The sequence below is a fragment of the Juglans regia genome, chromosome 7, assembly GCF_001411555.2.
Source record: "Juglans regia cultivar Chandler chromosome 7, Walnut 2.0, whole genome shotgun sequence".
NCBI lineage: Eukaryota > Viridiplantae > Streptophyta > Magnoliopsida > Fagales > Juglandaceae > Juglans > Juglans regia.
The window spans coordinates 12,061,242-12,133,330 of NC_049907.1; the positions used below are offsets into that span (position 1 = coordinate 12,061,242).

The window sequence follows — 72,089 nt, forward strand, 5'->3', positions numbered from 1 at the left end:
TTAATTTAAAAATTATAAGATTAATTTCTATTATATTATAATAAAATGTTATATTAAGATTTATAAGATTGATTTTATATTATATCAAAGGTTATATTAATTTTATGTTATAAGATTAATAGATATAAATAATAAGATTTTAAAGTTTCATGTTATATTAATTAGCAGTTTAGCATATAATATATATACTATAATAAAAAATCATATAAAAAATATTTTATATATAATATAAGAAATTAAAAATAATATATATATACTGGTCCGGTTCGGTTCGAAGTAGTGTTTTAAAAACCAAAATTGGACACAAACTAGTTTTTAATTAGTTTTGCTAAATAGAAACTGGTACCAGACTATACTGGTTTAGAACCAGACCAAACCCACCGGTTCACTGGTTTTCCAATTTTTATTTCAAGTCTACTTTGATGGTTGATTTAAGTTTGAGAATCTAAATATATTAAAAAATAATTTATATTTTTCATTTTCTTTATTTATACTTAGTTGTGAATTTATTCTAATTTTAGCTTAGAACTTATATTTTTTCATATTTATGTTTTGAAGTTTAAAATTTTCAACCAATACAATTTTGTCCTTATCTCAAGAAACCCAAACAAAACCAAAATATGCGGCCGCAGTTAACGTAGTGATTGGTAGCATACTCGTAGCCTTCTAATATTATCTTTATTGGTAGTGGTAAGGATTCTTTTGATGGTGATATTGTAATTTAACTTTTATTTATATATAAATATGCAAGCTTAAATAGAGGAAAAATATATATATATATATTTATTTATTTATTTATGCGGCCGCCACGGGAAAAAAATCTCTGCCACTCAATAACGTGTGGAGAAAGAAGCGCTGTTCAACGTCCACATAATAGGATAAGCCAAACACGGAGGGATTCAATTGGATATTCAGAAGAATCGGAGCTTTTGCTGATATTGGTCAACCAATAATGCTTCTTTGGACGTTCTCAATTATTGCACCACCAACATAAAACTTTTATACTTTAAAATGTCCTTTCAATTTAAAAGTTAGTATACTAGGCTGAGAGAAATATTTTAGTTATTTTATGTGATAACTCGTATTATAAATATATTTTTATCGTAAGATAAATATGACAAATTATATCAATTATTAAATTATGTTAATTTATAAATTTATTTTTATAGACATGTGGGCATGAAATATCTCCTACTCTACCCATTTTTAATATGTTTTAAAAAAAGAAAAATGCTTAAGTCAATCGCCTGCCTTAAGCACCATGTAAACGACTGCTGAGTTTGTAAAAAACAAAACACCGCATTTTGTTTTTTGCCAACTTTTTGTTTGTCTCGCTGCAAGACCCCTCCCTCTCCTCCATCCCAAATCAAGTTGCAAGACATTCCCTCTCTCTCCTCAGCCCCACGTTGCAAGACAACAAGACCCTTCTCGTGGTGGGGCAAGGCGTGACGAGGCTGGGCTGGATGAACCGTGGTGGCGCGGTTGAAGTTGGCTGAGGGCGTGTGGCTGGACACTGGTTGAGAGAGAAAGAGAGGGTGATGAGCGAGAGAGTGAGCGGAGAAAAGAAGTAAGCCAAGAGAGGGAGGGAGTAACCGTGAGAGGGACTCACCGAGAGGAGTAGCGACGGGCTGGGGTGGCTTGGGGTGTTAAGCGATAATCTATGTGCAGGTGGTAGTGGCGTGGGGGAGCTAGCTATTTGCGGAGGAGTTGTGTTAAATGGAAGAGCTGGGCTCTGTTTTTGGAGGTCAAAACAGAGATGTTTCGGTGATGTGGTTCTTCGTGGGGTGGGGTGGAGGTGCAGTGGCGCAGTTCATGCACGATGGTGGTTGGCTACGGGTGCTATGAGGGTGGTGGTGGTTCACGACTGGGCAGCCTGCGAAGGGAAGAATCGTACTTTGTTTTGGGTGCTGGAAAACAGAGTATTCCAGGACGTTAAGGATGAAGACGAAATGAGGTGCGATGCCCCAAGCGTAATCTCGCTTGCTATGTGGCAGCCAGGTTCTTCAGTGATTGTAGATCTAGAGAGGAACAAGGAAATAGGGGAATGACGATGCAACAGCAAAAGAAATCGAAAGGAGATAATCACATTAACAACACACTTAATTTGCTCCCCTTCCATTCCCAATTTCTGTTTTTGGAACAGCTTCCAAGAGTTTTGAACAAGTAAATTTGATGGAATATCTTAAATCATATTTCTTAAAGATAGATTCTAGGGCTTAAGAAAATAGCAAAATTATTGATGGTAAAAATGGAGCTAGGGAATAGAAACTGAAGGAGTAATGATTCAAAGAAGAAAATCACAATATATTGAGTATTACTAAAAGAAAAACACTGAGTTTTTCCACTCCTACCAGAGTTCAGAATATTTCAGAAGAAAAAGAAAGAAGAAGCCAACAGTAGCATCTTTCCCGTATTTTTTTAAAAATAATTTCAGCTATAGCACATCAGCCGACTACACAATGTCTATATGAGACGACAGTGCATCGAAGAACTGTTAAAAAAAAATAATCTAATAGATAAAATAAAGAAATAATTGTTATTTTCAAAAAAGAAATTCCTCAATTCTCGTTCAAAATTGAAAGTTGGATAAGAACCCAAACAATATTGATTGATTTTCAACTACCTCGAAATATGTATAATATTACAAGCTACTCCAATAGGATATACTTAAGTTACGTTTAGATAGTGAATTGAAATGAGATGAATTGATATAAAAATTTAAAATTAAATAAAATATTATTAGAATATTATTTATTAATATTATTATTTTAAAATTTAAAAAATTTTGAATTGTTTATTATATTTTGTATAAAAAATTTTAAAAAATTATAATAATAAAATAAATTAAAATGAAATATTTCTTGTATCCACCTATTCAATACTAGAACTACCCCAAAAGGAAAAGAAAATTTGAATATTTTTGTACGTTTTGATCATCTTATCATAATCCTCTTTTATTGTGAAATGGAATATTTAAGAATTAAAAAATAATGACTTTTGTAGATGGGCATGATTAAAACTCATTAAATAGCAACTTAAAAGGTAAACAATAGAGATGGGATTCTTTTGAAAGATAAAGAAAACGGTAAGTTAATACGTTTAAATCATATGCCTTATTTCACTCAGAAAGATCCGCAGCCACGGAACCAGAAAATAGACATGGGCAAAGCACTGGGACCCACATATTATATATATGGGCTTCCAAGTACTCCTCGTCATCGCTCATATCTAAAAACGCGTCGACCATACTCCATATCCGACGAAACACTCCCGCTTCCGTCCTTTGCCTCTGCAAACCAAATCATACACACCATCTTCTCTGTGAGCATTGCTATTTACGCTGTGGGTGGCATCTCTCTTGGCGTTGGGGAGCCCTCCGGTGTTTCGGGTGTTGCTTATGTTTGATCGGAAGTCGGGTAAGAAGATGAGCTTGAAGAAGGCACCGGCGACGAGGACGCGCGTCGGGAAATATGAGCTGGGGAGTACACTGGGCGAGGGCAGCTTTGCCAAGGTCAAGTTCGCAAAGAACGTCGACACCCGTGACAGCTTTGCCATCAAAATCCTCGACCGTGAGCAAGTCCTCCGTCACAAGATGGTCGAACATGTAACGGCCTTTTTCTTACCTTAAACTTCTGCGAGTTTATTGTTTGTTTTATTTTTTTTAAAGTTTAGAAAGTGATCATTATTAATAAATTTATATTTTTCTAAATTTTTAAAAACATTCAAAAAAATGTTTAAAAAAGAAAAATACAATTACTAATGATAACCTTCAAAATGATGGATTGAGAGCGCCACAAAAAAAAAAAAAAACGTAAAAATCACGATTTACGCCTTAAACAAAAGAATAAGAAAAGAAAAAGCCACGTCCTGTAACCGAGAGACCCACATGCCAACGTGTGCTTACAGTTGAGAGCCACGTGTCACTCGTGGGACCAATATCGTGGTGGCAGTGGTTGCTCTGTGAGAGGTAGGATTGTTGATTTTGTATGCATTTTTGGAGGGTATCTTTCTTCCGAGGTCTATAGTACTAATGCTGGGTTCGCTATACATTAACTACTATTCTACACTCCATACTTCCAGTTTTTATTTTTAAATAATAAATAGTTACGATGAGAAGAATTATTCATACTACTAATGGTGGTGTTTTGCATTTCAGTAGCCGTGTGCTTCGTTAGTTCAGAATAATGTGTATTTATAATTAGTTACTATTAAACTCAGGACAGAGGGGTTGGGTTTTACTGTTGTTGATGCTTTTTTTTTTTTTTTTGCAGCTAAAAAGAGAAATTTCGACAATGAAGCTGATCAAACATCCAAATGTTGTTAAGATTTTTGAGGTACGAGGATTCTCTTGTATTTCTTCCCATTTTGTCCGTTATTTAGGTATGGTTCGTTCAGCAACGTGCATGCTGGTTTATTCATACATTAAATATTTTTACGTCATGGTGAAATAAAAGAGTAGAATTGAACAGCTTGGTTATAGAAAATCGAATGGCAAGATGTCTGCCGGCTGAATGTTAATGCTTTTGAAAAATAAGGAAATTATGATGGAAATTGGAATGAAGATCTTCTAGATTTCTCAAGGTTATGTACGAGTAGGTGGGTGTGTGGTTGTGAGAATTTAATAACAAAATGAGTAGGCGGGTATTTGGTATATAGAACTCTCATAAATGGAAATTCAAAGGGCACAATGCTTGGGCTTTAACCTTTGGTTTAAGTTATAGCCATCAATATCATGTAGAAGTTTGGGCTCAAATCCTATCTTTTGCTAGGGGAAATTTTTTATATGAGGAAAAATTGTGAAGATTACAGGAGATAGGTCTAAATCAAGTGACAAAGTGTAGGTTCTTTGACGGAGCTTTTTACCTTAACTTTATACTCTCTCTCCGTACTTGAGGCTACCTGAAATTTTGTTGAGTTTCATGAACAAGGACTGAAATTTTGTCAGATGTCTAGTAAAAGCATTTAAGCTTGTGCTCCATTAATGGTTGAAGCATTATCATCTGAACATATAAATTTCTGTTTAGGGAAGGCCATGGATAGAACAAAATTCCTAGAGTATGCAAAAATGAATATGCACACAAATACACACATGTATCTATTCTATTCTGGACATCATAGACTACATCATAAGGTAAAAGTGGTCGATATGAAATCTCTGAGTAGCACATTAATGAGATGTTTTTTAATGTTTATGTCTGTATTTATATGTCTTCTATGCTTCTGCATAGGTTATGGCAAGCAAATCAAAGATCTACATCGTTCTTGAATTTGTTGGTGGTGGCGAGCTGTTTGACAAAATAGTAAGAAATTTATCTCTATACTTGGATTATACTATCAGATCATTTTTCATCTTTTATGGTTATATATAGAAATTTCTTGTTTTGTTAGTATTTACTAATTACCAGTACTATTTCTCTATTTAGTATTTACAGAAAACATATTCGCTTATTCGTTGTTTATATTCTCAGGCCAAAAATGGGAGACTTAAAGAGGATGAAGCCAGGGGATATTTCCAACAGCTCATTAATGCTGTGGATTACTGCCACAGTAGAGGCGTGTACCACAGAGATTTGAAGGTTTAACAAAATTGATTACCTTTCCGCTTTGAGTTATTACCAACTGGGTTTTTTCAGTAATGATTTTTGTTTCTTCTGTAATTAATTCTGTCAGGCAACAATTGATCATTTCTGTAGTATTCTGTATCTTTTGCAGCCTGAGAATCTTCTCCTAGACTCATATGGTGTTCTCAAAGTTTCAGATTTTGGATTGAGTGCATTCTCACAGCAAGTACGGGTGAGTGGAGTTCAACTATAACCTAGATCCTAAAGTTGTATATCATGTAATAGTAGCTTTCACTGGATAGGTGCACATATTGGTAATCTCAGAGGTTCAATTTCTGGGAAAGAGGGTGTCTTGTGGTCAGATTGAAATTTTATCGTTGTTAACATCTTGCATTTCTTATTTTCCCAATTATTTATGGAAGAAATCTTCTCTCTGTTGTAGTTTAGTAAACCTTTCTGTTCTATCATTCTTTCTTCAATCTTGATCGTGCCCTTGAAGTCCTCATTCTTTTACTATTATTTGAATTACATATTGTCTTCTTTTTTACTCCATGGGAGGGCAACAAAGATATGTGGAGCTCTTTGAATTCTTAGTTTACACAACATTACACTGCGTTAGTAACGATTGAGGAGCTACATAAAATGCAGTTTTAATTTTACATTACATCTTTAGTCTTAGGATGGATTTATTTAACATTTTAACTCATTTATTATATCTGCATTTAAACTAGTGATTAGGCCATGTTTTATATCAGATTCTTACATAAAGTATTTCAAAATGAGTTAAAATATTTCAAAATTTTGTGAATAGTAGTGAAATAGTTTGAGTGAAAATGTTTTATTGAGTCTTGGGAAAGGAGAGAAAAAAATTGAATAAACATATACTTTAGAATAAGTATTGTATTGGAGTTTGTGAGAGTGAATAGATAAAATTAAAAAATTGTTTTGAATGTAATTTTTTAATATTATTTTTGTCTTTAAGTTTATAAAAGTTGTGTCGATTTTTGTGTTTTTGTTTTGAAGTTTGTAAAAGTTGTATTATTTTTGTGTATGAGTAATGATGAGATAAAAAAAGTTGAAATTTTGGAATTGAAACTGTTTTGTGTTTGAGTGATATTTGGGAATGAAGTTATGAGAAATTTTGAGAATTTTGGAAATTCTCATGTTTGCCAAACATGCAACAAACTCTGATATTTTCATGATAATAGTGCATATAAGTTGCCTTGCCCTAAGCGGTGAGCAATCTGAGTTCTAGAGTTTTGAATGTGGTTTTAGCTTCTGTGTTTTTTAGGATATTGTGACTGGTCTCTTGTTAGTTACCTTGTGGTAGAAGCATGGGGAACTCTCATGAATCTTTATATTTTCCAATGCATACTTTAATTTCTATTTCACTTATCTTTATTTATAGTTGTATGTGGAATAGATGTTTATTCCTCGTCTGTAGATGGGACCTTTTTGTTGTATTTGCAAAAGTTGTGTGAATTTTCCAAGGTGAATGGGAAATTTTGGGGCATTATAGATAACGAAGGCAGACCTTAGTCAGATTTTTCTTAATGCAGGAGGATGGGCTGCTTCACACTACCTGTGGTACCCCCAATTATGTTGCTCCTGAGGTATACCTACAAGTTTCTGAATGTTACAGAATGAATTAGTGTAACTCCATGCTTGATTTCGGTCATGTTTCTGTTTTTGTATCAGGTGCTAAATGATAAAGGTTATGATGGCACAGCGTCTGATATTTGGTCTTGTGGGGTCATTCTCTTTGTACTTATGGCTGGTTACTTGCCATTTGACGAGCCAAATCTCGCGGAATTGTACAGAAAAGTAAGTCTTTCTAGATGCTGCATCCTCTTTTTTGCATACAATGAATCTCATTTAACACATAATCGTGTTCATGTATGAATTTCAGATTTGCAAGGCTGACTTCACATGTCCATCATATTTTTCAGCTGGTGCAAAGAAACTGATCAAGCGTATTCTTGATCCTAACCCCCTTACAGTGAGCTCCAGGCCCTTTTAATTAGAGATTTATTTACTCTCTATTTCCACCCGATCATTTCCTGAGACTCTGTGAATAGTTAGATAATCTAGGCTGTTTAAATGTTTAATATGGTGCCTTCATTGCATTGAAGCTTTTAGTTGTGAAAATTGTGGTACTTCATTTCAGCGGATAACAATTCCTGAAATCTTAGAAGATGAATGGTTCAAGAAAAGGTACAAGCCAGCATACTCTGAGGAGGAGCAGAATGTAAATCTTGATGACGTAGATGCTGTATTCAATGATTCAAAGGTAAGAGGGATTAACCCATTTCTCTTTTCTTTCTGTCAGTGAAGATGTCAGTGTGCTAGTTACTGACTCGTTTTCCATAAAGATTATTGCAATGTCATTATGCAATGGGACTGATAGACATCCACGTTCCATTGCAACTCTGGAAACCATTTTTTATCTTCCATAGCATCACAATCAAGATCTAGTCAATCTGTAAACACAAGGTCAATTCCACCCAAAATTTGTTATTTGTATGTTTATTGTGCAGGAAAATCTTGTTACAGAAACGAAAGAGAAACCTGTATCCATGAATGCTTTTGAGCTCATATCTCGGTCCCCGGGTTTCAGTCTTGAAAATTTGTTTGAGAAGCAGACGGTATGTCTCAAGATTTTCTATGCGTTCTGTTGTGCATATGAGAATTCTATGGTAAATCAATGAGTCACCCTTCCAAAGTTTGGAAGATTGAAATATCAATGATGCACTATATTGGTGCCTTTGTATTTTACATTTGCTGTTTGAAAATCAATTGTGGCGATCTGTTCTCATCTTGCCACAGCCCAAACGATCCTAAAATTCAGATAATTAATTTTTCTAGATCGACCACTCTCTGTACTGATTTATGTTATGTATATTATTGATATCTGTTATTTCTGAGTACTGATCCTTACTCCCCTGCATATTATAAACTTAACCGTGCAGGGTCTTGTGAAGCGAGAAACCCGTTTCACTTCCCAGCGTCCTGCAAATGAAATTATGTCTAAAATTGAGGAAGCGGCAAAGCCCCTTGGCTTTAATGTTCACAAGCGAAACTACAAGGTAATGATTCTCACGTTAGACATATGGTTGGTATTGTTTAGATTTGCTTTGTTTTATCTGCTACGTTGTATCCAAGTTCTCTCATTCTGAACTGCAAGTTCCACGTTAAGAATTCATATTTGCATGTCTTTCTTAATTTTTCAACCATCCCAGATGAAGTTACAGGGTGACAAAACCGGAAGGAAGGGCCACCTCTCAGTTGCAACTGAGGTATTGAGTTATTCCTTGGTATTGTATTTTAAGAACACTCGAGGCTGCTGCTTTTAACTTTTATGGTACCATACCAAAATACTTTCTGCACATTGACTTGTTTTCAACTTCAGGTGTTCGAGGTGGCTCCCTCCCTGCACATGGTAGAGCTCCGGAAAACTGGTGGTGACACATTGGAGTTTCACAAGGTATGCCAACTTTTTTTTTTTTTTTTTCAACTTGTTTTGTTTGGTCGAAAGCGTAGGAAACAAATGGATGAAAAATAGTTTTTTTGAATCTTGAATTTTCATCATCTAAGATCTATTACAACTGCTTCACACAACTCAATCTAACACAACTTCTGGCTAAATCTTGCTGAGTTTCTAAATTCTTAGGAAATAAAAATATGGTGGACAAAATTATGAAGAGTTTGCTGCTGTATTGAACTTTTTCCTCTTGATTTCTCTGAAGTAAATTGATGGTTGATGCAAATGTATGCCAGTGTTTAAGTTTTGCTATTAATGATATGGTTGTCAATGCTCTCTGATCATATGGCAGTTCTACAAAAGCTTCTCCTCTGGATTAAAAGATGTAATGTGGAACGGTGAAGAAAATGCTGGAGGATTAAAGTAATCTCTCTCTCTCTCTCTCTCTCTGGAGAAAGTAGCAGAATGTGTCACCCTAGTGTCGTTTCAGGAGGTGTAAGCAATATGAAAGACAGGCCCTGGGAACAAGAGTCTTGGTTCTTTCTCCTCCTTAGTTTAGCTTAATTAGCTTGAGAATTGCAACCATTTCTTTCATTTACAAGTTGATGGTTAAATAAGATTGATTGATTACAGAAGTGAGAAAGCTCCAGCATGTCGTTGCAATGGAAAAATAGACATTGTAACTGCTTGTGATATGTAAAGCCTATCTAGTGAAATTTTGTTAGCCATCATCATGTCAAAAGTATTCCCAGCTGGCTAGGGAAAATTTTTAGCCAAATTTTACCCAATTAAAATATTATTTTCTTATTCTTTGTTTTATTCTCTTTCATAGTTTTAAATTTCGTACCGTACCGGCTGGTACGGCTGAAATTTTTCGTACCGGCCATCTGGCCGGTACAGGTACTATATCTATTTCGTACCGGCTGCTGGTACTGGACATACCGGCCTCAATTTTGGCCTATACCGGCTGATAGTTTGGCCTCTTTTTCTTTTTATTTTTTTTATTTTTTCAAACTACAAGCTTATTTTTTAATTCACAATTCAGACTAGACTATTTATAATTTATATATATGCATTTATATATAATTTATTTATATATAGACTATTATTTTAAAATATAATTTTTATATGTAATTTATTTATATATCGAGTATTCCGAAATGTTATTCCGAAACGTTATCCCGAAACGGTACCGGTATCGAAATATTTCGTTCCAATGCCTTGACTGGTACAGCATCCGGTACGGTATTTAAAACGTTGCTCTCTCTTACAATCATAATTTTCAAATTCTTGTTCTTCCAACTATTATATTTTTAAAAATCTATCTTTTTAAAATATTATTTTGTTCAAAAGTTTTTACATATCTCTAACCAGCATATTTACTATTAGGAAGGTTTAGATAGTGAGTTGAGATGAGATAAATTATATAAAAGTTAAAAGTTGAATAAAATAGTATTAAAATATTATTTATTTTGAGATTTGAAAAAGTTGAATTGTATATTGTATTTTGTGTGGGAGTTTGAAAAAGTTATAATGATTTGATTAGATGAGTTAGACTGATCTCTCAATCCAAACAATCCCTAAGGCCATGTTTGGTTACATAGATGAGATGAGATGAGATGAAAGTTTAGTATTAGAATATAATTTTTTAATATAAATTTTTATTTAAGATTTGAAAAAGTTGAATTGTTTAGTATATTTATTTAGATGTTTTATAAATATAATAATTAAATAAAATGATATGAGATGATATAGTTTTTTTTAAAATCACAAACTATTTCCAAGGATAATATTTTTTAGAATCTTTTTCTAATCATCAGAATTTTCAAAACTTTCTAATTGTCATTATTATTCAAGTTTGTCCTCTTCTAGCCGTCATATTTTTTAGGAAAAACAAAAGGACTTATTCCCATGGTCAAAGTTCATTTTTCTTTCAATTTTTATTTATATCATTAATTTTAAATCTCATTTCTATTGAAATCTCAATTCTTAATTACTATAATAGCTTGTTATTTTTTAATATTCTTTCTTTCTTTTGTAATTATATACTTATTAATGATTCTGATGATGAGTTAAAGTTTAATGATTAGACGTAATCGTTTGCAATGTTATAATATATATATATTTTTCATGAATATTATACTTTCAAAATATCTCATAAGAGGTTCATCATGATGAGATCGAAGCTCATGAATGAATTTAGATTCAAAACTCGAATGAATTTGAAAACTAAAGTTAGAAATTTGTCGTTGATTGGAGATTCAAAAAGTTTGGAGCTAAAACAGTAGTAATGTGGCTTGGTTGTGGACTTGTGATGCTTTGCTTAGCCCGTATGCAAATTCCGATCCAGACGAAATTGTTGCCTTTGGGTGGAAAAGAAGAACAAAACCAACAATGAAAAAGCAAAATGAATTTTATGGTGACCTGAGCTTTTTTATTTTTTTAATAGAAAATCTGAATACTTTAATAATAAATTTATCTTTTGTTGAGTCACTGGTGCTACTAGTGAAAGTATTTTATTTCATTTCATCATTACAATTTTTTTTTAGATTTTTATACAAAATATAATAAACAATTCAATCTTTTCAATTCCTAAAACAATAATAATATTCTAATAATATTTAATTTAACTTTTAATTTTTATTTCAATTCACTATCTAAACGACACCTAATATTAAGCAGGAGATGTTTGGGGAATGAGATGAGATGAGAATTTTGTTAATAGTAGTAAGATATTTTGTAACTAATAGTGAGATAGTTTGAGTTAAGTATTTTTTAGATTTTTGGCAAGAAGAGAGAAAAAGTTAAATAAAAAATATTATAAAGTTAAAATATTATTATTTGAATATAATTTTTAATATCATTTTTATTTTGAGATTTAAAAAATTTGATCAATTATTTTTTATTTTTTGTTCAAAACTTTAGAAAAATTGTAATAATCAGTTTGAAAAAATTGTAATTATTAGTTTGAAAGTATTTGTATTTGAATGATGTGTGGGAAGGAAATGAGATGGAATGAGATGAGATGAGATCCAAACATCTCCCTACTGGCTTAATTAGTTTGTTTACAAGCCAAATCACAAATTAGGATGTATTTGTTTTGACAATGTTTGTGGTTGAAAAAATATATTTTCTAAGAAAACAATTAATTTTTCGATGTTTGGCTTACACACTTAAAATGTCTTAAAAATAAGAGAAATTATAGTTATAATTTTAGAATGTGCAAGTCTCGTATACTTTCATTAAAAAAACTAGTAAATCTGAGAGTGTACACACCCTAAAACTATATTTAGAATTACTCTAAAAACAATTCCTGTCATTGACTAATTAACTTTAAAAAATTGTCTTGAAAATAATTTATGTTGTTTGCGTTGCATTGAAACTATTAATATTGTTATGTAATGTCATATAAGAAACTTTATTATAATATGAATATGCTATAAATAATTAGAAAAATCATTGAATATATATATATATATATATATAAATTTTGGTTATTATTTTATTTAAAAATACTTGAAGACTAGTGGACCACATCTTTTGAAAGATATAAGGTATGTAAAGAGCTTCAAGAACTATATATCACAGTCAAGAAGTTCCGGTATTAAACCCAAAAGATTGTTTCACATTTATTTGATATCTAAAACAGTACTAGAAACAGTTACACATTATGCATAAATAGTACCACAAAGTTCCATATCCAAAATAATATCAACAAATTCAATACCCAAAAGGTTATATTACGTTGGCTCTTAAGGTCCTAATTTTGCTGGATTGGATCATAGCCCTTGAGTCCATGGGTCCTAATAAATTAGATTCGGTCCAATTCCCTCGTACGAATCATTTATGAAAAATTCTAAACATAAGTCTCACACTCTTATATACTATTTAAAAATATGTAATTTTATCATTTTATCCTCATATTTTATAGTATATGACTTCTATGTAGCACGACTTATAATTTATATAAGCAGCATTTATCGAATCTTTAGCTTGCTATTTTTTATCCATCATCACAAAGTACGTCAATATTTAGTCAGTCCATATTAACTAGCGAGTGTTGTGATTCCAATCAACCTATGATATATCTTGATAAAAAATTCCATGTTGCACTATCCTTGTCGACAGCTAACAACATCTTATGATTCTTATGGAATATCTCAATCTTTTTATTTAAATCATCATGTGCATTTAGTAATTTTGAGGTAAAATATGTTAGCATGCAAAGACAAATATAACATGTATATTGAATAATTAATACTATGTTTTCATACCATTAATATTTCCTTCTTGTACACTTGCTTGGTGTATTAAATCCTTTTCAACTTATCATCCCTCCAAATATTGCTAAGATTTTTTTTTTTTAAAATAGTTTTCCAATTAGTAATAGCGCTATTATTACTCCCTTTGACATGCTTTTGTTTTATTTATCTATGAGTTTAATTATTAATTCAATGGAAAATGCTTGAGCGATCGAAGCATGTGACCAAACAGTGCATTTGTCTTTTTTTTTTAAATATTAGAAAAAAGACAAATGTATTCACTACAAAAAAACTGTTTATTTGTAACTAGTTATATTCTGCGAAAATGATTATTTTCTATTAAAATGAGTCAGTTTTCGTCATAAATAATCATTCTTATCGTAAATAATCTGTCACAAATGTTCATTTTTCTTATAGTGATTGTTCGGTTACATGCTTCGGTCACCACCTTTTGGCATAGTAGCAAAACCCTAATAATTCAATTATTAGAGTATCCTTGTTCCGTCGGGGTCGACGGTCGCTAGTGAGGTCATTCGCCGGTTGATAACCTAAATAAATTAATTTCATGGCTCACCATAAACAAAATTAGAAAAACAAGATTATAAAAACATTAATATATAAAACACAAAAGTGTAGAGCTCTAAAGATTGGCCGATTTCAAGACACAAAAGTGTACTATATATTTGGAATATTAAGGGTAGGTTTAGGGGGTGAGATGAGAATTTTGTGTTTTGTTTTGAAGTTTAAAATATTAAGTTTTAATATTATTATTGTTTTGGGATTTGAAAAATGTGTATTGGGATTTAAAAAAGTTAAATTGTTTATTATATTTTGTATGGGGATTTGAAAAAGGTGTAATGATGAGATGAGATGAGATGAGAATTTTATGTTTTGTTTAAGGTCCCAAACCTGCCCTAAGAGTTCATACTGCATCTAGCTAGTCATACTAGTCTTTGATCAAATGCTAGAGGGATAGCTACAATGGACTACATCGATCTGTTTCCCTCAAGTTTTAGGCCTAAATTAAGGGCTTGTTTGAGAAATACATTTCATCTCAAAATTTATCATAATTTTCTTCATCCCAAACATCACTCAATCACAAATACTTTTTAATTTTAAATTTTCATCTAATTATTACCTAATCATTATAATTTTTCCAAACTTTCAAATAAAATAGAAAAGATTATACTATTTTTTTAAATCTTAAAATAAAAATAAAAATAAAAATTATATTATAACAATATTTTAACTTAATAATATTTTTTATTTAACTTTTTCTTTCCTCCTTATCAAAACTCAATAAAAGATATTAATTAACTCAAACTATTTCACTATTATTCATAAAATTATCATTTCATCTCATTCCGACTAAACATCTCCAAGTTAATTACCCAAAAGCACTCACATAAACATAAAACAAAACAATATTGAAGGTTAAAAGAGTTCAAAGCTTTGAAAAAAAAGACATAAAAGGAAATTCTCGATCGAGTACTTCATGCATGAGTACTCTTGCGTGCGGACATTCTTACAGAAATAAAAATAAAAAGTTGTTGAGATCTTGATGTTATACGTACAACCGAGCCTGAATTGAAGTCAATATTTACCCTTCAATGTGAAAGCAATTAGCACTGAAGCTAGCCTAGCTATTCCCTAGCTTAGCTTCCCTGTTTCCGCGGTGCAAGATAGTCCCCATGGTCCCATGGAAGAGAGATAGAGTATATATGGCCGGGTGATATGAAATAGAAGTAGTCCATAAATGAGAAATACTACTTTGCCTCCTCAAAGTGACACCTCTATTTGACCGCCGGTCAAAATTCTTTTTTTTTTTTACTTAATGATTAAGAAAGTGATTTTAAATGTATTGGTGTATTTTTTTTTATTTTTTAAATATATTTAAATATATAAAAAAAATGTGAAAAGAAAAAAGAAAAAAAAAAAAAAGATTTTACAGCCCAGCGGTCAAAATGGGGCGGCATTGTAGCCGCACCCGTCCATAAATATTAAGAAGTAGGTTATATATTACTCTTTTTTTTTTTTTTTGAAAGGAAATAGACTCATTTCATTAATGATCTGAAGTTACAATTGTGACTTATAAATACATAAAAAAACTAGACTATAAGCCAACTACGCATTAGCTTTAGGGCTCCTCTACACACAAATTTTTTTGTAACAGACATTTTCTTAACTTCATAACAAACTCTCTCCTAACAGAAAAAAGAATTTTGTAAAAACAGAACTTAAAAGTCCCCTTTATCCACTCAGAAAGGAAGAGTACAGGACCCTACTAGTATATATATATCATCTAGTAGGTTATATACTACTTAATTTCTTATATATCTTATTTTTATGGTATCATATAAGTTGTCACACTTTTATTGCTATTGGACCACATCTTAATTAATGCTACGACTACAAAAAAAATTTATAAAAGTAAATTTATAAACTGACATAATTTTATATGATACGTTAAATCTATTTTTCAATAAATATAGCTTTACAATCTAATATATCGTATTAAATTACATTAATTTATAAATTTATTTTTATTAAATATCTTGGTGACTAAAATATTTATTGTTTTTTTTTTCCTACATCGATCCACACAAGTTTAAGTTCTTAGAGTCACGATTTTCATACGAACATATATAGCAAATTTGTGAAGAATAACTGGAGGTCCTTTACCATTGAAAATTTCTACTTATCAGTCTAATTATTATTGCATGTTTAGATTTGTAAGGCACGATCGTATATAATAGGTACACATTAAAAAAAGAGATTAAAATGAAAAGATTATCTTAAATCATTTTTTTTTTATAATTATACAAATTAATGTGATATTTTAAATGATTTCTCGAGTCAATTGTTTAAATTAGTAGTAATTTAAAATATACTATTAAAACAATAATATAATTAAAATTAACAAAATTTAAGATGAAGACGCTAAAAAATTAAATAGGTACCAAAGTACATCATGTCCACCTGCATCAATAATCAAGTGCAACAAACCTAAAATATATACACAGGAGTAAGCTAGGATACTCTCGCGGGGATGGTTCATAGGGTTTAATTTCGTACACCGGATGCAAGCTAATATTTTTTTAGAAATGATATTTATAATTATGAAGTGTGTAAATAATGTGTAATCTCATTAAAAGAAATGAATAATTAAATACGAGATTCATATAAAAAATTAATTTTTTAATATTAGACTTCATTTGTTTTAAAAAAAATTTTGTATCGTTTGTGTACTCTATAACTGTATATAACATTACTCATAATTTTAAGTATTTTTTTAATATCTTTAATTATTAAAAAGGATTTTTAAAAATATATAATTTTTTTAATAATCATTTTTTTAATTATTAAATAAAAGAAAAAATTAAAAAATTAAAAAGAATAGTAAAAAAATTAATAGTAAAAGAGTGGTTATTATTATTCTTTATATACATGCTCGCACACGTATGCCTGCCAAAGTACGTCATAACCTAGGATCGATGCTGCCATCTTTTAAAGAGCTTTGACTTTGAAACCAATTGAACTCATATATCTAATAGTGTGCCTTTAATTTATGCGTATTGATAGATTTGCACCTTCCACTCGAATCGTTTACATTTGGCGGCATACATAAATATTGTTTGTAGTAGCACTACTTAATTCGATATTTACAGGTTAGCAAATGCATGGCAGCTAGCTAGCACAATATTGTTTGATGGTCCAATATTAATTGACGGCTAGCTAGTCACCGGTATGTATTACATTTTTTGAAATATATATATTTATATATATAATAACTGTTACACAAAACAATTACATAAAAATAATCTAATAAATTGACGTAATTTCATATGATCTGTTAGATTTAATTTATAATAAAAATAATTTTACAATTTCACAAACCAGATAAAAGCACGTTAATTTGTATGATTATTTTTATATAATTCCTTTGTGACCAAAACATTTTTTTTTTCTATTAATTCACCTCTTAAAAAGACAATTTAAATCAAAATACTTAACAGCTTGGTATAATACCCTTTCTCTTGATTAATCCAACATGTTCTTCAATTATCTTTTAAGGCCTAGTTTGGAAAGTGACTTGAGATGCAATGAGTCGAGATTATTTGTGAATAATAATTAGATATTTGAGTTTGAAATGATTTGAGTTAAAATATTTTATGGGATTTTGGAAAATGAGAGAAAATTAAAAAGTTGAATAAAAATATTATAAAGTTAAAATATAATTTTTATTTTGAGATTTGAAAATGTTGATTTTTTTTTTTTTGTATTTTGTTTAGAAGTTTGAAAAAGTTATAATAATTAGATAATGATTAAATAAAAAAATAAAAAATTTGAAATTAAAAAATATTGACATTTATATCGCTTGGATATAAGTGAGATGAGATAGGAGGAGAAGATATTCCCTCTTAAGGGCCACCTAGCGAGGGGCGAAACCACATATATGGTTAAAAGTTGTTATTAAAATCTTACCATGTACCTAATTTTTTTGAAAGGTACCATAAAATAAGATTATTTGGCTCCCACAAGACACAATTTTTAGCGCATTAATCTCATCTTGAAATATTTTTGTTTGTTAATCAATAAGTTTTTTTATGCCATTTCTTTACTTTTAGTATCATTTACTTTTTTTCAGATTTTTAAGGTTTCTTTTGTTTTTTCAACAAAATTTTCATACTTTCCCCTATTATTTATTTATTTATTTATTTCATATTTTTTTATCTCTATTTTACCATTTTCTTTATTCTTTATATATCTTTGGTGCCTATGCAAGTATATAGATACATTTTCAAGAAAAAAAAAAAAAAAAACATATGGAAAATTTACAATGTCATTTCTCCAATTGTTTTTACGCTTTTTCTTTCAATTCTTCTGCTAGTTTATTTTGACTGATTTTGTTAATTACAACTAACTAGCTGGTCACCATTAAGCTAATATTAATTAGAGTGAAGGCCGCAATAAATTCTAGCTAGCGATCAGTAATATATAAGGACATTCCCTATCATCTATATTATATAGGCTTTATAAAATTCAATCTCAACATTTAATAAAGAATTTAATTTTTGGTTCTCTTAATTTAATGTTGATTAAATTAATAAAAACAAACCCAACATCCCACAGCATCACAGTTTCACAAACACTTGCCTGCATCTCATACCCGGTCAAAAAACTGATCGATCCTTCTACCACAACTACTTTATATAATCAAGGATAAGTGGCCAAATGTCTATTGAGAAATGATAGTTATAATCGTGAGTGTATAAGCGCTGTACTATCATTTTAAAAGGTGAATAAATTCGGGACCTATATGAAAAAATAATAATTTTTTAACAGTAAACTTCACTCTTTTTCAAAACAATTGTACGGCGCTTGCGTATTGTAAGACTGTATGTAGTATTACTCATATCTATTTGGGTGTCAATCGGCCTACGTACACTAGAACTAGAAGACACAATGAGGCTTGTGCTAAATGCTAATGGCACTCGGGCGAAACCAATATTGAACATCATTTCGGAAGCTAGATTTTGAATTTTGGCCGAATTTAGAGTTTGAATATTTACTTCCTACTATTCCTATGGTAGTTGAGCTATATATATCCAATCCCTTCTTGGAGCTAAACCCATTAATTGTTCAAAACTATCTTTCTAACTTTTCTTTCACTAAAGCCTCTTTTTTTATGCATATTAATAAGATTAAATGAAATGAGAAAATTATAAGTAATAGTGAAATAATATATAAATAATAGTGAAATGGTTTGAGTTAAGATATTTAACGAGATTTTGATAAATGAAGGAGATCAAAAAGTTAAATAAAATAATTATAAAGTTAAAATATTGTTAGAATATAATTTTTTAACCTAATTTTTATTTTGAAATTTGAAAAAGTTGAATTATTTTTTATATTTTGTTTGGAAGTTTGACAAAGTTGTAATAATTAGATAAAAAAAGTTAAAAATTTAAAATTAAAAGTACTATTTGTGTTTAAGTCATAGTATTTAAATGTTAAGATGAGATGAGATGGATTGAGTTCATCTCAACATCTAGACCCGGCCTAAAGTTCTAAATATCCTTTCTTACTTCCCCCATATTTCATGTTCAAATATCTCTCTCTCTCTAGCTCTTATGTTCAACAAACTATCTGCTGCTTTCAATTCTGCATTAATTCTTTTTTTTTTTAGGGTTTATAATATGAGAAATTTTATTTACAGTCTCCAAGTGGGGACTGTATATACAAACCTTTTATTAAATAGAAAACATCATTTTAAGAGAGATAATTTTGTAATTTTAAAAAATTTTAAAATAAAATTATCTAAATTTATATTATAGTCTCTGAATAAAAACGGTACCTAACATTGCTCTTGTGATCATATAGCTAGCTCAGCTTCCCATAGTCTTCTTGTTTATAAATAAATAAACATAAGACGTACCGGTACGATCAATAACCCAAAACACAAAACAGAGAGAGTAGTAGACTAAGGAAGATAATGGATAACGAGAGAATAACGGCCGAAATGGCGTTTAAAGACTCGTCCTCCGCTGTTATCAGGGTCCGGAGACGCTTGCCAGATTTCTTACAGTCTGTGAAGCTAAAGTACGTCAAGTTAGGCTATGGCTACTCACGCAGCCCGGCCACTATTCTAATGTTCGTTTTGATTTTGCCTCTGGCCATTTCCTTGGTGCTTAAGCTCACCAATCTGCAACTAGACACCGTGTCTGAGTTATGGACAAACCAGAGAGTTTTGTTCCACAACCTCATTAATACAGGTACAACCTCCGCTGGTACTCTTTCTTTGATTCTAATCCTTTTCTGCGTGATCTTCTGGTCCAAGCGGTCCAGACCAATTTATCTTGTAGATTTTGCATGTTACAAGCCGGATGACAAACTAAAAGTTACTAGAGAGTTTTTCCTAAAGATGAGTGAAGATAGTGGAGCATTCCAGGAGGAGAGTCTCCAGTTTCAGAGACGAATAATATACAGGTCAGGTCTTGGTGACGAGACTTATCTACCAAAAGGAATTACGTCCAGACCGCCAACATTAAGCATGGAAGAGGCCCGGTCCGAGGCCGAGGCTGTTATGTTTGGTGTCGTGGATGCAATTCTAGACAAAACCGGAATTAAAGCAAAGGACATTGGAATCCTTGTTGTGAACTGTAGCTTATTCAATCCAACCCCATCTCTCTCCTCCATGATTGTGAACCACTTCAAGCTCCGAACCGACGTTAAGTCCTACAACCTCGGCGGCGTGGGTTGCAGCGCTGGCCTTATTTCCATCGACCTCGCAAAAGATCTCCTTAATGCAAACCCAAACACGTATGCCCTCGTCGTAAGCACCGAAAACATTACTCTCAATTGGTACTTAGGCAACGACCGATCGATGTTGTTATCTAATTGCATATTCCGCATGGGGGGTGCAGCCGTGCTGCTATCGAACCGGTCACGGGATTGGGGCCGTTCCAAGTACAAGCTGGTCCACACTGTTCGAACCCACAAAGGCGCGGACGACGAAGATTACAACTGTGTCTATCAAAGAGAGGACGAAAAAGGAACTGTCGGGGTTCAACTCTCTAAAGATTTAATGGCGCGGGCCGGACATGCATTGAAAACGAATATCACGACCCTGGGTCCTTTGGTTCTGCCATTTTCTGAGCAATTCATCTTCTTTGTTACGTTGGTGAAGAAGAAGATCCTGAAGGCGAAGGTGAAGCCATATATACCGAACTTCAAGCTGGCTTTCGAGCACTTCTGCGTACATGCAGGCGGGAGAGGAGGGTTGGACGAGTTGGAGAAAAACTTACAACTCAGTGAGGGGCACTTAGAGCCGTCGAGGATGACGCTGCATCGTTTCGGGAACACGTCGAGTAGTACGTTATGGTACGAGTTGGCATATACGGAGGCAAAGGGTCGGGTTTCAGGGGGCGACAGGGTCTGGCAGATTGCTTTCGGCGCAGGTTTCAAGTGTAACAGCGCGGTATGGAGAGCAATAAGAACGATTCCAGTGGACGTTTCCCGACATAACCCATGGGTTGACTCAATCGATAGGTACCCGGTTAAGGTTCCTGTTGCATAGGATATCAACGTGGCAGAGTATAAGTGGTGGAGACGGTTTACGTCGGTTTCTGTTATATGAAATCACTATTTTTTATGCATACTGATTAATCAAAATAATTATTTTATATTAACAAAAACATATAATCAATTATGTTAATAAAGTATGCAAGAAATCTGATTCTCTTTTATATATAATGAGACAGACAGTCCACGTTGTACTATTACAATTGTTTTTAATTTCAGCATAAAAAGTAAAATAATCTCCCAAAATTTTCTATTATTTTATTTTCTTATTTTGGTATGAATATAGTAAATATAAAGGATAAAATAGGATTACATATTAAAATAAATTAGCCTTTAGATGGATTAGTCTCTAATTTCTAATTTTGGACGACTTTTTTTTGTCCACGTACTCAGCTTTCGTTGACACATTTTTTAGCCAGGTCGACTAAAAGAATTTGTGCCAGGTAACATCATGTAAGCCATCGCCATTCAAAATAATATTACCTCTGTAAGTAAATAATAGTAAATCGTATAAATGATGTCAATAATAGATTCATCGTAAATGCAAGATATATAGACACATGAAGCGGATTTCATAACATATTTTTAGCAACATTTTGAGAAATTTCCTCAAACACTCTAGGCCCTAACGTCCAATAAAAATAGATTTTAAGGTGCAGTTTGGATAATAAGATAAGATGAGATTTTTTAAATAAAAGTTAAAAATTAAATATAATATTATTTTTTAATATTATTATCATTATTTTGATATTTAAAAAAATTGAATTATTTATTATATTTTATATAGAAATTTAAAAAATTTATAATAACGAGATGAGATGAAATTAAACACATTCACTATTCAAATAGAGCTTAAGAAATCCAAATCTCAATTCACATATATAATTTGAGGCTCAAATGAAGACAAAAGAGAAGTTTCTTTCTATTTGTCATCTAATATTGAGCCACACATGCACATAGCAGAAAAGAACAAACAGAGAGCATCAAGGATATATATATATATATATATATATATAATATGTATGAGAAATATTATAACTATAAAAAGATTACATAATAGTAAACTAAAAAAATTGACGTGACTTGGATCTGTAGTATATGTCAGATTATTTTTATTACAAATTAGATCTAATTGATCACTTAAAGTTACATCAATCTAAAATCACATGATTACTTGAAAGCATTCCGATGTTTTATCTTGAGTGCGTTTGGAACATAAACTACTCTCAACTCATCTCAACTCATCATTACAACTTTTTCAAATCCCAACACAAAATATAATAAATAATTCAACTTTTTCAAATCTCAAAATAATAATAATATTAAAAAATAATATTCTAATAATATTTTATCATCTCAACTCAACTCAACTCAACTCACTTCAACATTCAAACTCTTAGAGTTTTGTTACAAATCAACAACTATTCCCATCACATCACACATGAGGTGGAAATTTATTTTTTGTTTTTTTATAGGGTGTGTGGATGTTTTTCATAGGGTGTAAAAGTGTTTTTCATAGGATATTGGGTGTAGGGTGGTAAATAATGACTGATGAAAAGAATTTTTCTTTATCTTATCATACATTCAACAAGATTAATTAGGGTATAACTCTTAACTGATATGTTTTTTTTTATAGGTTACCCGATTGTATGTAATTGAATACATTATTATTTATAAATTCTTAGTTCCGTCACGTCTAAATTTATGAGATTGCAGTACTCAACATAAAATCCTAATTATAACGATCATAAGTAGGTGCGGGAGTTACATATTCTGCCTCTACAAGGAATTGGATTTCACCAGACCAGGTTGTTAATTTGAAGTTTTTTGGAGGCATTTGTATAGTGGTTGAGCTTATTTGGTTTTCTTGAGGCTTAGGTTTTGGATGCACTCGGCCATATGCTCAGAATGCACCAGACCAGACCAGGTTGTTGCGCACTTCTGAATGCAATTGTTGGATGCACTCAGCCATATGCTCAGTTGCTACACTAGAGCCAGGAAGTTTGGGAAGGGGAACAAGGTCTAGAGTATGTTTCGGTGGACTGGTATACACAACCTCGAAAGGTGTTTTCCCAGTGGAACGAGTGCACATATTATTGAAAGCAAACTCCACTTGTGGAAGAGCAACGTCCCACTACTTTGGTTTGTCTCCTGAAATGCAATGGATCATGTTACCCAGCACACGGTAGATCACTTTCGTTTGGCCATCCGTCTGGGGGGTGGTAGGTGGTGCTATATTTGAGGGAGGTGCCAAACTTCTTCCATAGAGATACTAAAAAATGACTTAAAAACTTGACGTTCCAATCAGAAATTAGACTTTGGTACTCCATGGAGACTAACAATTTCCTTGAAGAACAGGTTGGCTATATTGGAGGCATCCGATGTCTTTCGGCAAGGAACAAAATATGCCATTTTGGAGGATCGATCAACAATGACAAAAACAGAATCTGCACCCCTCTGAGTGTGCGGCAAACCAATCACAAAATCCATGCTCAAATCTTCCCATATGTTTTCCGAGACTAGTAAAGGAGTATACAACCTAGTGTTTTGTGCTTGCCCTATCTCCACTTGGCACACAGGGCAATTTTGAACAAACCTTCCCACATCACGTCTGAGTTGGGGCCAAAAGTAACGCTCAGCTGTGAGAGAAATGGTCTTATCTCGTCCAACATGACCACCTAAGCCTCCTCGATGCAAATCACATAAGATGTGTTCCCGTAATGAAGATCGAGGGATACAAAGTTGGGTGCCACGGAAAAGGAATCCGTCTTGGACATGGTATTCAGCCATTGGTTGTCGTGTGATACATTTGCTCCATATGTTAGCAAAATCCACATCTTTGGCATATAATTCTTTCAGTTGCGAGTAATTGCATACAGTGGCTCAAAGCATCAGCTAAACAAAATAAAACAGAGGAAGAGTTGTGTCTTCCAGAGGTAGACCAATAGCCAAAGCAACACACACTTTTATTATAATATCATCAACTGAACTTTCTCTCTTACATTGGAGATCAATATAAACCAATCCAAGAAAGTAAAGATATTGCTTTTAAATGGAAATTAAAGACAAACTAAAAAGGAAATAAATCAATTTGCTGTTTATTAGAAATCTGCAGAACAATCAGCATGTAAATGGCAGAAATGCTAGAATCACGATGCAGAGAGAAAGTCAAGCGTGTTGCCAAGTTTATTGCCTTTATTGCCTTGCCACTTTATTCTAACTCGTGTCCTTGATCAAAGTCCTCTAATATATAGTCGGTTTGGATACGGATACCAAAATCCTTTCAACTCATTTTATTTTATTTTATCTAATTATTATAATTTTTTTAATTACTAAATAAAATATAATAAATAATTTAACTTTTTTAAATTTTAAAATAAAATTTATATTAAAAATTTATATTATAATAATATTTTATTTAATTTTCAACTGCAACTCATATCAACTCATTATGTAACACCCACGTCCATTGGATTCTTTTCTTTTCCCTCTTGCCTCCCCAGGCCCGATAAACTTCCCCAAATTTTTTTCCTTATTTTTTTTTATGTAGCCTCAACACTGAGTAACCTCCCCTACCCCCACGACGTCGTTTGAGTTGAGTATTATCTTTCCTCATGCATTTTATCTTTTCAACGGTTTTTCACTTTCAGTTTCTACACTTCCGAGAATCCTCAACCCAAATCTCCATTATCTCCACATCTAGGCAGTTTGAATTTCCTTTCCCTTTTTTTTACTTCTCTTCTTTATTTCATTTCAGCATCACTCACGTCTCACCCTTTCTACTTTTTATTGTCTTTTACTTGCAGTGCATTTCTATTTCCAACCTGACAAACTCTATCTATCCATGTCTCTTATACTCTCGGTTATCTCTCTTAGAGTCTTTCTCGTTCATTGCAAACTTCCTTGCAATCACTGTAGCCAGGGCCATCACTCACTACCGCGACATCGCCCACCATCCTGCACAGCCACCATCACGCCAACTTATAGCTTTCACAGATGAACCAATGAGCCATTGCTCACCCTCTCAATCCCACAACCATAGGAAAGCAACCACCACCACCATAGCATCCACGCAGTCACTGTGCCCTGTAATGTCGCTACACCCGTGCACCCCCACCGTAGCGCCACCACCTCCATCTCAGCCGTAACAAAAAGTTTTTTGTTTTTATGTTGAGAACTCTTGCCGCTGAGTGCAGTTCGGAGACCCACTTTCAGAGGCTCCAGCCACCATGCTGCAACCCCTTTCAACTGCTCAGCCTCGGTACAACCAAGAACTCCTCCACTAAGGCTGTTCATCTGGGTCGGGTTTTTTCTTGACTCGGTTCGGAACCCGAATAACCAGGTTCCAGTTAAGGGTTTCGGCCTGGATTTAATTTGGGAAAATACTCAGGTACGTCCGGGCTGGGTTTCAGATTTTAAACCCGGAACTCGGCTTTAAACCCGGTATCAAGGTTTTTTTTTTTCCCTTATGCATTCAATCCGTAAACAAAAAGCAATTCCAAACCTTCTGCGTTAGTTCAAAATTTCGAGCAAATGCAGAAACCACGTACATGTTTCTGTCTTTCTTCTCTCGACTTAGGTCGTTCGTTTCCTCCATTAAAATGCCAATAGAAGCATTTTTTCTCGCTTCTCATTGGAACCTCAAGTTCATCAACAATGGCAGAGACCAACGACTCTTTGCCGCAGACCCATCAACCAAACCCCATGCTTTAGTCTCTCTTCCACACCCTTTGCAAAACAGAGACGGACAAGGATGGCAGGAGCTATCCTTACTGGAATGAAAAGCACAACGTGGACATCTCAATGCATGCAGAGTTTTACATAGTCGTTGAAAGGTTTTTTAGTGTGTACGAGTTTTGCAGAGTTAAAGATCTAAGACAGGAAGATGAAGAACTCAGTCTCGGATCACAGCTTCTACATTGACAGTGACGAAGAAGTGGATGTCGGGAAAGAATTTGACGAAAGACAACAACGATGGAAATGAAGACACGAGACAAGTGCTTACGTCTCCCTTTTCAGTACAACAGAGAACGTGGCTTTGGGTTCTGCTTGCAGGCCTTTTTCAGTGCAGCAGCAGATGGTAGAGATGGGGCTTCTATGTGTTTTAATTGCTTTATCCCAACTCCCAAGACTTTTCCGAGTTCCAAAGGCGAACTTTACATTTCTACATGAAACTTTCTCTTAGATATAGTAATTGTACTTTAGTTCATCTCTTCTTCTCTCAATTTTTTTTTAATTTTCTATTACTATTCAAAAAATTTAAAAAAAAAATTCTGGTTTAATCTAGAACCCAGAATTCGCGTTTCTAAAAACCCGGGTTCATTCGGGTTCCGACTCTGGTCTAACCCGGGCTAACCCAATCCGGGTTTCGGTTTGGGTTTGAAATTCGGGTTCCGGTCCATGTATACCTGGATTCTCGGCTGGAACCCTGATGAACAGTGCTATCCTCCACCACACTGCCCTAGCACTGCCCAAAACCAACACACAAGCCCCTGACACCACCCCAGAAAGCCCCTGTTTTACAAACTAAAAACAGAGCAAAAACCAGCCCTTGTTTCACCGTTCAGACCACCAACCGCCGCGGGTTAGCCACTGATGTCGTTGGTTATGCACTGCTCAACCCTAAGGTGCCTCTAGGAGTCTTCACTGTCCCACCTCCATTTCCGACCAACAGCACCATTGGCTTCCATATATATATATATATATATATATATATATATATATCTCTCTCTCTCTCTCTCAGTATGCCACCGTCCACTGCAACCCAGCTCCACCGCGACCTCCTTCCCTCACTGTGAGCCGTCTTCCCTCTCTTGTGAGTTTCAAAAATAGATGGGTGCTTCTAAGTTATGCAGTTACGTACAGTTAGAGGGTAAGGGGAGATTATAGATTTATGAGATTACTATTTTACTCTTATGCCAAGTAAGATTTGAATGTATATTTCAAATGGGCTTTGCATGGGCCTTGTTTTTTAGGATGGGCTTGGTTCTATGTTCAGCTTGTGTTTTACAAAAGCTTTTGTCGTTATGGACTTGGTCTTTAATTGAAGTTGAATTTTGAGATTTTTTTTTTTAATTAAGTGGATATTGAGGATTTTAGGAAGTGATGGTATTTTAGGATTATGAGAATTCTAGGTTGTTAAGGAATTAAAATAGATTAATTTAGTATTCCAGATTAATTATTTAAATACGTGTCCGATTGTAAATTTACGGGAGTTGTATGATTATTTTTATAGGTTACGAGTAATTTCTGTTCAGTATTATTGAGGAAAATTTTCTGAAAAGTTAAGAATTTCAGGTAAGCGGAATTCGTATACTAAATTTACATAAAAATGAAAAATGAATTGAAGTTGGTTTGTAAAATGTGCATGTTATGTTTTTAAAATGAAATGTGAAAAAAAAATCTCAGTATATGTTTTGCATTCACTCATGAGATATGTATTAAAGAGAAAAGAAATGTTTTTGACATGAATAATGTAGATATGAGCAATATTTGACATGTTTCTAAAATGTGCAAAAGAGCGAATATGATATCTGTGAATTTTTGTACATATGATATGAAAATGATTTAGATCTGTTTTTTATCAAATGAAAATGATATGAATATATTCAGCACGTGGTTTGATATGATATGGATATAATAAACCTTTGGTATACTTATATGTTTTGATTCTGATTCTAAATATGGTTCTGATATGATGATACTGGTTCATGATGTTTGTTACATAATGATATGATATGAGTGCACCCACTTTGGAAACAAAGTGATATTTTATATTTTCTTTCCTATGTGCACACTCGGGGCTCCGAGAATGAATAAGGGAAAGTTTCACAATATGATACTGCCTGGTTTGGCCACCGGGGATAGCACAACCCTACCACGTGGGTTAAACATGGTATATGATATGATACGATAAATATGATATGATAAGATGAAGATGTTCAATTATGTTATTTTAAAGTGTTTTTGAATATAAAAAGTGTCTTTAAATGTGAACAATTGGTTTTTGAGTATGAAAAGATTGAAAAGTCGTTCTAATTTTCTGATAACACGTTTTTGAGATTTACATATGAAAATGAAATGTTTTGTTTTTGCATGCCCAACTTTCTGAAAAGGCTCATGTTTACATACTAGTATATATTTTTTACTTACTGAGTTGTTGATAACTCACCCCTTATCTCAGATAATTTGTTTTATGGTACAGCTGGGATCAAGACTAGAAATCATGCATAAGGCTACATGAGCATAATGGAATAAGTACAAAGAGGGTACTTTGGTTATCTGAGCATTTTATATTTTGCTTTGTCGATTGAGTATTTTGGAAGGTTGAAGTTTATTTTGAGATTTTGTGGTATTTTAGATTATTCATTTTGGAGTAGTTGATTTGAAACAGCAAGTTGTATGTGTCATTGAAAACTTTGGAGTCTATGACAATATGATTGAGACATGTTTTTTAGTGACAAGTAGTAACTCTCTGACCCATCCGGGATTGGGGCATTACACACTATTTAAACCTCCTTTATTTCATAATTTTGTGAATAATAATAAAATGATATGTAAATAATAATGAAATAGTTTAAATAAAAATATTTTATTAAATTTTGATAAAGAAAAAAGAAAAAGTTGGAAAATGAGACTAAAGCTGTTTAATATTATTTTTAGGAAATGAGAGAGAAATTATTTAATATTATTTTTATTTTGAAATTTGAAAAAGTTATATTGATTTTTATATTTTATTTTTAAGTTTGTAAAACTTGTAATAATTAGATGAAAAATTTAAATTTAAAATTAAAAAAATATATTACGTTTTAGTGATATTTGAAAAGGAGATTATGAAAAATTTTAAAAATTTCTCATCCCATCTTATTTACCAAACGTGCCTTAAGAGTTGTACATATATCCGTCTTCTGCTTTATATATTAAAAAATAAATAAATAGTAATCATATACTCATAATCTTTTTACGACTATTTAATTTATAAGTTATTTTATAAAAATATGTCCCATTTAAAATATAATTGTATAAAGATGATTGAATGCCTAACATTTTCTAAAAGTAAAAAAGAAAAAATCTCTAACTTTATGTTATAATATGTTTATTTATATTTATTTGGTGCATCTTCCCTCGCAAAGTATTAAACTCTAACTACAGTATACATTGTGGCTGCGATTCACGTACGTACTGCATGCACTAGTTTTCCTGTTCAGTGAGCTAGTGATGATTGATTATCGACGGTTTAATCTAATGCGCAACAATTGGATTCGGTTTTTCATGTAAATTGCAATATGCTCCATTTTCCCTTAAAACGATACAACTACCATAAAAAAGTTAAAAAGAATGTTACAAAGTAACCCTATTGAATTAAAAGAAAATACATTTGGAAAATAAAAAATATTTATATTTTACTTTTGAAAATATTTTTGATAAAAATGTTTTGAAAATATCTTTTGTCTAATTAAAGATAGATATAAACCCAAGCTAGAAAAAAACGAAAGGAAAATGATTTTAGAGGTAAAATTGTCTTCATGGTGACAAGAACTTACAACTCATGGGACAAGTCTCTTTTTATATAGAGTAGGGGTATAAGATATATAATAATTTATACAAAAAAAAAAAAATGTATTTCTTCTTAGAGTTGTTCACTTGGATGTGGATCTGGATATACTACGAAAAACCAAATCCACATCCAAATTTGCAAACTTCAAGCAGACATCTATTCGGTTAGCTTAGCCGCCTGTCCCCAGTAGATATTCACCCATATCCGGGTAGGATTGTTCATCTGGATTCCGGCTTAAGAACCCGAATTTCAAATTCGGGCTGGAACCTAAATTTCAAAAACCCTTCTTTTTTACTTCTCATTACAATCATAATATTGTACAAGAAGAAACTGACCCATCACAATGCTTTGGCAAGCAACGTAGATCAGGTCGATGCAACTAAGATTCAAATCTTATTACGTATGTATAAGCCGTAGACATCATCGATTAATTATTATTTATAAACAATCGAGGTATATATATTTAATAATTTAATTGGAGAAAGTCTTTGGAAAAGGAAGTTTAAATAATTAGTATATATAAACTGGTGCAAACTCATGAAAATAAATAATTTAAAATTTTAACTTTGTCCACCATCAAAGCAGCTTCCGAGGAAAACTCTACCCATCTTTATATTTTGTTTAATTTGTTTGGTTGTTTAATGTTAGATACAATTCTAAGGTGTACAAGTCTCGTACACTCCCTTTAAAAAAAAATAGGGTTCATATTAAAAAATTAATTTTTTTCATGTAAGTTTCATATTTATTTATTTCAAAATGAGTGCGCGGGGCTTGCACACTCTAAGACTGTAAATATCATTTATCCAATTTTATACTCCAGAAAAAATACCATATTTGAAAAAAATTTTATTTTTTATTTTTAAAGAGAACTTTCATTGCATAAATCAACTGATACAAGACTTATCATAAGCAATTCTAGGAAGGACCACATCTAATCCCTCCTCCATCCAAATTGACTCACCAACTAGAGACACAGCAAACTTTGCAACAACATGAGCAGCTTTGTTTCCTTCCCTTCGAATGAATGAAAGTTTCCAAGTTGGATGCCAAGCCATAATATGCCTTTATGTCTTCAATTATCTGGCCTGACCATGACAAATATGAGCTATATGCATTGACTGCATCCACAACAACCTTAACTTCACTTTCATATTCAACTCATACAAATTGCAGTTCATGAGACAAAGTTACAACCCTTAATAATGCATAACACTTAGCTAAGTATGAAGAGGGAACACAGAGCCCATATTCTGCTGTAACTTATCAAATCTCTAATGACTATACCAATGCCCATATTCTGCTGTAACTTATCAAATCCAACATCTAAATTCACTTTCATCCAACCTAGAGCAGGAGCCTTCCATTACAGTCTTGCAAAGCTTGCAGCAAAACTTGTATCAGAACTTGCGGTAGAATTTGATATACCATTCTCATTCAGTACACTTGCAGCAGGACTTGCAGTTTTGAACATTTCTAGATCAAAAACAACTAGATTTAGCATCAGTGATGGATTGATGAACTGGTTATCAAAGATAAATTGATTCCTTCTAGTCCAGAGTCTGTAACAGATTTCAGATATCAAATCCAAACTGTCACTATCTAACCTGTCAAGAATACCAGGCTACAAACTTGCAAAATCAGCATAACTCCTACTCCATTTCTTAACAGGACTTTCTCCATCCCTCCACACATCTCCTGCTGCTGGACATTCCCACAATCCATGTAAAGCAGTCTCTTCCTCCAGGTTACATATAGGACACTGAGAAGAATCTATAATCTGTTTCTTAACAAGGTTTACGCTGGTAGGTAATAGATCATTCAAAACTTTCCACATAAACTGTTTCACCTTGCCAGTAACTACAAGTTCCCAGATTTTATGCCATTGAAACTGATCCTGTTTTGCACCAGAATACTCACCATAAGTTTATTTCTTTATACCTAAATTAGAAAAATAGGCACTCTTAACAGAAAAAACACCCTTGTTAGATAATCCCCAAATAAGTTTGTCCTCTGCATTTCTTGAACTGATAGGAATACTACAAATTAGTCTTGCTTCATCTTGATTAAACACCTCATCAATCAACTCTTTCTTCCATACCTATCTCTCTTCATCTATGAGAGTAGAAACTGTGGCCTCATACCAATCCTATTAGGCACAGTCTAGACTGGAAACGTAGGACTTTGTAGTCATTTATCTTTCCAAACATTAATACTTTTCCCATTTCTCACTCTCCAAACCATTCCTCTCTTAATAAGGTCCAAAACTGACCATAAACCACTCCAAATTTGGGAGGGATAAATCCCCAATTTAGCATCAACAAGCTGATCATCCTTAAAGTATTTAGTTTTATAAATTTGAGCCACTAATGATGAAGGGTCCTTAATGATCCTCCAAACCTGTTTAGCAAGCATAGCTCTATTAAAACAATGGAGATCACAAAAAACTAACCCACCATTAGTTTTAGAATCATCAAGTCTAGTCTAGCTTCTCTAATGAAATCCTTTTCCTTCTTTTTTGTGACTCCACCAAAATTTAGCAAGCATAGATTCAATCTCCTTTAACAATATCTCAGGAAGTCTAAAAACACTCATTGTATAGGCAAAAATTGCTTGCAAAACACTTTTAATTAAGATCTCCTTACTTGCTGCACATGAATAAAAGAATTTATAAATATCAAGTGGAAGTTACACATGTGATTAGGGGTGTAACTAGTCCGGTTTGGTCTAATTTTGAACAAAATTTGGGACTGAACCAGTATGCACTGATTTTGCATTTTCAAGAACCGAATCAAACTCGGTACAGGACCAAATCCACCAATTCAGTCCGGTTTGGTTTACCGGTTCACCGATTTTTTTTATACCCCTACATATGATAAACTCAATTGTTATTAATATATATATATATATATATATTATTGGAATTGATATGATGCACAGACTTAATTTCACTTAGGCCCTTCCTATAATTTGTGAAATATGGGGTACAAAGAAACCCATGAATCAAAACATTCAAACTGAAGAGAAAAAAAAATCGGGTATTGGGTTTAAGGTACCCGGACTGGGTGTATCCAAGTTTTACAACCTGGATTCCAGCCCAGATTTGTTCTAGGCTGGAACCCAAAACTGGAATCCAATTTTTTGGGTTTTGGATCGGGCCGGAAAAAATCTAGCCCTGATAAACAATCTTATATCCGGGTATATATAGACACCTTAGGCATGGTTTGCTTTGATAGATGATCTCATCTCATATAATCATTACAATTTTTTCAAACTCTCATATAAAATATAATAAACAGTTCAATATTTTTAAATTTTAAATTTTAAAATAAAAATAATATTTTATTTAATTTTTATTTGATTTCTTCTTATCTCATTCATATAATCAAAGAGAAATGATACTTGCAGTCGTAAGTGTGTAAGCGTCGTGCAGTCGCTTTGAAAAAAGTGAATAAATATGAAACCCACATGAAAAAAATTAATTTTTGAATAGTAGATCTCACTCTTTTCTAAAGTGACTATGACGTTTGCGTATTTAACGACTGTATGTAGCATTACTCATAACCAAATGAGGCACTAATCTACGTATTATAATCAGATTTGTAATCCGCCCATCCCTTAGGCTTATTTTATGGGCTTTTGGTTAGTCTTTAAATATATCTCTTTTTTTTTTCGAATTTTTTTTATAAGCTTTTATGTTGATTAAAACTAAAAGAACAAAATTACAAATTATAGATAGGTTGGCCACCTTGTGATGGCCTATTACCGTGGTAGTGATAGAAACCCATGTTTAGTGGCCCATGGCCAAGGCCCTAGCCATGTGGGAACAAGGCTAGAGAACCCTAAAATAGCCTTAGGGGCATGCCATGGGGCCTGCCTTGACATGCCAGGGTGCCCAAGGGGGCTGGTGACCAAACCAACCCATTCAGCATGCAGCCTGCACTCCCAGTGCGCCCAGCACGCATGTCGCGCGCGCGCGCACAGTGCCTTGCCAGCGCACCCCGCGTGCACAGCGCCTCGCCAGCGTGCCCAGTGCGCGCGCCCCAGTGCCCCAACCCCCAGCGCCCAGCGCCCAGGCAGCCTGCCTGGGCCATGCCAGCCTGCCCACGCCCAGACCAGCCCAGGGCCCTGCCAGCCACATCCCAGCAGCCAACCTAGCCCATCCATGGGCTCATGCATGCCATGGGTCAACTTGACTCATGCCAACTATGTTATTTTTTATTTTTTATTTTTATTTAATTATTTATTTTCCAAGGGACCTATTGGGGGTTTCCAACTTGTAACTCTTATAAATAGGACCCTTAGGCTTTGCTTTCATATCTTTTGAACCTTTGGCAAATTCCCTAAGTGGGTAGGACTAATTCTTGAGATCACCCTTCGGTGCTAGGCACTTGGGCTACTTGGGTGAAATTCGTGAACCCCAAGGAGAGGATCATCACCTTGCAATTCTTTGAATAGTTGTTGTTCCATCTATCTATCTTTTGATTATTGTTCATCATCACCTTGAAATCCGTGGATAGGTGTGATTATATGTTTATTCAATATATGAGGATTATTCAACTCTTGTAAAATCCGTGGATCAATTGTTGAATTATTATCATTTGGTTCATTCAAGTCTTAAGTATTTTTACTTTTGTTCTTGAGTGTTCTTCATTTTGTTCTTGGTGTTCATCTTATTTTTGCTATTCCAATCCATTCCATTCCACAAATTCGACCACCATAGTATTTGTCTTCATTTCCATAAGTTAGTCGACTTACCATAAATTGTTCCCTCCATATACTTTGCCCTAGCCGAAACCCACATAGCCCTACTTCCACATACACCATTCGGCCAACCCTAATGTTGCCCTACTTTCCATATTCGGATACCCATCACTTCCCAAACCCTAGGCGCCAACTCCATCATATCCTTAACCCTAGCCGCCCATCATCTTTCCCCAACACCAAACCCTAAACACAAGTGGCACCAACCCTAGTGTCTCATCTTACCATCTTTGTCACCTTCCATAAATAACCCCATCATCCACATAAGCCCTAGCCACTCACCTCAAAGCTCTATAAGGAAACCCATTCTTTTTAGGAGTCTTGACTTCTTCCAATTCAAATTCAAATCCCAATTCCAATTCCTTAATTTAAGGAATTGCAAATCCTCTTCAATTCCTTAAATCACTCTCCTACAATCTCTCCAAGTCAACCATTGACTTTCCATCTCAATTCAAAATTCAAACTTCTCTCTTCACTCAAAGATTCCTTCCATCTTACAAACTTTCCATAACCATTCCCAAGCCAACCAAACCCTAGCCTCACTCTTCCAACTCATTCCCAAACCCTAGCATCATCCTAAACTCCAACTCTAAGTCAATCTCGAAATCCAACCTAGCCACCTCACAAAACCCTAGCTAGACTTCACCTTACCTACCCTAATCACCATCCAAGTGACCCAAACATTAAGGGTAACCCTTAAGCCATTCCCATTGCACCAAACACTCATAATCCTAAGCCAATCTTCCAAGACCACACCAACCCTAATTCCACCATAGCCCATGAACCCTAGCCTCATCTCATTCATTCAACATTAGCCTCCATCATCTTGGCACTTCACTCAAGAACAAGTCTAGTCACCCACATTGATTTGCCTTAACCTAAACACTTAGCCTATCCAAATACACCATCATCCCATCACTCAAACACCATCCTTTTGTGGAAAGGTCAAGCAAGTGGCACAAATACTTGGTCACCATCATCACCAAGACTAGCCTTAGACCCTTAGTGTTAGGGACAAGACCGAGGTCCCTAACAGGTAGCCGTTACGTGGCCATCTGACACCACGGGCGACATTAATTTTTTTTTCTTTATTTTTGTTTTTTAAAAGTTTAAAAGTCAAATTTTTATTATAAAATATATTTTTAAAAATATTAAAAAAAAATAACTTTCCACATGGCAATCTTTAATTGATATGCACGATTTTTGTTAAAGTTGATTGACAGAGAAAAAGTTCGAAGGCCTATTTAGAAAATTTTACATATTACACAATCATCTCATTTTTATTTCGTTGTAATGTGATGACATTATCATCAACTTTTAAACTTACTTTTTTAAAAAAACTAAGAAATTATATTAAAGTTTATAGAAAGTACCACAATTACAAAGTAATATCAAAGTGAGGTAGTGATCTAGTATATATAATATTATTCTTCTAATAAACGCATACCACATACGGTTATTGCTAAGAAAATAGGAAAATGCCAAGTGTCATCCTATTTTTATCCCCTCATTTTAATCACTCGTATATTTTATTTTTTTAAAAAAATATTATTCTTAATAGTTAAGGAAGTGGCTACTAATGAATTTGTGCATTTTTTAAATATTTAAATATGTTTAAAAATGTTTGAAAGAAGAAAAAATACAATTGCACTAGTTATAATTTTGAGGGAGCAAAATGATGAAGCTGAGAAATAGTATCTAAAAAAATATCTTACAATTACGTAGATCAAAATAGCCACAACGCAAAGCTGTGTTTCTCACTATAAATGAAGCACGAGCAAGGAGATGGAGGAGTATCATATTTGATGGAGACTCTTGATTGTTGGGTTGTATGTGCCATGTGGAGCCTGGTTTGTGAGCAAAAAATTGAGAAACGAAGAGTTCGCTCAACTGTCACTTGACATTGCGTTCAAGCGAAACTCAACCCTTGAGTTCGCTCATGGTGAGCTCGACAGTGAGTTTGAGCAAAACGCAACCCGTGAGTTCGCTCGAGTCTCGCGTGACACTGAGCTCAAGCAAGATGCAAACCCTAGTGTTCGCTCGATACGCCGCTCAAGCTGATGTTGATTGGTTGTCCGCTTGAGACGCGCTCGACACCCCACTCGAGCGAATGACGCAGTTTTTCCAAGATTAGGGTTTCCAGTGCCATTTCTATTTATATGTCATATTTTGACTTTATTGTGTACAATTTTCGGTGAGAACAACAGAGGCAAAGTGTGAGTGCATATTGTGTGAGAGAAAAAACCCTAGAGAGTGTGAGTTGAGATTGAATGATTGTAATTTCCTTTGAATTAATAAAATTTATTCAGTTCTGTAGATGTAAGCACGTTGCCAAACCGTGTAAATTGTGTGTCGTGTGATTTTGATTGTTGCTTGCTTTAATTTGTTTGCCATCGTTGGTGTGTATTTTTCATAACAACTGGTATCAAGAGACAGGTTGGGTCTGAAGGAAAATGATGGCTGGAGACAAATTGAAAGCACCCAGGATTGAGAAATTCGACGACACTGACTTCGGGTATTGGAGGATGCAGATCGAGGACTATCTTTACGGGAAGATGCTTCATCTTCTATTGTTAGGAAAGAAGCCAGAGAGCATGGACGATGCTGAGTGGAATCTATTAGATTGACAAGTTCTGGAGGTTGTTAGGCTGACCTTGTCTAGAACAGTGGTGCACAATGTTATTACGGAGAGAACCATAGTGAATCTCATGGCAATTTTGTCAGATATGTATAAAAAGTCGTCAGCAAATAATAATGTACATTTAATGAAGAAATTGTTCAATCTAAAGATGTCGGAATGTATGTATATGGCCTAACACTTGAATGAATTCAATACGATCACAGATTAATTGTCTTCTGTAGAGATTGAGTTTCATGATGAAATCAGAGCGTTGATTCTATTGGCATCATTGCCATTTAGTTGGGTGGCCATGAGGATGGCGGTGAGTAATCCAGCAGACAAGATGAAACTGAACTTCGATGACGTACGTGACATAATCCTTGCTAAAGAGGTACATAGAAGAGACTCTGGTAAGTTCTTAGGTTCGGGATCGGCCCTGAACATTGATAATCGGGACAAAAGATATGACGGGTCAAGTTCCAAGAATAGGGGCAAGAACAAGATGAGATTTGGACAGTAGATCACGTGCTGGAGTTGTGACAAGGCAGGCCACATCAAGAGAGACTGTTGGAATCAGGAAAGTACTGATAATGACGCTGTGAATGCAGTGGCTGAAGAAATATAGGATGCCCTAATTCTTGCGATACACAGTTCGATTGATGATTGGTTGTTAGATTCAATGACTTTGTTCCTGTAACGCCCGCCCTCGTGGTGAGACTTTAAAAAATAGTTTTAGAAAATGAGACAAGAATTACTAAACCTTTTAAAACTTTTTCCTCTCCTTCCCAGGATATAAAAGATTCTATATTTAAAATTAAAACATGCTTTATATATTAAAAGAGAGTTTACAATGAAAATAATTAAATTAAATTAAAAAAGTCATTTTACAAAAATTTACTTTTATACATTACATAAAACATGACTAGGCTTTTGTCACTCTTCCCTTGGGTCATGTCTGTCCTGATGTTTCTTCCTCATTTTGTTCCTAGGAGGGGATGAGACATACATAAAAATAAAATGAGCCGAATACTCAGTAAGCATTACTTCATACTGTAAAAATATACTAATATAGGTTTTCATTCATGTATTCATCATTCCTCTACATACTTTACATAAAATATTTATTTCCTTTGAAAACATTACAAGGTGAGGTTTTTCTTTAAAAATATTTTTATTTCTCGTATATCGTTTCTTACACCTCGTACATTCCTTCATAAAGAGTTAAATGATTACACAACATTTAATTTAACTATTATCACTTTTCTTTTAGCCGGTACACACTGTTACATCTCGTGTGTCGGGGTTAACAGTCTTTTAGACTCGAATTTCGCCCGTGGCCACAGGTTAGAAATCCCTTTTAGTCAGGAGGTAGCACTGGGTGCACTACCAGTACTACTTACTCGGCAATGCAATCTGTCTAGTCCATTGATACCATCATCCATTTATTCAGTCATGGCCATTATGTAACTTTATAAATTAAGACATTCATTCATTTCTTTTCCTTTCATGCATTCATTCCTTTCAGTCATTTCCTTTTTATTCATTTCATTCACAAGTCCATTTCATTTCATAAACATCATTTCAAAGGATAAGCATAAACATCATCAACAAACATCATTTCATAACATCCTTTAAACATCTTTTCATAGTACTATTTAAACTTCATTTCATAATCTCATTTAAACATCATCTCATAGGGCCATTTCATCGCGTCATTTAAAGTCATCTGTTAGCATCAAGAATAAATCTCAACAATTCATTTCATGGAAAATAAAGACAGTAGCTACTACATATAGCATCCATCTCACACGCATACAACTATTCTTGAGGTGCCTAAATAGGAGCTGTCAAAGAAGGCCATTACATACATATACATTTAAACATTAATATTTAGCATACTTTAATCAAACATTATATCATTTCATAATGCATTATAAAGAGAAATATTTATTTTTTCATTTTCATATCATTGGAAAACTCTAAGAGTATGAACATAATACTTACCAAGATTCCATGCTATTTTCATTTCATGTAATCCATTCATGCAATCCATTCACGTGTGTGTCAGATGACAATCTACATGCATTTACAACTTAATGCCATTCCTTTTTCAAGTGTATATGCAACTTAAACTTAAAACTTATATAATACTACCATTTAATTAAACTTCATTCACTTAGACATACTCTATTATCCAAGTCCATCCTCCATACTTTCCTTTATCACATTTTTCTTAAGTCTCAAGATCGTAGCTTGTGACCCACTTGAGGTCACATTTGCAACACATAGCCTTCTACTTCATCTTCTTATCCTAGTTCACTAAAACGCCCGCTTGTGTAAACAACCTTCATACACATCGACACTAACATCCCACTCAAACCTAACCAACATAACACTTCATACAACATGTCTAATTACATAGCTTAGCTCGACACTTCACACGACATACACAACATACAACCATATCGCCAACTACACAACATCTCATTACTTCACACAATTCACAACCACTTTCAAATTGTACATTAATCCCATCACTTCACAAAGTACAACCATATCAAAAACTTCACATTAATCCCATCAGTTCACATGCACAGTGTGAAGGGGTAAAATATACCAGACCGAAGATAGTTCTCAAGGCCCAGCCCATACGAGGACCATCACTAGAAGACAAAATATGAGACAAGGAGAGGGGACAATAGGGGACTAGGGGTAAGGGTGTCAGGAGGCGTGTAGGTGTCATGAGAAAGTGGGAAAGGGATAAGGGGTCAGACACACAAATCAGTCATCCCTCACTACTACCGAGGTGCACGCAAGCAGAAGGTCAAATAAAAGGGACAGGGAGCCTATGGTTTGGGGGGCTCTGGGACAACTTATAACTTTTGGGTTCTTCTTCTACTTCTTCTTCAACCCGAGAGCTCTAGAGAGAACATTTTCTCCAGCAAATAGATCTACAACTCCTATTGTACAATGAGAAATGAGAGGCTATGAGAGATTGTAAACAAGTTTATTATAATGAAATCTCCCCTCCCCAAGCTCTAGTGGACGTAGGCCTAGTCTCGAACCACATAAATCTTTGTGTTCATCTCTTTTTATTTTCTCTGCATTTAAATACTGTTCACTACTATGAATGTAGGCATTGACACCGTACAGCCGCACCAGACCACTTCCAGGGCTCTGTATCTCACCGATCAAGGCTCAGTTCGAAATACCTAAGCTACTGGAACTTGGCCTAAAGGTGTGCGAAATACGACGTTAACAATGGCGCTATTTGTGGAATCGTTATAGATGTTACATGTACTTCTTATGCCTACGACAACCTATTCTGGACAACTCAGAAGAGACACAGAGGAAGTCATGGAGGCAAGGCTGAAAATCATGGAGGAATGAGTGAAGAAGCTGATTGACGAGGTGCAAACGCTTCGCAAAGAAAAGGAGCTCAGAAAACCTTAATGAGTGCAGGAAAAGGAATCAGAGCCCATCGATAGCGAGCATATGAAAAGTAGTATAAAAACGTGGGATTAAAATTGTTTTTGCACCAGAAGCGGAAGAATGAAGATTTCTTGGCACGCTAAATAATTACCAAAGGAGCAGATGAAAGTTTTTCATATAAGTATCTTCAACCTGTGTACTTTTCTTTTATGAAAAGCATTACTGTAGGAAGGGGGTGAGTGAACCTTTCCTTACCAAGGTTGTCAAAAGTGCACTACACTTGAATATTTTTAATATACACCCACTTGAACTTAAATGTACACTGGGCAGACACTGTGCACTGGGCGTATCATGTCCCGATTGTGCATGGCATGCATAGTGCCATGCATAGTACATGTGCACACAGTCACTCAACGAGGAGCTCACAGCAGCTCGTCTTGAGCTCGTAGGACCAGCCAGCGACCACCGTTAGGTTTGCCGACACCCTCTATCCTCAACGGTGGGGCACCCTACACCGGCAGCTGATGAGCGGACTCTATGACCTTGCAAGGTTGTGGATACCTGGAAGTGCCACAGAGTTGCCATGGCGCGGTGCGGGAGTGGCACCGGCGGTCACCTGCATGATTGCCATCACCGTATGTCCCTGTGGGGATGGTCTGTGATCGCCCTTCATGGCGAGGGCCTAACTGTGCAGTCCCAGTGCCTGAGACCACAAGTGGCTGATTTTCTTCTTGGGCCAACCGCACTGTGGCACGATAGGGATGCCGACGGCCACCATATGGACCACCAGCATTTTCTGTCCCCACCTAAACGCCATCTCCGCGGCCAATGGAGGTACTCGTCGGCCATGCACTGCGGCTAAGAGCTACGCGGCCTCTGCTTCTTGGCCAGCTCACAACTGAGGTCCACCACATGTCAGCCATGCACTGTGGCCAAGAGCTACACGGCCTCCTCTCCTCGGCCAGCTCATTGTCGAGGGCCACCACTCGTTGGCCTTGCACTACGGCCAAGAACTCCACGACCTCCTCTCCTCGACCATTTGCACCACGGCCAGTGGATGTACTCCTCAACCATGTGCACCACAGTCAGCGGCCACGAACACTGGACTCCACGGTCGTGTAACAACTGGCAGGACTCCACAGCCTCCTCTCCTTATCCATATGCGCCACAAGCAAGAACTCATCAGTCAAAGACATCCAGACTCCACAACGCGTGCGTTTGTCACAAACAACTCATTGGCCAAAGACATCTAGACTCCACGGCTAGTGCACTTGTCACCAACAACTCATCAACCTCCCCGAAAACAACAGGCAAACAAAAAAAATGAGAGGAAGAAATGGAAAAGGGAATTAAAATGGGGAGTAAGGAAGAGAAGAATTGACAAACAATAACGGACAAAAATCAGTTGTAGCAGCTGAACGCTCCGGTTTGTCCCCCTCAAAACTTATATGGACTTTGTTTTACTAACATAATTATTTTTTGTCGAGTGAAACACCAGTTGTACGACCCGACACAGTATCTCTAATTAGTGTAATCTACGACTACAAAATCATCGTCAATTCAATGCCTACCTTCCCTGCGATGTCAAAGGGTGGGAGCAGATCCAGTTGCAAACTGTCCGAACAGCATACCTCTGGAGGGACCAAAGCGGAGAACTGGGCCGAAGGCCATTCTACACTTCCCGCAATGGAGAGCGGGTCCTACCCCTGGCAGCCCGAACAACTAACCCCAACTCCTATTGCGGCGAAGAGAGGACGGGGTATATCGGTGTCCGAAATTACCTTCCTTGCGAGCATCAACAGGCGGGAGCGGGTCCAATTGCAAACTATCCGAACAACGTATCTCCCGCGGGACCAAAGGGGAGAATTGGGCCGAAGGTCGTTCTAACCCTCCTGCGATGGAGAGCGGGTCCTGGCCCCCCAGCGGCCTGAACAACTTACCCCAACCTCCGTTGCAACGAAGAGTGGGCTCTGCGCCAGGCTAACCTAAACCTACCCTTCCCTACGATTGCAACGGGTGAGAGCGGGTTTACTTGTAAATTGCCCGACCAACATACCCCCCGCGGGACCAAAAGGGAGGATTAGGCTGAAGGTCGTTCTACCTCTCCCACGATGAAGAGCGAATCTTACTCCCTCTGCAGCCCAAACAACTTACCCCTGCCCCCATCGCAGTGAAGGAGCGAACCAGCCACATCGCTGTCTGAATTACCTCCCCACGGGATAACATAAGGAAAGGTAGGCCTAAATGTTGCTTTATCCCTCCTACGGTGGAGTGCAGGTCAGCCTTCAGCTACCCGAAGACGGAATCACTATCAGCAACTTACCCTTCCTTGCAATATCAATGGGCGGGAGCAGGTCCAGTCGCAAATTGCTCGTACAACGTACCTCCCGTTGGACCAAAGTGGGGAACTAGGCTGAAGGCCGTTCTACCCCTCCTGCGATGGAGAGCAGGTCCTGCCCTCCTGGTAGCCTGAACAACTTACCCTAACCCCCATCGCAATGAGGGAGCGGACCAACCATATCTTTGTTTGAATTACTCTCCCTGCAGGATAATAGAGGGAAAGGTAGGCCTAAAGGTTGCCTTATGCCTCCTATGGCAGAGTGCGGGCCAGCCCTCGGCCACTTGAAGAATGAAATCTCCTTCAACAGAATCTCCATCAGCAACGTACCTCCCCACGGGATAACAGACGGAAATGTAGACTTAAAAGTTGCCTTATCGCTCCTGCGACGGAGTGTAGGTCAGCCTTCGGTTACCCGAAGAATGGAATCTCCATCAACAACATACCTCGTTGCGGGATAACAGATAGAAATGTAGGCCTAAAGGTTGCTTTATTCCTCCTGCGATGAAGTGCGGGTCAGCTTTCGACTACCGGAAGAACATAATCTACATCAGCAAAATCTCCATCAATAACTTACCTCCCTGCGGGGCAAAAAGGGAAAGATAGGCCTAAAAGGTTCCTTTATCCCTCTCGCGGAGGAGTGTGGGTCGGCCATTGGCCACTCGAAGACAGAATCTCCACCAACGGACTCTATATCAGCGTAATCTCCATCAGTAACTTACCTCCCGGCGAGGCAAAATAGGAAAGGTAGGCCTAAAAGGTTGCCTTGACCCTCTTGTGGAGAAGTGTAGGTCGGCCTTTAGCCACCCAAAGACAGAATCTCCACCAACAAAATCTTCATCAACAACGTATCTCCCCGCGAGACGAAAGGGATGAGTGTAGTGTCTAAGGCTACTTTATCCCTCTCGCGGAGGAGTGCAGGTCAGCCTTCGGCTACCCAAAGATAGAATCTCCACCAAAGAAGTCTCCATCAACGAAATCCTCACTAACGAAATCTGCTACAACAGAACGTCATCTCCATCAACAGAACTCCAAACAGATAGTGCCTCACACCTTTATCGCACCCCAACAAGATGGCTCAGGTTTGCAAATTTCACACTTGTGATTGGAAGATACTTGCACTAAAAGTTTTGAATTTTGTAGCATCTTCTGCTTACCTTTTTGTGAGGTCAACAAGAAGATGAGCCTTAAGGCAACCCTACCTGCCCCATGGCGATGTGTGGGTTCAATCTTTCGACTGCTTGACATTAATTTTGAGACAGCATAGCACGAACAGACATCTTCTGTTTACCTTCCTGTGAAGGTCAACAGGAGGGTCCAGCCTTAAGGTGGCCCGGCCTGCTTCACAGCGAAGTGTTGGTTCAATCTTTCGACTGCTCGACAATACTTCTAAGATATCATCTCCACCAACAAACGTTGGGTGTTCGCACTCGTGCCACAACCACTGCTAGCGGGTTACCTTCGGGAATGAACCTTCAGAGTTAACGTGCCTCCGAGCTCCACAACTTCCTGAAGTGGACCTAGAGGGTCAACGGGCTCCCTGACTACTTTGCGCAGGTTAAGTCAAGCATACTCTAACATTAATGACTATTCGCATCAGAAAAGGAAAGTTTGCCAACATCATCGAAAGCAAAAATGCTGGGAAAACTTACGCCTTTCGACAAGGCTTAGGGTGAGTCCAGTCTTATAAACTGCTCGCCCCATTTTTTTCCGTTTTTATTAAAATCAGCATTTTTTATTAAAAGGTCAGGGATCGCCCAACCACCCAGATGCTCGAACAGATAGAAAAGGTCGGGGACTGCCCGACCTCCTAGGTGTCCGAATAAGTGTGCAGGTCACTTGACTGCCGGCTAAATTTCGTACACATCTCATGCAGTCAAGCCTACCTCCCGCTTATCTCTCCAGCATGGGCTTCACACCCAACCTCATCGGCGTCCGAATAGGCAGGCAAGTCACTTGACTGCTTGGCAAACTTTCGTACACATCCCATGTGTTCGAGCCTACCTCTCACTTATCTTGCTAGGACGGCTTTGGGCCCAGCCTCCTCGGCTTCCAAATAGGCGGTCAAGTTGTTAGGCTGGCCAGCCAACTTTTGTATGCATCTTATGCAGTCGAGCCTACCTCCTGCTTACCTCTCCGTAACTGACCAACTTTCGTAAGTGCTCTGTGCAGCCAAGCCTACCTCTCGCTTATCTCGCTAGGACATGTACGCATCTTAGGCGGTCGAGCCCATCTCCCGCCTAATCCTGCACTCAAAAATCTTTACTGCTTAATGCAAGAGGAACGAATGACCTGGGGCCAGCTCCCAGAATTTATTTCTTTGTGAATGAAGGCGAATAAGTTCGATTGCATATTTTACTTTTAAAAGATTCTCGTGGTCACACACTGCCCTTAAGAATAACAGACAACTGTGAAGGGGTAAAATACACCAGACCCAAGATAGTTTTCAAGACTCAGCCCATCAAGATGACCATCACTAGAAGACAAAATATGAGAGAATGAGAGGGGACAAGAAGGGACTAGGGGTGAGGGTGTCAGGAGGTATGGAGGTGCCAGGAGAAAATGGGAAAGGGAGAAGGGGCCAGGCATGCAAAACAGACATCTCTCACCACTACCTAGGGGCAGGCAAGCAGAAGGTCAAATAAAAGGGACAGGGAGCCTACGGTTTGGGGGACTCTGGGGCGACTTCTAACTTTTGGGTTCTTCTTCGACTTCTTCTTCAACCCGAGAGCTCCATATAGAACATTTTCTCCAGCAAATAGATCTATAGCTCCCATGGTATAGTGAGAAATGAGAGGCTATGAGACACTATAAACAATTTGATTATAGTGGAATCTCCTCTCTCCAAACCCCCATGGACATAGGCCCAGTGCCAAACCATGTAAATCTGTGTGTTCATCTTTTCTTATTTTCTTTGCATTTAAATATTGTTCACCACTATGAATGTACACACTGACACCGTACAATAGCACTGAACCATTGTCGGGGGCTTCGTATCTCACTGATCAACGCTCAGTTCAGAAGACTTGAGCTGCTAGAACCTGGCCCAAAGGCATGCGAAACACAATGTTAACACAGAGTTCACTACATAGAGCACATTCACCATAGTCCCGCCACTTCACAATCACAGCCCCATCGCAATTACACCATTCACAATCACTTCGCATTCAATCCCAACACTTCATAACATCCTGTCATATCACCAACTACATCACAACTGTACAACCCCATCACTTCAAACAACACACTACCACATCACCAACTACAACACACCGCACAAAATGCCCATCACTTCAAAGCACACAACCACATCACAAATTACTCAATTTACAGTTCACAATTCACAACACAGCATATTCACAATTCACAATGCATCAAACAACACATTCGACAACATCAATTAAGCTTCACAAACACTATAGTTCCAAAGGTACGGGATGGAAAATATACCATAAATCAGGGGCTGAAATTGTTGTGTCGTTTGTTGTTCGGCAATGTCTCGTTATGGTGGCTACATACTTGCAAGGAAGGGTTGGGTTGAGGCTTGGCGGTCACTATCGTGACCTTAAAAATAGGGGTTGCTTTGGTGGCTGGAGCGAGGGTTTGTGGTTGTAGGAAGTGCATCGGTTTTGGTCTCACAATGGTGACTGATGGCTGGTGAGTGGCGGCTGGGCTTGCCATGCATAATGGAGAGAGAGAGAGAGAGGTGTGTGTGTGTGTGTGTGTGTGTGTGTGTGTTTTGGAGGTCGAATGAGGGAGGAGGGAAAAAAGAGAAATGGAGAAAGGGACTGAGGCATTGAAGTTGGACGTTTGGCTGCAGGGACTAGCATCGCGAACAATGGCTGGCTATGCCGCAAGCGGCTGGGGGTGATAGATGATGATAAAATAGAGGGGTGAGATACGGAGGGGCTGTGGGAGGGAGAAATTGAGAGAGATCTATGAGAGGAATGAGAAGGGGTGGATGTAGTGATAGCAGCTCAAGAGGAGATGTGACGGAGTTGGAACTTGCGGACAGAGGAGGACGAGAGAGAAAGGGATCTCAGGCTAGACACGGAGGAGCAAAAGGCTTCGATGGAGGGGCTGGTGGTAGCCTTGCTGCGGTGGGTTGCTACGCAATGGCTTGTAATGGTGCTGTGTCCTTCGTGGCGACGACGCTAGATTACTGAGAGAGGAGGGAAATTGAGGGGATGAGATCGAGAGGGGAAGAGAGGGATTGGGAAGGGAAGAAGCCGAGGGGGAGGAGGGGTTGTTGGCGGCAAGGCATGATGGTGCCATCAACGGCAGTGACGCAGGCTGGCTACACATGGGTGGGCGTGCTAGGAGTTTTTGCTAGGGGGCGGCGCCTGGAGGGAAGGGGGAGAAAGAAGGGAGGAAAAGATGGGGGTTAGGGTTTTAGGGAAATTAACCTAGGCCCTACATCTGAGGGTTCCTAACCTAGATCTAGCAGTGGAGATTAAACATGGAGAAATAAACTAACTAAATAATAGGAAAATGGAATAGAAATGCAATGGGACTAAATTTAAAATCCAACTTTTTTTATTGATCTAAAATTAATAATCTTCATCATAAATAAAATGATGAGTTTTAATAAATATTTCTAAGAGAAATAAATCCATCTAACTAAGTAGAGTTTCTAACATAAAATAAAATAATGAATATTAAATAATATTCCTAAAGAAATAAAATCATTTAAACAAAATACTTTTTTCTAAAATTCTATTAATTTTCAAGGCTCCATAATATAAAAATGCTTACTTGAAAATTAGGTTTGGTTCAATAATACTAAAAATACCCCATCTAAAATAATTTTTTACTTTTAAAATATTTCGAGGATTTTAAAATACTCGGCTCGCTTTAAAAATTATCTGCAAAATTTAGAACACAAATTCAAGATTTAAAACGTAATGGTGAGACTCTTGACCAATTGAGAGGAAAATGAGCTGTTGGTCGCAGTTCCATTGCACCTCACACCAAGAGATCATGCAGAATTATGTTATAGATGATTTTGGGAAGATGTATACTGCTGATGGAGAGGACAGGATGTAGTGGAAGTGGGTGATGTGGGTATCACACTTCCAAACAGGGTCGTGTGGACTTTACAGCAAGTTAGACACATTACATATCTGAAGGAAAACCTGATCTCTGTGGGATAGCTTGGTGATAGTGGTTATGTAGTGGCGTTCTTTGTAGGAGTGTGGAAGATTAATAAGGGTGCACTGGTCTTGGCGTATGGTAAGAGATATAACTCTTTGTATTTAACATCAGAGTCTAGTGATGTGCAGGGAAATACAGAAGTACAAAAAGGCAGGTTTGATCGCATAAAACAGATGAGGAAACAAAATGGAGTCAGTTTTGTCGTTCCTTATGTAAGTATGGGGAAGTTGGCAAAGATTGTGAGGGTCGGTTCGAGACTAGATACTCCTAGTACAATGGGAGTTGTGAGTCGCTCAGGAGATGTGTTGACTAAGGGCGATGTATGTGGGAGACTGAAGTCGAGCTCGACTTTAGTATGTCTTCTGGCTTAAAGACGGGATCTGTGAGCAGCAGAGGTGGTAGGACTTGGCTGGAAATAGTGGATGACGTGTAGAGAATCGGTCTCCAAGTGGGAGATTGTTGGGTTATATGTGGAGCCTGGTTTGTGAGCAGGAAATTGAGAAACAAAGAGTTTGTTCAACTGTTGCTTGACCTAGCACTCGAGCGAAACTTAACTCGTGAGTCTGCTCGAGGTGCGCTCGACAGTGGGCTTTAGTGAAGCTCAACGCACGAGTTTGCTCGAGTGAGACATAAACCTTAGTGTTCGTTCGAGCTGCGCTTGACACATTGCTCGAGCTAATGTTGATTGGTTGTTCGCTTAAGGTGTGCTCGACACGCCACTCGAGCAAAGGACCTAGTTTTTGCCATATTAGGGGTAATAACACCGTTTATATTTATATGTCATATTTTGACTTTATTGTGTACAATTGTCAACAATTTTCATTAAGAACAAAAGAGACAAAGTGTGAGTGCATATTGTGAGAGAAAACAAACCCTAGAGAGTGTGAGTTGAGATTGAGTGATCGTATTCTCCTCTGAATTAATAAAACTTCTGCAGCTCTGTGGACGTAGGCACGTTGCCAAACCACGTAAGTTGTGTGTCATGTGATTTTGATTGTTGCTTGCTTTAATTTGTTTGATGTCGTTGGTATGTGTGTTTTTCACAACATTGATGTCACAATGGCAATCCAGTATATCAACCTTACTACAAATTGGAAGATGCCTCAATCACCAAGGATGTATCGAAGGGTCTCACCAACTTCTTAACTTGGTTGGCCTGGAAAGTAAATAAAAAGTGCTAATTTTATTACGCACAACCTAACCAGATAGGCTGCTTCTTACAATATCATCGAAAGAGTGGTGCTACACCCATTGGTGTAGCCCAATGATGGGTCCTGATAAGGCCATTTGGTCTTTTTTTTTTCATTAATTTTTTATACCCTTACACATTTTTTTTAAAAAAAATTCACAATATTATTCAAAAATATTTCATTAATCATTAAGTAAAAAAAATTTTCTAGACCTATTTTTCGGGACATGTAGCAATATTCTTATTGAAAGCATTCCCATTCCCATTCCCATTCCCAAACTCCTACCACACGTCTTCCTTCCCCCTACTTTTGACCCCCAATGTCCCCTCGACTTCTTCTTGTATCCCATTTCTTAATAAATAAAAAAAATAACCAGAGCATAAGGTTGTCTCGACAAAATTCCCTTGAAGGAAATTGATAGAGATACCGAGAGTTGGATCTGACATGGGTCCCAACATTTTCTTTTACTTAGTAATTAAAAATGTATTTTTTAATGATGTTCATGAATTATTTTTAAAAGTGTTTAAGAATATTAAAAAAAAATTACAGAAAAAAAGAAAAAGAGAATTTGGCCTTCTCGAGACGTCTACACACTACTCTTCCTTAAATTTATGAAAGGAAAAATTACCAACAAGACATTGGGCCGGGGCTCGAGCCTACCTCTGGTATGCTCATGAGTTGGTGCAAACGTATGCAATCCCATTAGTGCCCGTACCAAAACCTGAAACAGACCCGTGGAGAAGCCATGTGGGCTGTGTCCCCAACCACAGCTAGACCATATCTCTTCCCTCTCACCGCTTCCACCCCCTCCATCTTAGCCGGCTCTCGCCCCCCGTGCCATCGCTCCAAGCCACCCAAAGACGTCAAAGGCCTTGGCCGCACTATCTTCATGGCTCTCACTTCAAGTCATCCCAACGCCTCCCCCTATCCAATCTCAAATCAGCAAAAACAAGAACAAGAAGATGGAGGGCAGATAAGTGGGTCGGATGTGCTTTGGGCTCTGCAGAAAGCAGCCGCTCAGAAAAACGAGATGAGTGAAAATAAGAAATCCAAGAAGAAGAAGAAGAAGAAAGGTGTGTCATCCAACAATCACAGTGAAGAGGTGAATGTGGATTATAGGAAAGTGCGGCCGTTGTGCGTTAAGAGTGAGTGGGGTGCGAGGTTGGAGGAGCTGGAGAAGCGTCTTCAGGAGCTTTCTGAGACCCATTGACATTTTAAGGTCTCTCTCTTTCTGTTCATTGTAAATCAATTAATTTATGAAATTCATGTAATGGGTATCGTATATACAATACAGGAGACCCTTTTGTTTCAGTTTTCTGAAAATCAATCTGCACGACCCTTTCAAGATTGAAATTCTACTTCTCTCTGCTGTTTGGTTGGGGAGAAACTTTTTAAGGATTCTCGGATTGAACTTCCTTTTTAAAAAGTTCATCCGCAATCTAACATGTTGGCAGGCTTCTGACCCATTTTGTGCACCTATTTTAGTGAATTAGTGGGCTGTTCATAATTTATTCCACCTTTCTTTCTTGAGAACTAAAGGATTTATCTTATTTCTTTTGTGTATCAGCTTGTTCGTTAAGCTTATCTTTTATCTTTCTCTAATGTTTCCCCGGTAGCTAAAGATGGGCAAATGTTTTCTGTTCAAGACTTGCTTCTGATAAATTTTAGTAGTTATAAAAAATAAATAAATTGTTTTGGTCTGTAACTTATGTGTGCCATATGCGTCTTCGATGTTGGCTTGTGCGGTTTGGATTCGTTGATGTTATCTCAATAATGATAAGATTTTCCTTCTTTATAGCTTGTATAGGGTGAAATGATCTCGTCCTCGATGGTAAAACCAAAGCTAAGAAGTAAGAACATGTGTGAGGATGATGAACCGAAGAAGCAGTTGGACTGCTTCCAGTCCAGATGTTTCTTATGAAGAGCACCTGAAAAACCACAGAAATCAAGACAGTTACCGAGAAGCTCGGGGAATTCATGGGTTTGGTGTAGTGATTCAAGTGAAAGAAAAAGTAGCTTCAGTTTCTTAACAGGGCAAGCATATATAGGGAAACGAGATTGGGAAATGTCCAAATGTGTGTTTTATTTGCTTTGATTTTTTTTTTTTTATAAGTTGCTATGGACTCAATAACTCTCAGAAATTTATATTAAAATAATAACATTAATTTTGAGAGATATATTAAAAATAAAGTGTTAATTGCAAGATTAGTATTTTAATTTTCACGTTTTTACAAATCTATGCTTAGGTTTTCAACTCTTATAAAATTGAATTTTAATCAACCTTGCAATCAGGTGACTTAGATCTCGCTTGGTTACACATATGAGATGAAAGTTAAATAAAATATTATTTGAATATAATTTTTTAATATTATTTTTATTTTAAGATTTAAAAAAATTAAATTATTTATTATATTTTATATGAAAATTTGATAAAATTATAATGATTAGATAAGATGAAATGAAATAAATTGAGATAGTTTATGTAACCAAACAAGGTTTAGTTAATATGACAAGTCAGTCAGTCGGATTGACACGTAACGTGACAATATCTTGTTAATTTTCTAATGAATGATTGACAAAAGTACCTATGTCTGAGTAGGGGTGCTATGGGGTGCGGTGCCGCCCCGCCTCTTTTCGCTTAAAAAAAAATACTATTTTTATTTGATTTAAAAATTATTTATAAGTGCAAAAGTAATTAAAAATACATTTTTAGATCCAAATTATAACTTTAAATTTTGTAAATATAACTATAATTTAAAAACTATGTAATTTTTAAATTTGCTAGTGCATATTTTGTGTAAATTGTAGTGTATTAATTTTTAAACTATATAGTTTTTAAATTTGTCAATGTATATTTTGTGAACAAGTCTAATAAATTGTAATATATATTTATATATACACAATTTTTAAAATATAAATATATATTTAATAAATATATATAAAAAAAATGAGAGAGGGGGCGGGGTGGGGTTGGGCCCTCCCCGCCACCCGCCCCGGCTAAGGGCCCTAGATGCGGGGCAGGGCAGAAGCGGAGCGGGGCAGCGGGGGCTTGGCCCCACTGCCCACCCCTATGTCTGAGACAGTAAAGTAGTAATTTTGTGAAAACTGAAAACTTAGGCTTCAATACGTAGAATCATGAAAATCTAAGTACTATTTTGCAATTAATAAATAAATAAATAAATAACAAACGTTAAATGCTCACAGCACACATTTTTGGCAACTTAAAAAGGTGTATCAATATATACAATTAGTATCTCTACTTTCATTTTCATTTTCACAATTCAACAATATAGTTACTGACCAAAATTTGTAGTTGCATTCATTAGGGATTGAGCAACAATGATCGCTTTAAGGAGTAACTAATAGACTCCCACTATAAAAAGGTAAAAAAACCTGAATGTTAAAGTCATAAGCAAATATTTTTGTTTTATTAAGTAATGAATTGATAAGTAAATAAATGAAACAAATAGAACCTTAAACAATACAAAGAAAATGGCCACGGATGGAAGTGTCAAAAGAGAACCTGTAACTCATGGCCATTTAGGATTAGCCTTTTTGGTTCAAACCAACACCATTTCTTGATGAGAAGCAGAGAGAGGTAAAATGAGTAGGTTTCTATTTCAAAGCAAGGCTACAGAAACTGCTCAAGGCTCAACCCTGAAATTCGTGGCTCAACACAAATAGCTCATTCATCCATAGCAAAATAACAGAAACCAAAATTGCTTATTCATCTAAAACAACAGAAATAGCTCATTCTTCCTTCCTAACCCAAATAACAGAAACAAAATTAGCTCAAAGCAAGGTTTAAGTTTCAAAGCGAAGGCATTACCGGTAAGATAAACTATTCCATTTCCAACGCAGGGGGTAGGGCGATTGAGGTTTAGTAAGTAAAAAATTATTATAAATCCCATAATAAAATCAGATCCTCTATCATTTTTATTCCACAGTAAAGCAACACCAACCAAATCAAACCAAGAAAAATTTCTGATCACACACTACCATAGTTAAAAAAAGAAGAAGAAATTAGATCTAACCAAAAAAAATATATATATATTGCAATTGAAAGCAAAGAAATTGAGCAAAAAGAAACAGAGATCGAGTGGTTGGGTTTGGGATGTTACCCTGTTGCTGGGATCAGAGCTAGAGAGAAGCTCTGAAGTAGGAGCTGTGGACGCGGGAAATTACTGCCAAGGAGAGAAGCTATGAAGCAGGAGCCGCTGGAAAGAGCTCTGAAGCAGGAGCTGCTGACACGGGAAATTACTGCCAAGGAGAGAAGCTATGAAGCAGGAGCCGCTGGAAAGAGCTCTGAAGCAGTGGCCGACAGAAAGAGGGAGAAGGACGCGTGCGAGAGAGAAGGAGAAGGAGCCATGCAGGAGAGGAGGGAAGAAGGAGAACGAGCCACGGGAAAGAAATTCCTGTGCACAGGGTTATGAATTTGCTACAGTGCAAGTCATATTTGACTTGTAGGATAGATTTACTGTAGCTCATATGATGGGTGGCTTTAGTTTGACTAATCCAATGTAGCCTAAATGTTATGATATTAGCTAAATTCATAGCTCCATGGCATTTGGCTAAGCCAATGTTAGTGCTCTAAGTAGGGTCCTGCCCGCCGAAAACCAGACACAAAAAGAACCTAGACAAAACCACTGCTTGTTCCCTTGGTACGTGGCTTTACCAAATCCAACTGTGGCAGCCACAAAGTAAAGAAACCATATGAAGAAACTGAGTTTGAAATAAGATGAATAACGATCATGTCTTTATTACTCTGGCAAAAAGGCAACAATTTTCAGCTGTCAATAAAAAATGCTGCCAAAGAAAAGGCATTGCACGCAGCAAAAGTTGTGCTGGGGCATCAATATTTGTAGGATACCTCACTTCCTAGTTCTACAGCTTTTTCTTTCCCCTACTACCAAAAGAAGGAGGGGAGGGGGTGTATTATTTGATTCGATTCATGTAACTGGTCATTTAGACTACAACAAGTTGCTTTCCCATAAAAAATCTTGCCTGTCCTCTACCACTAATAGGGTCGGTACCTTCTGCCACGATTGCCTTCGTCATTGCCACTACCTCCTGGTCGAGCGGGTGGTCCTGGAGCATTGCTTCGATCAATTCTACGAGGCCGAGGAGGTGGTATCTGTGTGCCAGGCTGCTGACTACACAAAACCCAAAATTCAAAAAACGAGTTGTTTAAATTCTAATGATTGGAGTTAAAAATCACTTTCTGAATATAATGGCAACTTACAGAACATAACCAACTTGGCCATCTGGTAAAACCATCGGAACCATATGCATTCCTGCTGGCATGGGACCCCTACCATATATCACTGGCTGTTCATGTGTGCAAATCCATTAGATGGTTTCAACCAGTAGATAGACTATGTGAACATACATACAAATCAATGCAAATACCTGCTGAAAACCACTGCCAACACCATACCCAGCCCCTAGAGAGCCATATTGATTACTGGCAAAACCACCATACCCAGAATGTGGAAGATGGTTTGGATGAGGCATGGCATTATAGGGATAAGTAGCATCTGACCTTTTATCAGATTGAGGCTTAGCAAGTGCAACCTCCAATACTTGGCCTGCAGTTCAAATCCCTCTGAAAAAGTTACTGGTGGACTCATCAATATGGAAAAAAGAAAGCAAGGAAAGTTCAAAGCACGGTTCATTAAATAACTCTGAAGTTATTCACATGGCACAATCACATCTAATTAAAAGAAATAAAAAAAGGAGTAGATGAAACCAGCCTTCATTAGTTATTTGACATCAACAGAAATACCTCAGCCAAAACCATTATGATACTTTCACTTGTTCTAGATTTAAACTTTAATATGCATAAGGTTCCATAAGTTGTAATTTATCATAACAGTAACCAGGCTTGGAAACGATTAACCGAGTAAATAAGTCACTACAACAGATAAAAAAAAAATAAGTCACTACATTTTTCTAGTTTACAAAAAGAATAAATGCTAACAGCGTACGCTTGAACCATGAGATTGGCATTTGATCCAATCATTCCATTCATGTCCTAAATCATGAAAACATTACATTTTGTCTTGAAATGTATAACATCATACGCCCTTCATTCTGTTCACTCTATTATCTTTAGAATATCCCTAGAGATATTCTATCTATGATTTCAAAGTCTACATATGACATTCATTTTTAATTTATTTATTTATTTTTCAATTGAAGGTTTATTTGGAATGTCTTGGAATTGGTGAATTGGCCCAACAAAAGATTGACCCTGATATTTATGTCAAGTAAGAATCAGCTGTACATTTGTATATTACAAGACCAAAAATAAAAAATAAATCGTGTACCGACATTTAGTAGATTTAACAGAAAATAGATGAGGTTGCGTGGCAGTCTTTGAGTTTCCACAAACATGACCTAAATATGTATTAAAAAAGTACCATCAATTTCATATTTCTCTGCATCTTTAACAGCCTTCAATGCACTTAACCTTTCAGCATAATGGATGAACCCAAAATCCCGTTTGCCACCAGCTTTTCCAGGTGGCATAACCACTTTTGTAACTTCCCCATGGTGCTGAAATAGTTCCTTCAGTTTTTCAGTACTAGTGTTCTCAGGAATATTTTTGACATAAAGAGCCTTAACCTGAGAATGTCAAAACAAATAACATTATTTTGTAAGATCAGGCACTTCTATTTGTTAGGTAGCTATCTATAGGCAGTGAAAGGTAGAATACGGTCTCAGCAACTTTTACACAAAAGTTCATGGGGGATTTTTATCTCTATCTTTGGAAAAAATATAGTTACTATGACCTGTAGATTTCTCTCATACAGTTCGCAATTTAAGAAATACTAGTTAAAGATTAAGGCTAATACACAAACAAAATTTCACAGAAGTCTGTAAATATTTCCATCAAATCCACATTTTGGAGAATATAACGGAAAACATAATCTTTCACAGAAAGCCTTCCAGGATACTTAAAAACAAGATATCTCATTATCGTATGAAACTTAAGACCGGGGTCAACTAAATCCTTACAAATAATTTAAGGGTATTGGTAGAAGTCAGATACAGCCAAAACATTCTCTTAAACAATCCTAAGACCCTTCCGTTTTTTGAAATTTTCAAGTCTTGAATTACCGCCTACAGTTTAAATGAATCAAGAATTGAGAAATATTGGAATAAAATAATTGATGTAATGATGCATATCACTCAATGCTATAGTGTCTATTTAGATCATCCAATAAATTTATTCTTGCCCTATGCTATAGTGTCTATTTAGATCATCCACTTTGGGCATAACCTCATGCATGATCTTGCTATGTCGATGACAGGACCACTGATTACCAGGTTAGAGTACGAGGAAAATAAAATTGATGGCCCATGTTTCCCAACTTCTTCCCAAACATATAAAACTCCTCATCTCAACCTATTTCCCTTTCTCATTAAAAATCTATTATTTTAATATAAAACGCATTAATTATTAACCGCACATTCACAACTGGCCCAGCATTCACAACCAACACAAGGCCACCATCAACCGCGCATGGGTGGAAAACGATCTGGTGGCCACTCCTGTGGCCTGTGGGCGGTTCAAATCGAGCTGCTCAAGGGGTGGCCAACATTGGCCACCCTGGTTTTCCTTTTCTTCTCTATTTTTGTTTTAAATAATAAATATGAAAATGTACTACATAAATTCATATTTAAACATGTTTTTAAGGTGGTGTTGGATATGAAATGAACTATGGTACAGCCCATTGCCAAGAATAAAAGAAAGAGATAAAGACAAGGAAAGTTGACTGGCAAAAGTAAGTAGGACTCAACTACTCCAAAGAAGGAAAGAGACCTCTATAAAAGGGAGAATCTCTACAAATCAAGGCAGATTATTGGCTCCCCCCTCTCTAGATTTCTACAGGGATGACATCTTCTTCAATCTCTCCCCAACCCTATTTTCTCCATTGTATTGAGATCTATGTGAGATCATGAGAAAATGTAAAACCATCAAAATAGTAGATTTTTTTCTCAAACGATCCGTGAAAGTAGGCTTTTCTGCCGAACCACATAAATCTTTGTGTGTCTCTCTCTCTTTATTTACTTTTTATTTCATGGATGAGCATTCGAACATTGTATCAACGCCCAAGCACATTTACACAAAACCTATAAAACCTTCTTCTCATATCCATGTATTCACTATTCATAAAAGTTCCCAACTTTTACCATCCAAACATACATTTACATCCCTTCCTTCCATCCCAATGTCATTTACCCCCTAAATTTTGATTCAGTGCAACTCGAACCCCAATTTAAAATTCAGTTTATCTTTGGGCAGGTTTGTCTTATAAAAGGAGTTTATCAGACACCAATAATAAGATGACACTTCAGCATTGCACAAAGATGAATCCGAAACCTGGTTGCACCAAAGCAAGGGCATTTGGGTCAATTACAAAAATCCCACTTGGAACAGAAAACCTTCACTCGTTACTCCCACAAAATATCTTTGACAGAAAACAGCTGCCACCACGCCGTAGCCTTCAACCGAACGCCGCACGCCGTACGTCGGTGGAGGAGATTCAGAGTAGATTGGCACACCCCTTCCGTCACACCCATTCCGATCTTCCGTTGCACACGATACAGGCACATTCAAGTTTCACCCTAAAACTAAGAGTTGATTCGTACGCCGCACTGCCCATTCCTCCTTCCAGACGGACAAAGATGATGATGATGAAATAGGGTCTGGTGGTGGGAAAGTTTTTGAAAATTTTCTGGTTGGAGCGATTTTTTGGGGAATTTACTCTTAATGGTGGAAGGTTCAGGTGGGACGTGGAGTTACGGGGAAGGGCGAGACATCCATGAGAGAGAGAGAGAGAGGGAGAGAGAGAGAAAGTGTGGAGTAAAGTCGAGAAAGAAAGAAAGCAGAAGATGGGCAAGAGAAATGGAGTCACGGGGGCTGCAATTTTGTTTCAGCCGAGGGGACGCAGGAGAAGCAGTCCTTCGGGGGCTGGGGAAGAAGAAAATGAGACTGAGAGAGAAGGGTTTCGCAGACTGAGAGGAAAAAAAATGAGAGAGAAGGCACTTGCAGACTGAGAGGAAAAAACAATCCTCTGAAATGCTTCACACAGGCCAATCCGTGTATGGCACACGTGGCAGTTTTTTATTGGACTCTATTAGATGGGGAAAAATGGAATGGCCTGTGTCATTCTCTTTAAAATTTCAAAGTCAGTTACTCTCCTTTAGCCAAAAATCCCCATCAACTTTAACATTAGTGAAAACCAAATCACTAACAAAGCCTAAACAACTAACCCATCAACCTTGTTACATTCTCAGAAAACATCCAAAAGGCCTCACAAGCCATCTTTCTTTTTCTTTCTTATAACTATCTCCTAATCAATCTATTAAGTGACGCTAAAACTACCTCGTCATGAAGAAGCCCTACCACCATAGCACAATGCTCGTTTTTAGTGTCTGTCTTCTTGTACACATTTCCATCAAATTAGCAGTCATTTTATTTTTTCTCCCAAGAGGTCTCATTTCCATTGAATCAAAGTTTAGGGAGTAAGTGACTATGGGATGGTAATCTACAAGGGAAAAATGTAATTGACCTCTAGGTGTGTGCACACAAGAGCATGCATGTGATTAATAAATTGGTGAATCCTTTTGACCTACCAAAATAAGATAGATGAAAATACATGAAGAGCCATAATGGTAGATTGTCAATGTGTGTATGCATGTGTGTCTGCATGTACCAAATTGGTGAATCCACTCATCCTCCTACGGACATAAGATGAACACCAACGGAGTGAAGAGCTGTAATGGCAGGTTGTTGACTAAGCACTAAGCATTTGAATGAGCTTGATATGAGTAAATCATTATTAGTCAGTGACCAATAGGTACTTTAGTTTAACAAGTTGCAATGAAAGACTATTCATGACCAAAATTCCTTGTTTAATATGCAACCTTCAACAAAACTTATGTCTCAGACTCTTATTTGCAAACAATGATCCTATTTTATTTCAATCATCTTGCTATGGACTACGATTACATGCTATTATAGTTCACAAATTTTCAAGCGGAATTGATTCAAGTCAATGAACAATAATGTTTTTTTGCACTCGTAGTTTTTATAGATTCACATTAGTGTATGAAAGGTACCTAAGTAATTATACATGTATATATACATATGTACGTAATTATATACATGTGTATATACAGATAACTATAATTTTGCAATTAAAGAAATTGATTTATCACATTTGTAAATTATAAATCTGAAACATATAAGACACGCTCTTGGGCAAGTCATTCTGATCAAGAGTACCCTTTTTACAATTTTCCAAATTACTATATTTTTTCTATTATTGCCCATTCTTGTGGGTGTTGTTTATTGTCTTGAGAAACTTAAGAGGGAAGGACTCGGTGATGAATTCAAGTACCACCTTGTTAAGTGATCAAGGATTAGCACTCCCCTTTTTCAAGTGGCTTGGGGGTCAAAAGTTTGTTCTTGTTCAACAAAGCTCTCTTTGGAAAGTGGTTATGGCATTATGCCACAGAAAAAAAAGGCACTCTGAGATTGGTGGTAGAAGTCAGAAATAGTAGCCGATGGGAAGATTGGTGTTCAAATGAGGTTAGCGGGCTGTTCAAGGTGGGGGTGTGGAAAAGCATCAGGAGAGGGTGGAGGATTTCTCTCGTTGCCTTCAATTTAAGGTAGGGGATGGGTCAAAGATTAGATTCCGGCATGATATATGATGTGGGGATAATAATCCCTTGAAGATAGTTTTCTCGGCATTGTATAGACCCTCATGTTGCATAGAGGCTTTAGTGGCAGAACTTCTACATATCTTTGAGAATAGACCTCAATAGAATGTTATTTTTATTATAGCGGCACAAGATTGGAAAATATGAATGATATCTTCGTTCTTTGTTTGTACTCTTTTGCTCAAAGAGAAGACAGAGCTGATGACATCTACTGGTTCCTACTGAAAAGATGAATCTTTGTTGTCAAGTATTTCTACCTGCAATCTTCCCTCAAGATAACCTCTCTTTTCCTAGGAAGAATTTGGAGAAATAAGCCATCATCAAGGGCCACATTCTTTGTTTGGTAATCAAGATAAATCTTGATAGTGAATAATTTGAGGAAGAAAAAGTCGTAATACTGGATTGATGTTGTATGTGTAAGGGGGTGGAGAAAACATCAATGATCTTTCGCTTCACCGTGAGGTGGCCAAGGATTTATGGGGCATCAATATCTTGCACAATTGGGTTTGAAAGGGTCCTTGGCAGGTGGGGGATTTGCTAGCTTGTTGTTGCACTCCTATTAGTACCCATAACAAATCTAAGGTTTGGAAGATGGTTCCCTTGCTTCTAATTTGGTGTCTTTGGCAGGATTGCAATGCTTAGACTTTTGACGATTGCGAGAGGATGGTCCAAGAATTAAATGTTCAATTCTATGGATTGATGGCAGCACACAATTGTTTCCATTCCTGTGACTTTATAGAATTTATGGAATTGTGTTCTTTCTCTTTGTCCCAATAGATGGGCGTTTCCTATGTGTCCCTTCTGTGATACCCTATATGATAAGGATAAAAGTAGGTGGTGTATGAGATCCTACATTGCTTAGGAATGATAAGTTCTTGCTCTTTATAAGGTTTCAATGGGGCTCCAATTGTATCATTAACTAGTCATTTTGAAGTATACGCCATGCAGTTTGGGTCTTCCATTGGGGCGTTACAAATGATATCAAAGCCTATCCCAACCAGAAATATGGAACTTGAGCCGTGCCACTTACGACGGACTGGCCCGACGAGGACGTTGGGAATTTAAGGGGGGTAGATTGTAATACCCCATATAATAAAGATAAGGAAAGGTGGTGTATGGGATCCCACATTGCTTGGGAAGGAGAAGTTTTTGCTCTTTATAAGATTCTAATGAGGCTCTAATTATATCATTGACTAGTCCTTTTTAAGTATAGGTCATGTAGTTTGGGTCTTCCATTGGAGCGTTACACCTCCAATGTACATAGGTTGCGCCCTTTTGTTCTTCGAACAAAATTACCGTTTCAAAAAGAAACCAGAGCACAAAACAGATTGTGCCACGTCATGAGGGTAATGTAATCTTTCTATCATATTTGGCTAGCTTATCAGCTCACTCCTTTCACATTTTAAAATATGTGTAAACTATGAATCACAGAACGAAAATATTAAGTTATAAGCATTTTAATAAAAAAAAAATTATGGTATTTGGGTCGTTCTAATATAACCGATGTACCTGAGAAGCAGCAGAATGATCAGGTCCACTCTTTGGATCAGCCCAGGTGACAGTTGGGGTGTTGCCATCCAACTTGAAATTCGCATTTGACATATACTGCCTTGAATAATCGGCACAAGCATTATTGTAATATAAAACAAAAGCGAAACCGCGATTTCTGCTTGGATTCTGAGGATCCTGAAAATATCCAAAGCAATGTTGCTTACAAGATAAGCACACAACTATCAAAACATATGATAACGTCAACGCAATACTCAATTTGAAGCCCACCTTTTTAAGCTCAATGTTCTCAACTCCAGGGCCAACCCCCTCAATGACTTGTCTAAACTCATCCTCGGTCCAGCTCTTTGGAACATTACCAAGGAATAATCTGTGCTTAGTTTCAGACAGTGAACACCTTAAGTTTTTACCCTGCAGGGATAAAGCATATGAAAGATACCACCAACAACAGACTGACAAAAGATAGTGCATTTTAAAATAAGCACCACGATTACCTTGAATTCTTTGTTATGGATCTCTTCAATGGCCTTCTGTGCAATCTCTTTTGTTTTAAATGCTATAAAAGCATAACCCTTGGCATCACCAGTTTCCTTATCTTTTATTAATCTTACCTGAGAAACGATAATAAAATCAAATCCTTATGGAAAATACCGATGACAAGTGGAGGAAAGAAAAAAAAGAAGATGTCATAAGCATAAGATGATACAGTTCCAACCTCAACAACTTCACCAATTGGCTCACAGAGATGCCTCAAATCTTCTTCGAGGGCATCTCGAGGAAGTCCACCAATGAAAACTTCAGACCCATGGGGAGGAAGGGCGAGTAGCTCAGCATGCTTCTCCTTCTCATCCTCATCAGCAGAAGCAGCTGGCTTTTCTTCATCTTCCACGGATTCAGAGGCAATGTGGCTTCTATCTGCTTCTGGGGATTGATCTTTCCCACTGGTCTCGGTTATAGAGTCCTCGTGTACTTCTTCAACATTTCCATACCCACCTCCATCTACTCTATCATCTTCTATTTCTGCTTCAACATCATCGTCAATCAGTTCTTCAACATCATCGTCAATCTGTTCTTCAACATCATCGTCCATCTCTTCCATGGAATTGTCCTCATCAAAATCCAATTGCTCTTCAACTTCTGTGCCTTCTGCCATATCTCTCCCTTCACGCCCTAGAATTCTTTTCATCCAATTACTAATCAGCACAAATTACCTGCAGACTCCAATGGCATTCACGGAGGATACAAAGACCCCATAAGAATTTGCATAAGTAGAAGCAATTAAGAATATATCGAAGCCAGATGAAGTGAACGGAAAGCGAGAGTTGTTCATACCAGTTAAGGGGTTTGAGACTGTGGGGGGAGAGAGAGAGAGAGAGAGAGGTTTTATACAACGGAAATGAGACCTCCGACTGAGGTTTTCAGGGTCCATAGTTCATACCACTCTAGAAGCACCTGTCTGAGAAGAGAGCCGTAATCCACTGCGGGTGGGTTTAGGGCAGTGGGAGTTTGGCCTTTTCTGATGAGATGAATTGAATTGTGATAAAAATTAAAAATTAAAAATTAAATAAAATATTATTAAAATATAATTTTTTAATATTAATTTTATTTTAAAATTTAAAATAGTTAAATTATTTATTAAATTTTATATTAAAATTTAAAAATTTTATAATAATTAATAAGATAAGATGAGATGTAAAAATGAACTAGGCCTTAGTTTTCACTCGAAATATGCCACATCATCACACCATTTACTTTTAGTTTTCTTAATTCTTTTGAAAAAGATTATTGATTTGATAGTATTCTAGTAAAAAAAAATTATATAAAATAAATTTATATATTGAAGTAGTTGATATGTAACGTTAGATTGTAAAATTAAATTTTATTATAAAATAAATATAACGTATCATATTAAAACACGTTATTTTATGAATTTACTTCTTAAAATCTTTTTCGTAATTATAATACTTTAAAAGTAATACATTCAAAAATATTTTTTATTTCTAAACATATTATGCATTAACAATGTTTCAGTTTTACACATCACTGTTTATAGTGAAGAATTATCATTATCATTTTTTATCATTTCTTTTAATAATTTAGGTTATTAAATTTTAGAACTAATTGCATTTTTTATCCTGAATGAGATCTCACCCGATTGTCGTTTATCTTCTTATACTACGAATTTAATACAACTATGCCTTTAATGAGTTTAATGAAATAATAGGCATTCATTCATATACATATACATATACATATACATATATATATACATACACACGTGTATGAATATATAAGAAGTGCACAAAAATAAAGAGAGTAAATAAAAGTAAAATTATAAACTGACGTGATTTTATATAATCTATTAGATTTACTTTACGATAAAAATAATTCTACAATTTGATATACTATATTAAATAATTTCATTTTATAAATTTATTTTTATATAATCTATCTGTGACTAAAGTATTTATCTCTATATATATAATATTCAATAAAACCAACCGTCTTTTTAGCTTTTATCACATGGTAATTGATATTCAAAGTTTAAAATGATAAATAATAATCAATTGGTAGTTTATACCACACACCTCTACTTCAGTAATATGTGATTTATTATTTTTGTTCTTCTATTTTATGCTTAAATACGTGTATATTTAAATAGAATGATAAAAATAATAAATTATATATTAATTAGGTAGATATATGTGGTACATGCATATCTTTTTTGTAATAGATATAATACCTATATCTCCATTTTTACTCCTATAATAAATTTTTATATGAATTAAATAAAGTTATACACAAAATTAGTATATGTGGCTTGTTGTCAAATGGCTATATGTGCATTTTAATTGAATTTTTCACTCTATGTGCTTTTAAGATTGATTTAATTAATTATTCTCTTGGAAATTAAACTATTAACTATGTTGACGTGGCAAGGCACGTGACATGTCATGTGTTATAAAATTAAAAAACCTTTAAAATATTAAATAAAAATTTAAAACTTAAAAAATGGCAAAAAAAAAAAAAAATAAGAAGACAAAAATGTCAAAAAAGCATTAAAAATATAAAAAATTAAAAACAAGTTGAGGAATGGCGAATGTTATTTGATATTGAGAGCTATCGTGCAAAACAGGAAATACGTTTATAGAACTTTTGAGTTGAAACTAACTTGAGTTTTTCATTGACTAAAAAGTTTTTCGTTGACTTACTTTTCCAAGCACATCCAAACCATAGTTTTGAATTCCGTTAAGTTTTTATTCTAGTCGAAATTCTTCATTTTGGTGCAATACCCGATTTATACTATTCATCATTATGTTTTGTTCTAAATTCCGATCTATTCCGGCCCATTTCTATCAATTCCCATGCATTTCCGCCAATTTCAAACATCATTTCATTTTGGACTGTTTTAATGAAAATTTTATAATTTTTCTATATTTAAATGGCATTTTTATAAATTTCAAACCTAGATGACATTCATAGAATTTTAAAATCTAAAAATGATTTAAACAGAGGTTTAAGGAAGTTTTACCTCATATAATTTCTTATTCTCAAAGTGATTTTTTACCGAATAGACTCACTAGTGATAATGTATAAGTTGCTTATGAGATGACATTATCTACAACATAATTGAGTGAGATTTCTTAGAGGGGATTATGCTAAAGCTGGGTTTTCATAAAATACGGGTGGCCTTGATTATGAAGTGTAAAAACTGTGTTATTTTCTATTTTGATTAATAGTGAGCCTAGAGGTTCAATCAAACCTTCTAGAAGATTAAGATAGGAGGACCCTTTATCCCCTTACATATTCCTTTTGCGTACTGAAGGCCTCATCAATCTACTACATCAGGTAGGAGTTGCAAAAAAAGCATTAAAATCTATCCAGGAGCTCCAAGAACTAATCATCTACTTTGTGTAGATGATAGCCTTTTGTTCTGCAAAGCAAATATGAAAGAAACAAGTCATCTTCAAAATCTTCTAGAGATTTATGAGAAAGTCTCTGGACAACAAGTAAACAGAAGCAAAACAACAATAATTCTTAGCAAAAATGTAAGTCCAGTGAAGCAGAATGTGATAATGGAGTTTTGTATGGAGAACATAGATACTGAAACTTTGCATGCTTTTAACTTAAACATAGAGACTAAATCCTTGATTTGCATGCAATAAATCTTGCAACAATATACCCATATACCTCACATTCAAGTTCTAGCTTGATCTAAGTATCAAAATCAACACATCATATCAAATAATCACACCAAAACATCACTACACCAAGAGCTTCTAAATCATGCTTAAAACCATAATCTCTGCATGTTTGTCAAAACTCCAACAAAGACCTAAGCCATAAAGCTTTAAAAATCCAACATAGTCCATAGATCTATGCTTTAAGAACAAGACTTTCAAAAATGATAGCCATAGATTCAAAATCCTAAGGCCAAAATAACAAACTAAACCAAACAAAACTCATATGAAGGATTCGGCTATATCACTTTGTAAATCATGCAAAATCATTTTGTAAAAACCTAATATGTTGTGAATCAAACCATAAAATTTCATAAAATTCATGCCAACACATCAAAGAATTGATATTACCAAAACTTTTCATCAAAACATTCCAAGGTTCAACAACATATATCCAAGTCTAGCACTTCCATCACCAAAACCAACATTCAACCATCAAACCCCTAATAAAATTTAATAGTCATTATACCAAGTGTTCAAGACTCATAATTTAATAAAATATAAGAGATTTGACCTAGGAGAAATAACTTCCAAAAGTAGGAATTCAAGAACACAAAACAGCAGAATTTGTTCTCTCTATCTAAGCTCACTTAGTTTCTCTCTAGGAAAAGTGGATGAAAAAGTCAAATGTGGGAGAAATGAGTTGGAGGTGTAGGGCTTAGCGGGAGATGAGATGGGGGCTGACTTGGAGTGGGTGTAATGCATGACAATGATGTGAAGGTTGCTTCTAAAAGTGGTGAAAAGATGGGCTAAAATGGGGCTAGAATTTTACTTGGCTGAATGGGTGACTTTGAGGTGAGTTGGCTTGCATGTTTGACCTTCCATAGTACACTATTTGGGGCTGAATCTAGGGTACAAGTTCAGGTATTGAGTAGTCATTACACGGAGGAAAACTTGTGTAAAAAGCTTGGGGGAAACTCGAGGTTTCGACTGGAACAAAATGAGGTTAATCGAGTGTCATCCTTTTAGGGTTTAGATGGGATTTCGGTTAGGGTTTCAATCCACATGTAATTTTCTTAGTCAAATGAAAGTAACAAGGTGTAAAAGGGTGGATGAGGGTGTAAGAGAGTGTACTGGAGTGGTTGATTGCTTGTAGAAGTGGTTTAAACTAAGAGGGAAACACTTGGTCAAATCTGGTTGGTTTAAACTAAGAGGGAAACACTTGGTCAAAACCGGTTGGCATGTTTAAGGTTTGGAGCATTTAGGGTTTCAGTGACCTTAGTGATTTAGTGTTTCGGTTTCACCACCAATATTTGGGATTTCATTAGGGTTGAGACCCTCTTTATGATTAGCCAAATTGTGATTGAATGGGTGAAATAGTGAAATGTGTAAGAAGGTATGTTGGCTTGCATAGTTTTTACTCTATCCATCTTACACATTTGTACTACTTTTGACAAGTGTTAAGTGGGTTTCCAAATGGAGGGTTGTCATGATGCCATGTGTCCAAAAAGAGTTTCTAGTGATCCTAAATGATTTGGATATCGTACATGGCGATTTGATGGTTGTTTGGACTAGGAGCCATGTGGCGCTCTCCCGATGGACTACTATTCACCTGAAAAATACGAAACTTTTTATTACACTATAAAATTCTAAATATTTATACATGTCTAATGGTGCAAATTGTTTCACAAAATTATTCTCTAGCGGATCATAATCCGATTACGCTAACAGACAAAAATCTAATTGATCGCTCGAATCATGAAATCCTTTTGGGATTTTATGACACTTCTAAGTTTTAAAGAAATTCTTTGTATAGAATTTTTTTTTTTTTTTTTGAGAAATTACATCCTCCCCTCCTAAAAAAAGATTTGGTTCTCGAAATCTAAGTGTGCGTACATAAATAACTAAGCTAACACAACAAAAGAGGAAGATACATGCATGACTAACACCCAAGCTAAACAAGTTCTTGGCTAATAGTCTATGATACTTAATCATTTCCTATGTGAAGCAACTACTTTCCTTGCTGCCCGATGAGTCAGGCACTAAAGCTACTTTTACCAATGAGATCTTACAGCTCCTTGACTCTCTCTCTCTCTCTCTCTCCAATCAACAACTTGTATTGGAATCCTTCCATAGGATAGATTGGGTCGTACCAGTATACTCTCTGAATCTAAAATTTCAGGTGGTTGATCTCCCAAATTCTTTGTTAGAAAGACATACATGAAATACGTCATGTGTCCTTGGAACTCAATTGGAAAAATCCAATCCATATGTAACTGAATCCACTTTCTCTACTACCTCAAATAATCCTATCTATCTTGGACTAGTTCACCTCTTCTTAACCAAAACGAATCTCCCCTCTTTGTAGGTGGACCTTATAGGCTTTCAGTTATTAATTTAAACTCAAGATTTTCTCTCTTGCAGTTGGCATAACTGTTCTACCCATCATGAGTTGTCTCTTATTCTGACCCTAATTAAAAGGATTCGTTCCTACTTTGCAAATAACACCTCTTGGACCAAAATTTACTCTCTCCATGCTCATCTCCAATATAATGGCGACCTACATTTTCACTAATACAGTGCCTCGCAAAAGGCCATTTAATGGCAGTTGGGAAACTACTATTATAAGCAAATTCTACTAAGGCAAATGTTTTTTGCCAATCACTTTACTCTTCAGGGCACAAGCTCTAATCGCATCCTCTAAGTTTGGATAGTTCGTTTTGTCTGTCCAATCACAAAACTAGATCAAACTCCATCAAGCGGAACATCATTTCATCAACCTTCAATATCCTTCCTCTTACTTCTAAAGGGTATTCTATATCTATATGGGTACAAGAAGCAGTACTCCTAACAAGAATTGTTACTCTTCCCTCTTGGGATAACGATTCAGTTTATGAGCTGAATATTCATGTGACGCGGCAAAAACTAAGGATAGTGATGCACTTGAGTCAAATAGTGAACAAGCTGAATTGCAATTCTACCAATCTTAGCTAAGCTTAATGATACAGAGGTCTTAGAAAATATCAGTGATGACGCTAGCTTCTTCAGTTTTCTGGAGCATGAGCTTCTACATCTTTAGGAGGGACTACATACACTCGAGCGGGTACTTGAGATCGTGGCTTTGGTTTGCAATCTTCGCTGAGGAAACTCCTTTCCTCAAAGCAATTCTGAGACAGTCTTTGATCATATCACCCAGATGGTCACACTTGAAACAAGTTCTCATAACGAGCTTGCACTCGCCTCCATGGTATTTACCGCACTTTCCATAGAATGGGAATGTGATTTGCATCTATCCTCGATCAAGACGCCTTTTCCCTTATCTAATCCAACAAATGCTCTCTTTTTTTTCAAACTTTCCTCAGCAACATACGAAGAAGCTCTCTTCCTCTCAAAGTTGATTTGGCCAGTGACTTCCCTCTTTTCAGCCTCTACTATTGTTACCATGTTGACCATCTCTTGATAGTTGTCAATTTAGAGGCAGGCCACATGGTTGCAGATCCTTAGCTACAAACCCCTTGAAACTTCTTGGCATGTACTCTCTCTGTTGAAATCAGGTAAGGTGCGAACCACCCTAATTCCATAAATTGGACAGCGTACTACTCGACTGTCATGCTTCCTTGTACTAGTGACACAAACTTTTGTGGCCTCTACTGCTTAACTAATTTTGGAAAAAATCAGTTATCGAACTCCTCCTTGAACCTTCCCCCAGTCAAAGCAGCTAGAGTTCCTAGTTCCCTTGTCAATAGTTGTTGTCTGGTATCCCATCAAATACCGACATCACCTTGCAATAGATATCCATCATATGCACCTTTTGGTCTTCCATACACCCGTAGATCTTGAACGTTTGATCCAAATTAGTCATCCATTTGTCTACCCTCATGGGCCATTCGTTGCCCATGAAGTTTGAGTAACAGTATACTAGATACTTCTCATAGGGACAACCTCTAATTTTGGGTTGGTGCCCTGCACTTGCTATTGTTGCTATTGTTGTCTAAGTACTTTCGTCAGTAGACAGACTGCCCAAAAACCTGGTTATTGCCTACAATTGAGTTTTTAGGCAGTCCGTCACGTGTCATGTGTTTCGTCCTGAGACACACAGGGTCGTGTATATCAGATTAGGAATCCAATTCAGCACTTCTAAAAAGCAAGCCTGTACAAAAACACTAGTATTCCCATTTCGAAAATAAGCAAGCCTATACTTCTATCCAACAACATTTTCTAAAAGGCTCATCATCTACACTCCTACCAGCATTTGAACTAGCAGTATCAACCTCAATGACCATTAAAATATGCCAAAATCATATCTAAAGCGGAGTTGGATTTAGGCTAATCCATCCAAGTGTACTCCCAACTTAGCTTAATCATTTCTTGTACCATCCAATATAAGAATCAACAAAAACTGGTTCCTAAAGCTTGCGTCACCTACCACTCAAAATCTGTTAAGAATCACTTTGGAAAGTCTGCCAACCCTAGAATCTCAGGTTGTTAATAATCATTTTGAAAATATCCTAAAAGTTGTAGACTTAATAACTTTTGATTTGATCGAACTCGTATAATAAGTCCTCAGAACTCAAAACATCAATCATAATATAAATCATTTTCTGAAAGTTCGCAAATTCCAAACCTTAAATCTCCATGGGTGATCATGAACCATTACCTTTGTTCATGACTTCCATTTTTGTCTCACAATTAGAAAGGCTAGACCACATCATCTCCGTTCTACATTGGATGCTGTCATGCATTCCTACTATAACACATCAGTTTTCCTTCAAACTATAATATCTCATATTCAAGCCTAACTAAACAAATAATTCAAACCTATAAGAACACTAGGATACCAATCTTATATTCTAGTACCAATTCCTAAGGTCTTGTAGGGTTAGCTAGAGACGTATTGCTCTGATGCCACCCTCTGACGCCTCCAAATTTCGCTTGGAATTTGACAGAATTTGAAGCGTCAGGACATGCAACATAAGGTTACATACCCCTGTTTATGACAGTTAAGAATGCAATACACCTAGCATGTTTCTAATAATATGCAGAAAATGCAACGGATATATTTTTTTTTTTGTCAACAATACACATTGTACCAGAATGCTAATCCCAACACATACTTACATTCTATTCAAATCCACATAATCAAAAGTCACATAGTTAATCCAAAATACTAAGTTAAACCATTCATATAATAAAAGTTCAGCTCCAAATCATGGATCCTCTTAAAACCTCAATAGAGAAGCACATAGTATAGATTACAAGGTCCTACTCTTCATTTTGTATTTTCCAAAATTTCTACGATCTCATCCAATAATGTCGAAATGACTTACATAAAATGCTTAGTTAATACAAAACGAATCTCAAGGGTGATATACCATTAACATATTGGCATCCATTGGGGCTTAGGATTCCACTCTAAAATTCATTCGATACCGCTTACTAGATGGATAATAATGAACATATAGCAATCTATCAACTGAAAACGATCATCCATAGTGAACTCGACATCAATCGGCTCTGGCAACACCATTATTAGCCTCATCCAGTTCGGTTCCATTGGTCTCTATCACGGCTTCAACCATTCCGGGGAGGGGGTAATAGTAGTTGGGACTAACATAGTGAGATTTATAAATTATCAGCAAATATGTTCCTAAGCTATCAACAGTATAAATTAGCATGCATGATAGTAAACATGACATGTATGCTTGATGCACATTGGCTTGCTTGTAAAAGTAGACTTTAATGAGGATGGCATGCTTGCTTACCTAAAATAGACTCATACATGATGTCTTGTCTCATGAGGTTACCATGATATCTTACCTCATGGGATCACCATGATGTCCTGTCTCATAGGATTACCATGATGTACACTTAACATTTCATGCGTGACTAAAAAAATATTTCATGACATGCTTGCATGCTTCATGACATGATGGTCGTGACATGTTCCTGATGTTCATGATTGATATGCATGGCAACATGGCATGGTATAAAATAATTCAATTTAATAAGCATAAAGAAAACATGAATATAATTGTATGAACCTTACCACTTCACAATCATAAACATAGTATAAGTAAGTTAGAAGCCAACTTACAAAATTTTGTACATAATGTAAATGTAGCATAGGATTTGGACTTTATTTGCAAATTTACCTCTTAACTTTTGGGAAATTATAATTTAGCCCCTAAACTTGAGTAAATTACAAACGGACTCCAAAATTTACT

The 72,089-nt window shown here is 36.0% G+C and overlaps 4 protein-coding genes across 5 annotated transcripts; 3 read left to right on the plus strand and 1 right to left on the minus strand.

Moving 5' to 3' along the window:
• The first annotated feature begins 3,220 nt into the window (after nt 1–3,220).
• Nucleotides 3,221–9,820, plus strand: LOC108984460 (CBL-interacting serine/threonine-protein kinase 9). The gene is made up of 14 exons (XM_018956431.2): nt 3,221–3,604; nt 4,272–4,334; nt 5,229–5,300; nt 5,469–5,576; nt 5,713–5,793; nt 7,121–7,174; nt 7,260–7,385; nt 7,471–7,560; nt 7,729–7,851; nt 8,099–8,206; nt 8,531–8,647; nt 8,801–8,857; nt 8,971–9,045; nt 9,395–9,820. Exons 1-14 carry the CDS (start codon nt 3,398–3,400, stop codon nt 9,467–9,469), a joined length of 1,356 nt encoding a protein of 451 aa, XP_018811976.2. The 5' UTR covers nt 3,221–3,397; the 3' UTR covers nt 9,470–9,820.
• Nucleotides 9,821–19,745: 9,925 nt separating this feature from the next.
• LOC108984459 (3-ketoacyl-CoA synthase 1-like) lies at nt 19,746–21,625 on the plus strand. Its single transcript, XM_018956430.2, has 2 exons — nt 19,746–20,080; nt 20,171–21,625. Exons 1-2 carry the CDS (start codon nt 19,801–19,803, stop codon nt 21,382–21,384), a joined length of 1,494 nt encoding a protein of 497 aa, XP_018811975.2. The 5' UTR covers nt 19,746–19,800; the 3' UTR covers nt 21,385–21,625.
• Nucleotides 21,626–50,089: 28,464 nt separating this feature from the next.
• Nucleotides 50,090–50,794, plus strand: LOC108979171. The gene has a single exon (XM_018949775.2). It carries the CDS (start codon nt 50,187–50,189, stop codon nt 50,649–50,651), a length of 465 nt encoding a protein of 154 aa, XP_018805320.2. The 5' UTR covers nt 50,090–50,186; the 3' UTR covers nt 50,652–50,794.
• Nucleotides 50,795–54,358: 3,564 nt separating this feature from the next.
• Nucleotides 54,359–63,147, minus strand: LOC108979174 (heterogeneous nuclear ribonucleoprotein Q-like). 2 transcript variants are annotated; one of them, XM_035692643.1, is made up of 9 exons: nt 63,017–63,147; nt 62,400–62,895; nt 62,179–62,295; nt 61,955–62,095; nt 61,685–61,861; nt 55,864–56,068; nt 54,851–55,029; nt 54,684–54,769; nt 54,359–54,594 (listed from the first exon to the last, which is right to left on the minus strand). In XM_035692643.1, exons 2-9 carry the CDS (start codon nt 62,868–62,870, stop codon nt 54,459–54,461), a joined length of 1,512 nt encoding a protein of 503 aa, XP_035548536.1. In that variant the 5' UTR covers nt 62,871–62,895; nt 63,017–63,147; the 3' UTR covers nt 54,359–54,458. The 2 variants fall into 2 exon arrangements, with proteins under 2 accessions (XP_035548536.1, XP_035548537.1); XM_035692644.1 differs by having other exon boundaries at nt 62,400–63,119.
• Between the last annotated feature and the right edge of the window lie 8,942 nt (nt 63,148–72,089).

What these genes read in the sequence shown, in the direction of transcription:
- LOC108979174 (XM_035692643.1), bottom strand. Translation starts at nt 62,870, where the DNA reads ATGAAAAGAATTCTAGGGCGTGAAGGGAGAGATATGGCAGAAGGCACA. An exon ending in TCCATAACAAAGAATTCAAG is followed by an intron (nt 62,096 to 62,178) that starts GTAATCGTGGTG and finishes TTATCCCTGCAG; the next exon opens with GGTAAAAACTTAAGGTGTTC. An exon ending in GGCCAAGTTGGTTATGTTCT is followed by an intron (nt 54,595 to 54,683) that starts GTAAGTTGCCAT and finishes GGTTTTGTGTAG; the next exon opens with TCAGCAGCCTGGCACACAGA.
- LOC108984460 (XM_018956431.2), top strand. Translation starts at nt 3,398, where the DNA reads ATGTTTGATCGGAAGTCGGGTAAGAAGATGAGCTTGAAGAAGGCACCG. An exon ending in TTGATCCTAACCCCCTTACA is followed by an intron (nt 7,561 to 7,728) that starts GTGAGCTCCAGG and finishes ACTTCATTTCAG; the next exon opens with CGGATAACAATTCCTGAAAT. An exon ending in TTCACAAGCGAAACTACAAG is followed by an intron (nt 8,648 to 8,800) that starts GTAATGATTCTC and finishes CAACCATCCCAG; the next exon opens with ATGAAGTTACAGGGTGACAA.
- LOC108984459 (XM_018956430.2), top strand. Translation starts at nt 19,801, where the DNA reads ATGGATAACGAGAGAATAACGGCCGAAATGGCGTTTAAAGACTCGTCC. An exon ending in CCACAACCTCATTAATACAG is followed by an intron (nt 20,081 to 20,170) that starts GTACAACCTCCG and finishes TTTATCTTGTAG; the next exon opens with ATTTTGCATGTTACAAGCCG.
- LOC108979171 (XM_018949775.2), top strand. Translation starts at nt 50,187, where the DNA reads ATGTGGGCTGTGTCCCCAACCACAGCTAGACCATATCTCTTCCCTCTC.